A 53268-nucleotide genomic window follows, 5' to 3' on the forward strand; every position below is an offset into this window, starting at 1 on the left:
GGATGTAATACAAAGCCCTGAATTCAGGCTCTTAAGTGAGAAGAATTAAACGGCATCAGTTGTATGTATATCTCATTAGCAAGTCTGTTTAAAACACTAGAGAGCTTGAAAAAGTGTCAAAACACTAAAAAAAAAGTTATTAAAGATCACGTTAGCGTAAGCAATGAATATCAGAGTTGTTTCTGAGGTGCTCAGAATGCCTAGTTTTACACCTTCACTCTGAAACCCCAAGAACAAAAAAGGTGTTCTGCATGACTTCCTCAAGCTGGATCTTGCTCTGCCTCTTGGCAGGCACCCTCATTTTTCAGGTACATTTTTCCCCGCTGCTAGCTGTGCTGCAGGGCACCATCTCCTAGGTCATCATCAAAGGGTTTCTTTGTCAGCCAGGCAAGCTGGCTCCTTCATCCTCTGCAAAGCCAGAGCCAGGCCGCTCCCACTCACATCCACAGCTCTCCCGTGCCAGACCCGCAGCGATGCGTTGCGCTGCTCTCTATATTCCGGCAGACCCGTGCCAGTTCACCTTATCTGATATTCTGGCTCCATGAGAACGAGTCCCTCATGACTCACGTCCACCTCATGCCTGATGTGCAGGAGAAGGAGTTGTTTTTCAAGCCAGGTCCCAGAAAATGCTTGCTTCTCACAGAGCTATCTACTGGGAAGCACGGAATACATACGCGTTCAAGGCACCCCCTACAGGCGTAACTTCAGAATGACGGTGGAATTATGGCAGAACTTAAAACTAGTTTTCCAAACTGAATAGTTTTAGATACATTCATTACAGTAAAAATAGCCAGCATGAAAAATGCATGAATTGGGGGAGGGGGGAGGAAGGGGGGGGGCGACACCAAAGCTATTTTCAACAACTTTCATTGAGATCAGTATTTTATTTTGCTTTCAATATGCAACCCTTGGAGTGCTAATGTAACACCAGAAAACTTGGAAAAAACCTCCGAAAAAATAACTTTGAAATCCATTGTCACAAAGGATTGCCTAGTAAGGGCAATGGGACTGATACAGCCTTTGTATCCAAACCATGGATGAGTGCAAACTCTAAATTCGATGAAGAAAGTTTCATTTTTTAGCTTTCTAAGACCTTTGTGCGAGTGCTAATGCTGAATTGCAATGAATTGTCACAGAGTCACAGAATGGCCTGTGTTTGAAAGGACCACAACGATCATCCAGTTTCAACCCTTTGCTATGTGCAGGGTCGCCAACCACCAGACCAGGCTGCCCAGAGCCACATCCAGCCTGGCCTTGAATGCCTCCAGGGATGGGGCATCCACAGCCTCCTTGGGCAACCTGTTCCAGTGCAACATCACCCCCTGAGTGAAAAACTTCCTCCTAATATCTAACCTAAACCTCCCCTGTCTCAGTTTAAAACCATTCCCCCTTGTCTTATCACTATCCACCCTCATAAACAGCCATTCCCTCTCCTGTTTATAAACTCGCTTCAAGTACTGGAAGGCCACAGTGGGGTCTCCTCAGAGCCTTCTCTTCTCTATGCTAAACAAGCCCAGTTCCCTCAACCTTTCCTCATAGGAGAGGCACTCCAGTTCTCTGATCATCTTAGTGGCCCTCCTCTGGACTCATTCCAAGAGGCCCATGTCCTTCTTATGCTAGGGGCACCTAAGCAGCAGTGGGATAAGGCTCTATAGTGTGACACTAAGCAGCATGAAACAATTGCTTTAAGATATGACTTTTAAAATAAGCTGCCATTAATAAATGATCGACCCTCCGTGTCTGACCCCACTGTTGATTTTTGTCTTCCAAAATACATCTGATGGGCTTAACATATATCCTGCCCTTCAAGTGTGGTTCCAAAGCCCAAAACCGTGCATGCTTAAACCTGTTCATAGGAAAGCCCAGGTCCTGAACAGGCTTTGTGTAAATTAGCTCTGATACCTGCAACGCAGCAAACTCCAAATCAGGCAGGCATAGGCAACTGCCCAAAGGAGTAAATTGTTGGATAAAGGATTAGAGGCTTTTGGTAAACTATTATAAAAGATCTGCATTTTGGTTGACTAATACTTTCCATTTTAAAGGATTCTTTCTTTGGGAAGCATTAACACCTCTGTTGTTTGTTGCAGGCCTTTGATATTTAGCAGGGGAAATCCCAGAGGCTATAGTGGTGCCTATTCTTTGCCCAGAGACACGTGAGTCAGTTTTACCTGTATTGTAAAGAATTAAAAATGTTGGGTCTCTGATTCATGCACAAAGGCAGATTAAAATCAGGTTACCTCCCACATCTGTCTGGCCTGCACCCTCCACAAAGATGGCTCGACTGTTCTTGAAACATCAGCTGAATTGCCACAAATTACAGCCAGGCATATTTAATAATACTGAAAGGCAAGCACGAAGATCTCAGCTGCTTGCTTGCAGAGCAGCAACTTTCCAGGCAGTAACTTTCCTCCTGCGGGAGGAAATTTTTACTGCCACCGTTTTAAATCTGGCCTGTATGGGTGACAGAGACCTTATTCTGCTTTTCATTCTCTTGCCAAGATGGCCTAACACTGCGGACAACCTGCTCTGGGTTGTTAGTCTGAAGCAGCACTGAGTGCTCACAGAGAGCAGTGAGCACTGCTCTCTGAACAAGGGCACGCGCAGTCAGAAACATGACTTCAGGCTCTCTCTGGCAAGCTTCTCTCCCATCCATAGTGGGAACGTCACAAACGGCATAGAGCCTTCTGCTGGCTCTCCCTCCACTCTCTTTGAAACAGTAAATACAGCAGGAACTGCATCCAGTCCCTCAGAGCGTGAGGAATTAGAAAGAATAGTTAATGTATGAGTGTAACAAGCCTTATCCTGACGCCACCACCTCACCCCCTCCTACCAGCCAATGTGGGAACCTCCCACAAGGTTGGCTCCACAAGAGACACTGGCTTGTAATAACTAATGCACTATCAATCAGTCTTCCAGCTGACTGAATAGTACTTCATGTGCACACAAACTCTGGTATAGAAATCTCTGGTCCTACAAGAATGTCTTCTCCAGTACCTTGTAACCATAGCTGAAGTTGTGTGTGAAGTGCTTCCATTGTTGAGGTGTCTTTCTCAAGAGTTGTTTTCTCTTCTACAACTATTTTGTCTTACTGAAGACTTATTTATTATCATCTTGTTATCAGGAGTCTGACCTAAACGTGGGATTGCATTATATACTGCTAAATTTAAACTCGTGTGACCCTCAACTCCTTTGTTAAGCCTGAGGGAATAGAATAGAATATACTGGAAATACAAGTTACGGACATAGTATTTATGGAAAAAAATAAGAGTAATCTCTCATTAGGTAGCCAAAATTGAAACTGTCAGCAATTAAAAGATGAATCAGATTGCTATTTATTATATTGTATTAAAACAAAAAATGCTCAATGTGAAGAGAACAGCAGGATTCCAATAAGCCCATCAAATACACGACTGAACAGATAGTAAGACACCTATTTGTAATTACATCTTATTTACTGAATTTTCTGGTGTCAGAATGGAGATTACAGCTTGTTTGTACTATAGAAGCTGTTGATATATTTATGCAGTTTCTTTCCTCAGTAGATACAGTTAAAAGGTCAATAAATGTTCTTAAAAGAATCTAGAACTGCAAGAATTTCCCAACAATAAAAGCTATAAAAACAAGAAGACATAAGCCACCTCTAAATTAGGTTTTCCATAATGACAGCAAAATCCAAGAAGTGAATTGTTTCAAAGCGTTTCACCGTCTGTCTAAAGCTGGACCAAGCTTCAGACAGCCTTTAATTCAACATCCGGATCCCTTATACAAAACCTAAAAAGAAAAAATAAGAGTAACTTTATAATCTGAACAAAAATCAGATGGTAACATAACTGAAATGAGAAGGGCTGCTGAGTTTATTTGCTTTTCAGAGATGTAGGGTCAATGTATAACTCCAGAAGTATTTCTGAGATGTGGCACTTAGATTTTAGAATACCATTACTCTTGGAAAGAAATGGTGTTAGAGTCATTTAATCCCTTGTTAAAAAAGGGTAAAACCACACTATCTAGCTAAAAAAAAACCTTTTTGAAGTTAGTTTCCTAAAAAGTTTAAAACATACAATTTTGAGGCAAACTTACCTGATTAAGGAACCCCAATGAACACATACATTTCTGCATGGACTGCAGCACTGAAGATGTATCTTCAACACCAGTGTGACGACGTAGGTTCCACTAAAATACAGACAGTTTACATACAGTACAGTGATCATAACTTGGAAAGTAGAAACAGCCAAGAAGTGCGCACAAACTATTACAACTGAAGCTGTACTTTTAATGTGAAGCTGTTAATTTTCATCAGACTCACCTGACTAAAAGTGATGTGACCCTTACACACACGATAGTTTCTCTGTTTCCAGGTTACATGTTGCGTCTGAGGGTAAAGTACCAGTATGAGGAGAAAGGTAATATTGGATATTAATCCAATGTTTTGAGCTTCAGATTAGGATCGGCACGTTCTTATATACGTATACATAGGTAAGGATGAATCAAGTATTTGTATGAAGCTTGTAAAAGTCCTAGAAATATGTGCAAACAAATACTTGATGGAATGAAAGCTTTCTTTCATTCACATGAAACTAAGCACATGTAAATATGAAGCTTTACGATCACTTATAGCAATATCTTGTATTCCACTATTTCACGCACTCACCACATGTGCTCTCTTGTCGTGCCATCTTCAAGTTTGTAAAGTCCATGAAGTAAAACCACATCCTTCAACATCACAGCTGTAGGCATCTGAATCATTGTGCGTTTCAACATGTTTATGCAGATCGTAGGCATTCTTAAAACTCTAAACAAGGTAAAACAAATAACAGATAGGACAGTACAGAGAAGTACTCTTGTGGTTAATGTTTAGGACTTGGGAGGTAGTAATTTTTGGCTCTGAAAATGGCAAGTGAAAGCGGAATATGTGTAAATCATTCCTCTTGTCTAACTCAGTTTTTCCACCTGCAAAAAGGGGATAGTACAGACACCGCTTTGATGTGCTTTCTATTTCATTTGCCATTCCCTCTTTCTTCCCACACATCCATACCTTTCCTGAATCTAGGAGATTTTTCCACAGCCATGTTGCAAGGCATCATCCTCTCTTTCTGTTTGCATAGAGAATATTCTTGCCCACTATTCAGCAGTCATTTCATTGTTTTTGGTCTAGAAATTCAGACTGTTTCCTTCTGTTCTCCCATGATGTGAACACAGAAGTACTTAAACATTTATTCACTTTATCCCACTCTCAGCATACAAAGATAAGATCTCTCATTTTCTCTGGCAGAAGTTATACATAAAAAGTTGTACATACGGTTACGTGTGCAATCTGGTCTGTCACATCACAATGCTACTTTTTTGTTTGGTTGGTTATAATTTCTCTGCTCTTTGGCATCACACTGTGAAAGCAGAAAAGAAGCCACCACAGAAAAGTCAGCAACCAAGACTTTAAATATTACAGTGAACCTGTGACAGAAAAATCGTTCAAAAGAAAAGACTGAGACTCTCCGAACAAACAGCTAACAGTCATTTGGAATGGCAAAATCCACAGTTTCAGGCACCGCTTCTGCACACCTCAGCTTGTCCTGATGGACATTCTATAGCGCACAAAGTTTTGTCAATAAAAGTCACCTTTAATGTATCAATCCTACTTCACCAGAAGTTTGTGAACTACAGCATTTCACCACATGAAGACAGATGAACAGCAGATAAATCTACTAGATTACTTAATTGAACAGCTGACTATTTTAGCAGTTGAAAAGTTTTCTTATCTTCATGAACTCCTATGTAAGACACTAACTCAGAGTTAGCTGAGGGTTTCACTACAAGGCTTATGTTTTCTTACCTGCTGTCACAGAGGTGACAACGGAAAGGACATTTATTACAGTGTTGGAATCAGATGTGTTTTTCCAGTGAGAAGTGCATACCGTATTACAAAGTAGATACATTACAGAGTTAGCTAAAGAAAGAAACTTTCAGTTCTGCAACACAACTTCATCATAATACTCCGTCTATACGGCAGAGTAATATATATCAACTAAAAGCTCATATTAAAAACAACATTCTAGTAATTTGGGAATCAAATGTACAGAGAAAGAAATGAGGTAAAATTAGAACGCAGATACGATAGAGAGAATAGCTGAATAACAGTCAGTCTTATAATCTTTTATATGCATATATAATCTTATGGTGTTTGAAGTTACTTTCCAAAAAGGTAAGGGAAAGAGGCGTAGAGGATTGCGTTTCACTCTCTAGGCTCTAACAAAAGGATGATTATAGTCTTGCCTTTAGCACTTTGGGAGAATTCCTAAAAGGTGCACGTTGTCTGGAGGCCTTCTGACAGACAAGCACTGGCAAATCTACTTTTAATGTTTAAGGTATTACCACTCTTTTAAAAGGTGGCAGAAGGAGTATGTGTCTGTCCTCCGCCTCCCCGTTTCACATTCGGATATTTTTGCTTAAGGCATAATAATGGTAGGTGGTTGCTAAGCTGACAGACTTTGAACTGCACTGGCTGAGGCACAGGTTGGCTCTGCTGACTCTGGAACAGGGGAGAACCTCTGGCAGGTTGGCAGGCAGGACTGTAACATCTTCAGCTGAACAAGTGCTTGCTTTGCTGCAAATGAATCAGCAACTTGATGAACGTTGTAGGAAGAGTCGCAGTAAAGAAGTCTGAGATTTAGATAAAATCTGTTACATGTAAGACCCTGAAACATCGCCTGATTTTATAATCAGGTCAGTGCTTAACAGGTGCCAGTGAAAAACATGCAGTTGAAGTGGTCGTGTAAAAAATGAAGGACTTGTTCTAACTACTCCAGAGTTATTCCTTGCATAGATGCTTTGCCTCATTGTTTGTCTTAAACTAGGTGGATTTTTTTTTATTCCTTTCTAAAATAAGTAGCTTTTCTTTTGGAATAACTTAATATTTAAAACCGAATCAGTGATGTTCAACAGTCTCTTGAAATGGTAGTATCTGACAGCTTACCTAGTTGCCTGGCATGCAAATGTTTCCATGTAGGAAGCAATTTCAGAATACCTGCAGCATTTGCATTCATATACCAACTTATTTCACACTAATGTGTTAGAGGTGGGCAAACCTTTTTAAAGGACATTTCAAAAATTATCTATTACCAGAAAGCTATTGCAAAATACTGGTGCAAGAATCTCAAAACGCCATGCCTGCACTGGCATATGTCTGCTGCCAGAATTTGTAAGGAAAGCTGAATCATGAACTGAGAAAGTAACTGGCTCTGATGTCTGAAGGGATTTAGGTTGCGCTTAAACATCTGGATCGAGAATTGCTTCACAGCTTCCTCAGCCAAGTTCACGTTGTAGCTGGTTCATAGTGGCTTACTGGGACATGGCACAGCAATACCTCATCCTTCTTCCTAGGTCTAGCAACCCTGTGATTTTCCCTGGCTGTGCAAGCAGAACACAGCCTGAGTTACCAGGGAACGAGGTTAGCCAGGCTGCTTGCACAGTTCACAAAGGTTTAGATATAGCCAGAGGGAGCAGAAACAAACAGTTCCATTAATCACGAGCGCTTTATTTTCTGTATCAGCTCTATTCTAAAATGTTATGTTTTAATTAAAAAAGAAAACTCAGCATATTTCAACTGCTTCATTAGTTAATAAAAATAATGAAAAGTATTTCTTTCCAGTTTCTAGCCAAAGGAATAAAGCTAGTACGAGAAACAAAGAAAAATCGCTCTATTTTAGAACATAAAATATAAAAACTACGATATCTTAAATCAGATGCATGTCAAGTATAAGAGCACTTAAATGCAAATTAAATGCTTAGTCCTGGTAGCTCTCAGTAAGCACCAAATTAAACGCATACTTGTTAAACATCAATGCACTGATTTGCAGACAGTGGAAAACCATGTTTTCTTCATGAACGCAGCTAGAAAGTAGAATCCACTGTGACTGAGCAAGTTTGCACAAAGCTGTTTTATGTTTATACAACCTAAATAACTGGTACCCAGGTCTGTCTACATGGTTCAAATATTCCTGTTCCCAAAGCAGAGACCCACCCACCTTTCGGCTTCTGCATTTCCTGTATGTCCAAGAGCAATATCATGTTTCCTTGGGCTTAGTTGCTGTAGGATTCTTTCCCAGCAAGTCATAGCTGTTGTAGTATAACTTGTGGGAATAACTTGGGGACCTTGGGGAGATTGTGGTTAGGTCAGTGAAGGACTGTTCCATTTGAGTGAAGCTGATTATGTGCTGCAAAGCGAGCAGAGCTGCAGCCCAAGCTAAGACGCTGCTTTGGCTTTAACCATGCTGCCGGTTGTGGAAGCAAGTAAACACAGATGCAAATGAAGAATAAGCATCTGCTCAGGAAACTACTGCAAAATAGAAAAGCTCACGCTGAAAAGCCCCTTAAGCTTCTTGATCAGAAAGCACGGAGAAGGAAGCTCCTATGCTTCAGGGGGACTGGCAGTGAAGATCTTACTTTTCATTGTTTGTAACTCAGTTGCACTAGTTCTGTCTGTTAATTTTCTTACTTGATATTACAATACTGTAGTAATGGTGGTTCATCAAAAGCTCTTCTGTATAAGGTAACCTTGAGAAAACCATGATTTATTTTAAAAAGCTCTCACCACGTCCCCTCACGTGATCACGTAGCAGCCCTTCATTGGCAAAATGCTTGTGACAGTTCTGGCAAACAAACATTTGTTCTGAATTTAAGCCAGTAGAAATTGTTTAGTGGCAATACGAATAACTTACGAAATATATATTAATCAATAACCCGCGGCTCTCAGTTTTGTGAATATACTATCACCACATTTAGACTGTTTCAGTGTTCTTTTTCATTATGAATACTTTTCAGAAGAAAACTTAGTTGAGGCTTAATGAAAAGGATTGTTTATCAGTAACTTCATTTCATTCTCAAACAGGTATCAATCTGTTCGGAGCACTAACAGCTTGAAATTTCAGTCGATTCTTCTTCATTTACCCAGAGTACCTTTGCTTTCCATCACCAAAGTACCCACAACTTCTAAACATATTCCAAATAGTTAAAAACAGAAAAAACAGATACCTTTCCCTTTCTCTTTAGCACACAGGAAAGTATGCCAATCAGTAAACAGCTGATTGAGTTAGTGAGAGTTCAGGTGAAGAAAATACCTACTGAAAAAAAGGAAAGCTGAAGAGAAAAAAGATGTCTTTTGATCTGAAAGTAGTTGAAAGGTCATTGGCATTACTTGCAGAGATTTTGCAACCCTAACCCTAGCTCTAGCAGAGGTTCTTTCTTCAGTAATCCTCCACAAGTAGAAGCTACAACTCTTTCTTGCATGTGGGTTCCTAAGAGATCCCATAACTTGTGCTTCCTTTTAAATATTCCTATGTAGTCTAACAGAAACAAAACCAAAAAGTAGCTGCACACAAGTGCCATACTATTTATTACACAGAAATAACAAAAGTTATTGCATATTTATGCTTTACTGTTACATGTTTAGAAACCCAAAGTAAAACCTTTCCTGGAAAAAAATAATCAGACTGTTAGAAACAGAAATGTGACACTTAACCATGCAAATATCCATGCCAAAGTCAGATTACTTGTCAGTAATCAGAACTGACTTAAGGATATATTGTCTGTGTCCTTCCTAGGAAAATTTTAGCTTTGAATTTGCAGAGGGCATGGTTTGTGCTTTTCACCTTCACGTGGCAAAGTTTTATCTCCACCCGTATAAGAGAAGAACAAAATTAATTACTATTTCTATTGCTTCTCCATCAGAGAAACAGAAGAACAAGATGGGGTAGTGAATATATGTCAAATAACTGCTTGCTGACATCTTTTTGTTTTTTTTTTTTTTTAAAATCCTTACATTTTCTGTCTTTAGATACACATTTTCACAGTGGTTAGCCATAAGCAGTCAGCTATCCACCAACAATCCTTGTGTGTAAAAATTTATGTGAAGGAACACCCTACCACATCGCATATGGAGAAGCAGCCACAAGACCCTCATCTACCAAGCAAAGATAACAGCCACGCAGAAAAGCACTTTTTTAGGGAGGTGAAATAAGAGCCTGGATGCAAAGACTTGAAGTAAGAGACTAAATTCAAATTAAGGAACAAGAATGAAGAAAACATGAGATGCTCTTTTGCAGATGATGCTCAAAAATGGTAATCAAGTGAGTCAAACTCAATGATAGGTTGGATATCTTTAGGTCTCAGAAATCAAAACAAAAATAATTTAACAGATAGGACTCACCTAGTTAATTTAACCAAGTAGATGCACTTCTATTACTTACGGGGTCTCTCCCTCAACAGTATAACAGGGTTGAAAACAATCAACACCCACACAAACTTCCTGGAAAGGACATCCGAGTTTCAGATTGACGTGCTGAGTAAAGGGATGGAACACTAGACTCCTCATCAAAGATAAAGGAATTCCTAAAACCTCACCTTGCCAACAACGAGGAAATAAGATCATTAGTGAACATTCAACAGCATGCTGGAATCATAACGTTCAGTGTCACAGACGTGATATTTTCTCTCCAATAAGGACTACAGATTCTACACTGTCAGGCTACTAGATGAGTTCCCCTGCAAAAAAGAAAAACAACAACAACAACAAAAAACACCCAAAAAATGTGCACCTGTTATCAGTTGATCTCAATACAGAAAAGAAACAAATTGATATTGCCTTACACCTAGTGACTGGATTTTGCCACCACTGCAGTGAATACTTAATTCAAAATGTAACTTTAACCTATAAATTGAAAAGACATAGGGGGATCACAAAGAGGATTCCAATCAAATCGGGACTTCATTGACACAGTACAGAATGAAATCTGTTCCAGGACCAGAGTCCAACAAATTGTCTCATTATTCTTCAGCACAAAGACTTCTTGAGAGGTTTTGCTCACCCACCTTGTAGATCTGAAGCTGAATGGCACGTACATCAAATCACAGCCCATACTTCAGCCCTTACTCAAACAATAAAGGCATCTGCTATGAGAGACTGTCAATGGAATGCAGCTTCTACAACAGAGCCAAGGGCAGAACATCAGCTTTGAAGCCATGACAGTAATTTCTACACAAGAGGTAGCTAGCAACACGAACAACATAATAAAAATGCTCTTCTCACCACAGAGCTGAGAAAAACTAGAATGGCAACAGGTGTTCTTCTCTTGATTTGAAGGAAAGAGATGATGGAAAGCAGTGAGTAAGCTCATCATCAAAGATTAACGTGAGGGAAATGTTCACGGTCCTGACTGGTAGGATACGAATGAAATGTCTGAATGGCACAAACCAAGACTCACTGGATGAATTATGGAGAAACCCAGTGTTGTTCAGCGATGACCCTTCTTAGCTTCAACTAACTGGGAGCTGAGTGCATTCAGTCCCTTGGGTGACGAACTGTTCTACATAAGCCATAGATTCTATATAACAAAAGCGTTTCCACAACTATTTAAGACAGATGAAAGAATACCTGAAGATCTCACAAGTTCCTATGTAGCATTACTACAAAGTCAATAATAAATGCTGTGAGAAAGTTTTTTCAAAATTGATATATTTTTTAAATGAACTGCCTTTCCAGTGGCATTGAAGAGCGTTCTTCTAAACTCTGACAGTTTTTTCCTCAGTAGCGTAAGCATGATGAGCAACATGTTGACAGAATCACTCTGGGTTATTGAAAGTAGCCCCGAAAGAAATCCAGCAACAGGAAGCATGCAGAAGGCAAGAGAGTTTTGGCAGCAAATCAACAGACAGGAGCACAGAATTAAGTGTTTTCAGAAACCAAAGAGACACCAGTAAATGTTGTAGTAACGTTTAATTAACTCACCCCAACCTAAAGAAAATTACATCAATTACAAAAATGTAGAACATTCTGCAGTATCCCACACAAACCAGGACCTGAATTTGGACCTACCATCGAGTAGCTGAAGTCTGTCTAGACTAATTGAGGGAATGCTACCTGTTCTTTGGGGGGAACGTGTTAAGACACTTCTTTCTTTGGCGTATTTTCATCTTCTCTCCTTCCTTCATTTCTTCCTGCTCCTGCTCACCAGGAAGCTATGAGGGCAACACAAAGAGGAAAGCCACACAGTTATTAGACTGCGCTAGATGCCAGAGACATAGCATTCCACCAGCCAGTAGTTACACGACAAGGGGGATTAAATCTTCAATAGTCTCTGCCTCCCTCCCCAAAATCCACAGCTGTAGTGAAAGTACACTGGATACTGCACCTCCTTCCAGTTGCATAGGGTGTTGTTCAAATGCACGTTGCCATCAGTGGCAATTTATAGTTACTCTCTGATTTCCTAGTAATGTAACCCTTTAACCTCTGCTGCACTAGCCCAGATTTTTAGAGCAACACATTGAACAGGGACGAGGAATTGATCTGGCTTTAACAGTAGCTGTTTCATCAGAATTGATCTGGCTTTAACAGTGGGCAGAGGAAATGGGAAACAAATGACACTCCCTGAGCTGATACTGCCACTGCAGACGATGTATCGTTGATTCAAATCTAAACAGTTTTATCTTTTTACGATCACTATATATATTACAAAAACTATTCATTATGCTTGTAATCATCCTAATCTTAGGAGACAGTATTAAACTAAGCTTTTAAAAGCATCCATTGTGCAGAAGAGAGCATTCACACAAGGGACTGATGCAAGCAAACTGCTGCATTTTTAATTCCTACTCCAATCTATTCCACAATAACCCCTTGGAAAAGGCAAGCTCTTATTTCCTCTGAAGGGCTCAAAATGTGATCTGAGAGATCCAAGGTCCTGTGCATATCAAAATGTGAAGGCATATTAGGGTGAACCAACTAAACATATGGACATAACCAATGATGGAAAGAAAGCCTCTTCACTCCTCATGAGAGTAACCAGGCAGAGATTACATCTGCCTTTGTTTTTTGGCACCATCTTTTTAAATCTTTTACCCAAACTTTCTTGGATATTTCTTTCTAAATAGAAGTTGCTTGGGGTGGTAGTTTTACCTTTGGAGAAATGAAATCTAACACAGTAGGAGGCATGAAAAGAGTCAGGGAAAGCTGTATAGGAGAATTATATTCATAAAAAATCTGCAAGCTGAAATGTTAAGAGGAAACTAGAAATAACTTTAGAGTTAGCAAATGGAAGTTTAGCAAAACAAAACATGGGCTGCAATCATCATCAGGAAACAAGAATAATTCCACTCTGTTGTTGCAGTTTATTTATTCAAACATGACACTTACTTTAATTCAACAGTAAGTGAGGGATACAATATATAAAGCACCATCAGTCTGATGTTCCCTTGCGTGGACATATTTTCATCCTTAATAATGATTGCTACAACATCAAAAAGCAGTTAGGGTCATAAACTAAATTTATCACAACTTTGATATGAAAAGAAGTCAAAGATAATAGAAAAATAGGACCTGAAGTTGAAGCTTCTGAAGTTGAAGCTTCTGAATCCCACAGTGACAGGAAAAATGCTTCCCTATAACATCATATCACTGTGGGGCCATTTTTGATCAGGAGCAAACACCTCCAAGAAGCAGAAAGAAAATTATATAGGCAGCACTATTTATGTTAACACTCTAAAGAATAAAGATAACAGCTGCTGCTCATCTTGGTTCTTACAAAAATAGCACAATAAGAAATGGAATGGATAATCATTTCCAATATGGAATGTCAACAGGCAGTCAAGATAAAACCATTTTAGTTGGAATCAATTTGGGCCAAACTTGAGCAAGAGCTTATTACAAACGAGCTCATTACAAATGTCTGATTGCTGTCCCAGGAGTACAAAAAAAAAACCAACAAAACAACATTTCTACTTGGTCATGGAAACACAAACAATAAACATTCTGGATCTCTCTATAAGCTATCAAATTCATTAATTTATCATTCAACGGGCTGTATTACAGTTATGTGTGTATGCTCTTAAAACACAAGGAAAGCTGCACCTGTGTCAAGAAGATCATTTCACTCACCAAAAAGAGAAAGAAAACGTAGAGATGTAGATGTTATGCAAATACCTTGTTGACATTTTCATTAAGGCTGCTGTAATAATTCCCATATCTCACTTAAGAGGATAGTGGGAAACGTACATCTGTAAATTTGAACAAATTGAGTAAATTTGAGTCAAATCCAAAGACTGCCAAGATAAAGTTAGGGAAAGGAAAGAAATTAGTAGTATCTCAACATGTTCCACTTACATCATAGTTCTCCAGCTTGGAAACAAACTCCACCAAGGTCCTTGGCAGCTGATGCCAGCTCCAGCTGCTCAGCAGACATACTGGAAATTGCTGTGCTTTGCCCATAACCGAGAGCCTATGAGTTTCAGTTTTGTATGGTAACTGTGGAAGTCAACCTGTGTGATCAGCCCTCTGGGACCTTTTGCCTCAAATTCACAGTTTCTTTACCAGCACCGGTACTGCTCTCAACACAAGAAAGGAACATATTACAAAAAACTGCATGAAATCTGCAACGCTGTGCCACAACAGTGACAAAACCAATAGCACTTACATTTGTAATTGCCTCACGATCCACAGGTTGGCTTAGCAGAGAAACAGATCAGTTCTATCCACCGATAATGAGGTAGGTAAAACTTGCAAATCTCAGTAGCAATCAGCTTTGGCACAGTCTCAAAATCATAGCAATAGTAGCGTGCTTTGTACTTGAAAGAACTTATTATAGAAAAGCACTTCAAAGATTCAACAAGAAAATTTTGTAAAAGTTAGTGTTTTTCTTAGGTATATATTAAGATACTCCTGGGATTTGGTCACACAAACGTTGTTAATGTTGGTTCAATTCTGTATTTTTCACTTTTAATTAAAACTCATTCACCTTTAATTAAAATGTCTACACCTGTAATTACACTTGATTATAGCGTTAAGAATAAAGAGCAGGATACACAAGAGCCAGAATAGTTGCATTTAAAAGCCCAGTATATTATTGCTATTACATCCGCAGGGACTGCCTATAATTTTCTGCAGAATTAGATTTTTTTTTTCCTGTTTTCCTTTTAAGTACACTTAGTACCATTAGATAGATGTAGAATACAACCCAGGCCATACAACAGCACTTGTGTCCGTAACCAAATAAGGCAAACACCACACAACCAATCACGTTTCCATTTTTCTATAATGATTTGTACACACGCCACTTTCCACTTGGAATTCTTAAGCACCGGGTCAGTTACCTAAGGGGGAATCACTGTGCCAGTCAAAAACAAATTTCCAAAAGCTGTCTCAGACAATTGCACCTGCTGAGAACCTAACGCTGGAAAAATCCTCAGTTCTCATGACATCACCTTTCCAGTCTCTTTCCATTTTATGAACATTTATCAAGAAAAAAAATCTAAGGCGAGGTCTAAGGTGAACAGTTTAAAATGGAGAGATTTAGATTAGATGTCAGGGGAAATTATTCCTCAGAGGGCGGTGATGCGCTGGCACAGCTGCCCAGAGAAGCTGTGGTGCCCCATCCCTGGAGGTGTTCAAGGCCAGGTTGGATGGGGCCCTGGGCAGCCTGAGCTGGTGGGGAGCAGCCCTGCCCACGGCTGGGGTTGGGGTGGGTGGGCTTTGAGCTCTCTTCCAACCCAAACCATTCTATGATTAAGACAACCAGATTTAAAGTAAAGAGCAAGTGGAAACCCTCATCTGAGTGCTTCATGCAGCTGGGGACCAGCAAAGCTACAAAGGTAACTGACATCAGCTGGGTTTGGAAGTAATCTTCAAAACTACAACATAATCTATGTAGCAGATAGGACAACAAGTGACCTGCTGCTCCCGGGGTGGGCTACAGAGACTTTTCCAAGTATTCAGCAAAGTGATCACAAAAGTCCTCCATGCGTTTTCCCACAAGGAAGCGCTCTACCCATTCACACGGTAGTTTCAACTCCCAGTTCTTCAACTTGCTTCCAGGAACTCTCACCTCATGTTTTTTAGAAGAACTGAAATTTTAGTTGTTGCTGTACATTTCTGTCAATTTCCCTTGTAAACACTAAAGTTAAGGTTATGGCCTCCTAAATGATACTATATATATATATTACTTTTAAGAAACTGCCAGAAGCCACAAGCAGTCACATTTTCATTACAGCCATCCAGGAACAGCCCTACAATCACCGTTCCAAACAACTTGAGACTGCAGTTCCGCAGCAGCGCCGCAGAACCCTTCCCCAGGTGGAACACCAGAAAGGCACTACCGCGAGTACAATTCCAGGCACTTTAACATGACACAAGAGAAGAAAGACTCGCCCCAAATCCCTTCCAGCGAACCTCCCTCAGCCGCCCCTCCACTCACAGCCGGCCCACCCCCTCGCCACCCCGCCTGACCACCACCACGACTGGCTGGCAGCACAATTTTGGTGGCAGAGTCGCGTCCCCTCAGAGCTACTGCGCTTCTCTGAGGGAAGGTGAAGTTAATTAAGAAGGCAATGTGTGTAGTGTATAATTACAGCAGCTATCCCTTAGCTAGAAATGCGCTCAGGGTTGACTGAATTATCCTGCAACGACACTCTTTTCCGAGGCTTCAGCCAGAAACACCTCGTATCTATTTCTCTTCAACCCACTCCTTACCCGAACAACCACACAGGTATATCATGCCTGGAGGAAAACTTACTGCCTGTTGGGATTTGCATGCGTTTCATGGGAAAACTAGTGGAAGAGGGAGGAGAGTGAATGAGAAATAGATGCACTTGCCTACAGGACAAAGTTTCTCTTTTCTCTCTGATTTATGCAATCTGAGCTTTTTTCTCTTCCATCTTCATAAGTGGTGCTTTGTCACGGGTTCCACCGTTTCTTCAGCAAAAGCCTTGTGTTTGCATCAGTGCAGACTGCACTGCAATGGAGCTATTGCTCTTCATTTTCTGAGACAACACTCCCTCCACCCCCCCTCCTTTTTTGTACACACAGCTCCAACTTTGCCCATGTGCACCTTGAAAACACATTGCAGGATTCTGTATGGTCACCAGGGCCTTTGGGTACAGATGCCATTTGTACAGCAAGCCGGCAAAAGCAATTTTTTACTCCTTGAAAGCTCACATTTGGGTCCTAACACAGGCGTGGGTGTGGAAGGAGGGGAAGAAGAGCTCATACCCGTTGTTACCTTTCTTTTTTCTTTAATCTCCCTCTCCTTGGCAAGGAGCTGGGGTAAGAACTTCCCCACCCTTTCCTTTAATCTGCTCATTTGATTTTGTTGTTGTTGTTTTGCTCTTTGATTGCAAAGCACCCCTCTTTATTCTACTGTAATCCCCCTCATGTTAAACTTACGTGGTTGTGAGCACACACACGACACAGCAGGTTCTTTTCTGTGCGTGAGAAAGGACATTCAGTCTTGAGAAAATGCTGCCCACAAGCTTGCTATAGCTCTTTCCAGAAGTGATGAAACGAGGACCTGCTATGTTCTCTTATCATTTGTGCATCTTGCGTTTTGGTTTCTGCATGTTCCTGCGTATAACACGCTGTGTTTTACCTTTGCATTTAATTTACGGCAAACTAAGCACACATTAATGCATTCCCCTCTACAAGGAACACTTGTAGGTTCTTCTAGAGAAAATCATCTGAGCACAGTCATCACTAATATTCAGTTAACAGGACTGTACCTACCAGAACTTACTATGCAATTTTGAACAGCAGGCTAAATCCATCTTTTCTCTGCCTGTATCTAATTATATATCCTGTGTTTTTTGTTGCCTCTCATGTCCCAGCCTCATCTTTCTTTCCAGTTTTGAATCTGTTTTTTGAAGTTCATGGGTACAAGGCTCAGAGATGCCCACTCCCCTTTGAGTTCAGTGGAAGCTGCCAGCTATGCGGGGGCAAGATACTAAAATGAGTGCAGGGCTTGAGGGAAAGGCAGGAGAACTTACTGGTATCTGGCTTCATTAACAACACCCAGCTCATCAGACCATACGCAGGTTGTTCTGGTAAACCAGCCACAGTATTTACTATCTATCTTTGGATAAGAAAAACGCAACAGCACTATGCTACAATGTTGAGAAAATCCTAATTTGAGGAGTAAGTCTGAAGTCTCTTGGAGGACTCTCACTTTTCTGCCCCTTTCAGCTTGGCTTTAGGAAGGTAAATTTAGCAACAGCGAGCTTGAACTCTAGGAAAGTGATCCAAAGCATCAGCCATCGTTAGGCTGCACTGCAGGGTCTCAGTATGGTAATTCCAGCTGGGACTGACGTCTACCTTTTGTAGCAGTGCCCACACAGAGTAGTTCTTCAGGACCTAGGAGGGAAAAGAAACCCAGAACAGCCTTCTCAAAGCATTTCAGAGCAAAAAAAACCAACATTTTCCCCAACCATAGTTACACGGTATGGTGAAGTAACTGTGGCTTTCTAAAGTGTTCCACTAACACCTTCTTGCCATTTACACTGGGACTGTGATAGTAACACTGAAGAGAATTGCTCTGAGCAGATGACAAACACTATGGAAATGCCTTTAGTCGTCGCTGTTGTCCTGTCGCCAACTTTGGATTTGCTATGTGGCAAAGCCTCTTACATGAATACAAATCTTGGCGACTGATCTTACAGACACGGGTCACTTGGCTGTACAGTCTTTGCCCCAAACTACTTAGAGCAGAACTTTGCTGTGAACCGTGGTGCGGATCAGCAGTATCCTCCTCCAGTGTTTCCTTCTCCCTTTATACCAGATTAGGCCAATGCACTCACAACCATTATGACCAGATATGCCAAAAATACAAAAGGTTAAGGATTATCCAAGAGGTGTTACCTATACTGATAATAAATAAAAGGCCAGCAGTAATTACGAGGAGTGACTTTAAATAGCCTAAACAGCACCGCGGAAATATCATTTCTGAGAAAGAATTCACAAAGCAATACCAATAAGGCTATTTTCCTTGCCTATTTTCATCTAATACCTATGCAGCTTTTACATGACTATCACTTGGATGTGTGGTATTTTTTCTGGTCCTAATTCTCCGGGTGAGAAATTCAGGCATCTTCGCATGTGCAGAGCACTACCAAATCGTTCTGACTAACAGACAGGAAAATCACTTCCAGAAATAAATTCATCTGTTTCTCCAGTTCTTAATTTCAGGGGATTTCTGAAACAGTAAAAAGGTGCAGAAACTTAAGTTATCTATGCAGAAACTGACTGCTACTGTTCTGCAAGAATACTTTTCCATTGACATGTCTCAAAATAAAGCTTATAGGGTGTGTGATGGCACTTAATATGATAGCTTTTCCTGCCAGAATTCATCACAGACCACTGCTGAGAACGATGCAATCATCTCCTCTGTTTTTTATTTAGTATAGTAACAAGCTATAGAATAAATATTTCAGGCAGCTACCCCGTTTTCCTGTATATTTTGGGATACTTTGGGTACAAAGTTCTGAGAGATAACTACTAATCTTACTGCTTTTGAAGGGTGTCTGTGTGATTCAAGGACTAAAGTCCGATAGGTTAACCGAGGACCAGAAAAGAATAAAAACGCTGGTAGAGAAGGGTTCTGTACCTTGTTGCTCCTTTACTTCAGAGCCCACGTGCCACAGACAGCATTCAATTAAATAGTAGTCCCACCAATGAACAAAGACAGTACACAGCACTACACATCACTCCTTTGGCTCAAAATAATTCCAGTTTGTTACTGAACAGTCATTACGCAAAATCTCCAACACACGGCTGAAAAAAAGTAACCTTCATATCCTACAGGTGAAAAGGCTAGTAACTAATTGGCCAATGAAATTTAGATTGCACATCCCTTACACGTTTTTATTTGTTGTGCAGGTTGAAACAGTGTCAGTATAACTTTGGTATTCATTTGCAAAAGGCTTAGTTGGGAGAGCAGCTGGCATTCCCTTAGTCCTCCAAAGTGCTGTCTAAAAAAGAATCCATATTTCCAACTTCCCCAAAAAAATGCTTTGAAGCTTTTCCTGTTGCAGCACACTCAAGATACAACTTTGTTCTCATAGGGATGTTAATAACAGTAGTAATAATGAAGTCACACTGAGAGATGGTAAGATAGCACAGCAACAGTGGCAGGGAAAGTCAAAGTTACTTCTGAAAGGGGTGTTCTGGAAGGTTCAGCTTTTCTATTGCCTACTCAAAGTGAGCTTCATTTTTTCCTCCTTAAGCGGAATATCGTTTAAGATCTGGAGGCTACCAGAAAACTGAAGAGACAAATTTCTTTTCCATGTGACCACCAACATGCGAGCATTTATCGCGCCATCAGATTGCTCCTTTTTAAATTAGTTAATCCACTATCAGAAGTGCAAGATTTTAGTTTGCCTGGGTCAGATTTTGTGGGCCAGGAAGAGCATGAGAAATGACACAGTCAGTATAAGACTAGAGAAAACCAGAGGATCACACACTGGGATAAAGAGGTTTTGTGAAACCAGAGAGGCATCTGTATTGAGTGATGACCTGCACTCACCATTCATTTCAAACAGTCGGGCAATTACATGTTAAAATGGCTCAGTCTAATTCAGCGCATCCTGAATATTACCGTCAGTGGTATTAACATAGAATAGCTGTATTCACTCTGCAGCTGAGGCAAAAAAGAAATCCTAGTTAAAAGCATAATCACCGATGTCTAGACAAAAAACCAATCTTCCAGGAACGCAATCTGGAGTATTGTAGCCCTCCATGTTTGCATTATTTATGTATTTTTTTGTTTGTTTGGGTCATAGACATCTTTTATTTACCACAATAACTTGATTCAGTACCTCTACATTTCTTTCTATTGTTTCTTTTTCATTCTACCTGCCAAATTATAATGTGCTTTTACCAATTAGGCATCAAACTCAGCAAAAGAAAAAAGCTTCAACTACATAAGCAGCACATTTTATAAATAAAACATAGCTTCCTTGTGACCAGCAGGTTTTGCACTTGTGGGGAAGACAGCTTAGGAGGTTACCTGGCCTGAGCCAGTGATGGAATAATCCAGATGATAGGGGGGCACTGAGCTCTAGTTCCTGGGAGGCCAAAAAAAAAACCAACGTGGTCATAGAGTGTTGCTTGTAGAGGATCTGGGGAAGACAAATAAGGAGCAAGAAAATGGAAAACTCTTCTGTTTCTGTGCTGGTAAAAAACATTTTCTCTTTCTGATACGCATTCTTGTCCCATCAAATGTAGATCTTTCTCATAGAGACATTTATAGACGTGTTGACATTTGCAGAAAAGTAGCTTTGATCCTCTGACACAAAATCTGTCAACAGAAACTCCTTTGTTACATCCTTTCCTAATTGCAACGTATTTTGTTGCTATTAGGCTTTACACAGAGCCTCCCATAGCATTGCCTCTGGACATTGGTATGACACAAGGAAAGACATGGAAGGTTAACTTTGATTTCTAGTCATTTATACTTTGGAAGGATTTGCTGCAGAGATTCTAAGGCATCATTTAGGGGTCAGGTAGTCCATGTTAATACAGACTTTCAAAGACAAACTCATTCCTACTCATATTTTTGCTAATACATACAACATTTTCATAAATATGATAGGCACAGACAGGATTTTTACAACCATCAATCTATCTTCACTGTTAAACACAGCAGATGCTTTATACCCAGAAAAATCTTAAGGAAGGTTCTGAGGCTGGCTCAATTTACAGCTCTAAAAGAACTTGCTCTTCAGCTGCAGCTGGTTGGACAATTTTGGCTGTCAGAATTCCAGACAGCCCCTTTTTTTTTTGTTAGTTTGGTTTGTTTGGTTTGTTATCGTTGTTCATTTTTAGTTAATTTCTTTTTTCATAGCAGCCTTTCTTATCTGTGGGAGAGATACCGTCTTTTTGACATGCAAATGTCCAGATTGCACATCAGTATATGGAGAATGAAATCAAAGCGCTGTAGCAGCATTGATGTATTTCATAGAATCACAACCACAGAATGGCTTGGGTTGGAAGAGACCTTAAAGTCCATCCAGCTCCAACCCCCTGCTGTGGGCAGGTTTGTCACCCACTGACTGCCCAGCCCCCTAGCTTATAGCTCCAATGTTCATGCAAACCTTGCCCCTTCTACACTAGGACATGCTGCCTCCACGTGGCCAATCATGCTTCAGACTTTCTTTTGTCTTGCATTTCACACAATTGCGTGTGGCTACGAATGCTGGAAATAGAATGGACTAGAATTCATGCATCATTTCTGTCAGAAAGGGCAACAGAAGGATGAAAAAATTAATGACTTATATTGATACCAGCGTCCTTCACACATAGATTCACCAGAAATGCACAGTAAAGTACAAATGCATATATATATATGTATGTATATATATATATATATCAAAAGAATACTTTCTCAGATGTTTATTACACGATGAAAGAAGACTAATTGAAAAAAGAAATTCACATCCTGAACTTGATCAAAGTAGACCAATTACTCTTCGGATCTATTAGCTAAAAGCAGGTTTGAAAAATTACATAAAACCGTATCACATTCTTGTTTCAGTTCATAACCGCTTTGATTCAGACTTGACTAGAAGACCACAGAAGTTGCTTTTAGTACTGGACCAGCTACGTGATTCAAGTAGCACTAACAGTGTTACGGGTACAGGGTTTTTCCCATCACTAAAATGGAAATACTTGTGAAAATGGTCTATTTTATTCCCCACCCCCAAGTCCCAGCCACCACCTATTATACCCATGTTGTTAGAAAGACCAAAAGGAGAAAGAAAACAACGATTGGTTTGCCCGTTTGTGTGTACATTTCAGTCTCTACCAGCTGACCACAAGTGAATTCCAGCTCACTGTCAACAAGGTCTTCACGTTAAGTGTACAGACTGGAAGGAAGTGCCGTGTTACGGCTAAAAGGTTTTCTGAACTTCCAGTGCCACAATATTTCCCTGCTTTGGTTAAGCCGTATGATGACGCTTCCTGTCAAACCTCACTGCCCCAGATTCACGGTGCAAAATACACAGTACAATTTAGCAGGGGTACCAAATTCATGATGGTTTTGGTTTCTATTCTTTTTCTGTTTTTAAAAACACATTGCGAGGCTTAGAGATGATGTGAGAACCTCAAGATTCTCACAGGTGTTGCAGGGTGCGATGCCAATTTTAGCTTACTTTTCATTGTATAAACGCTTTCCTGTCTCTGTTTGGTATCCAGCAAATAATCCTATTAGAAATTTTCCAAACATCTGCGTGTTTTTGTCTCTACTGTTCACATCAAATTTTCAAAGTATAAATTAGTAGCTGTACATCTGTTGCTGTTGCTCTGCTTGAACCTGTTGCTGTCCTGACTGCTGCTGCGCTGGCTGTGCCGGGGGCTGCAAGACATCAGTTTGAGGCACCGACCTCCACGTCAGAGGATGCTGTTCTGTTATCTGGTTTCCTAAGGGAGCAATGGAGTTCACCAAGGTGGTTAGGTTTATAAAATGGGCCACAGAGTGAGGATTGGCTGCCTCTGGCTGCGGCTGGATCTGAATGTCATTCTGACGGTTGTGCAGCATGGCAGAACCGCTGACGGTGTCAAACGTCACAGTGAGAATGGAGTTGTCCAGTTGCAACTGGCGCTCTGGTGCAGTCAGGTGACCCACAGCCACTGGTTGGAGGTTTGTGAATTGTGTTCCAGCTGCCGTTGTAATGGGGGTTACGGTGATATTTGTCAGTCCAACAGAACTGGACGGCGCTGTGACATTTGGGTCGCCAAGAGTCACCACCACCTAGGGAAAAACGGAAAGGTAATCTCTACCTTACATTGCACAGCTGACTGTCAAGAGTCTAGCACTAAAAAAAGCCAGCCGAGTGCTGATGGGCTCACGCGTTGCTACTGCTGGTAAAAGAACTCATACAAATAGAGGGGAGCATAGAGAGCTTGAATATAACTTCCAAGCGTAGAAGAAAGAAGATAATGAGGGGGGCATATGTAACATTCAAAACCATCAGTTAAATTAAATGTCACACTTGTAGTCACAGCTTCAGCCAGTTAGCGGTATTTGGCAAACAAGGAGACAAGTAACATCAAAGGGAAGAGAAACAGATGTGAGGAGTTGTGTGGACCAACGCCTTTCTTTTTTTCCTCATTAAATCCCTGCTTATCTCCATCTTGCTGATGTTCATCAAACTAGTCCTAAATGTTTTGATGATTCTTTTGTGTTTGTTGTAAGGAAACCAGAGGCATGATCCCCCTCAGCAATGCCAGCTGCTCACCCTTCTACTGGAGCTTACCTGCTGAATGCTCTGTACAGCTGAATTAGTCTCATCTCCAACATTTCCTGTAAATTCAGCTTCTTTCTCTGTGTATTCACTGAAGGCAGGGTCCTCAGGCACTTGAGTTTCCTCCTCCTCACCTGACTTCTGCTTTCGTTTTTGGCCACGCTTAGGAGTTTTCATTTGCTGTTTTCCTTCTGGTAATTCTCCCTGTTCCAAGGCTAATTCAGGCTGCAGCAACAAAATTCCAAATGAAGCACTAAGCCAAATGACTCGATGAAGTTGCAAGTAAGACGCTATCACCTGCGCTTGGTTTACTGTTGATTCTCAAGTAAAGAATCAAACTTCAGCCAAAACTTGATTTTAGGGAATGAGAACTCATCCTATAATTATCTCCATTTTATAAGCACGTGTTATGCAACAAAACAGACTGACCTTGAATATGGTTAGAAGACAGAATACCGCACCTTGGCTATGATACATACCAAAAAGGCAACATCCCCACTAGGCCCGAAAATCTTGTTTGGCAAGGTTTGTTTGGTGCAATTTGGCAATGGTGAATTTTACCTGAACAATCCCAATTGAAGAGGCATCGATGGTTGTGGTCTCTGGCAGCTGCTCTAAGTCATCAATCTTCACTGAAAGAATCTGTGGACAAAGAGGTATCAGCCTGATGAACTGCGGCAGGACAAACCGCAGCCAAACAATACAGTATTACCTTACCTAATCACAGAGCAAAAAACGCTGCATCCAACATTTCATACAAACCATTTAATATAATGGTTAAATTCAATATAACCACAGCTTGTTTTGGCTTAAATAGCCTTTACCTTATGGCACATAATCTTTTCCTTTGAAAAGATTATTGAAGATCAATTGAAACATGAAAATATCATACATTTAAGCTAAGGCAAAAAAAAAGGATTTAAACAATCAAAAGAAATTCATTTTTAGGGAGTGATCATCAGACGTGTTTACTTCCGAAACATAACATAAGGGCTCATACAGTTAAATGCAAGCTTAAGAGACACTGCCCAAGCTAAGGTTAATTTACCGTTAACCAAAATTTGCCTCAGAAGAACACGGAAAAAAACAAAGAGTAGGGGTGGAACTCCTTCTATATCACTAAAGGCCATAAAGCTTCCTAAACAAAACGAAAGTCAAAATACACCCCATGAGCTGCTTGCCAAACTACCTTACCTCTGGATGTTTACGCCTCATATGCCGACTCATGGATGCTCTGGTAGAAACCTTTGTCCCGCACAGCTGACAGCTCTGGGCTTCTACCTTATCGTGAGTGAGCTGTATGTGTTTCTGGAGCATGTAATCAGTGACATACTTCTTATCACAGACTGAACACGTCCACTGTTTTCCTACTGGTAGCAGATGGAAGGAAAATCTGTTAGCAACAGCCCCAAAAGGTGAGTATCATATTGCCAGTACCTTGAGAAGAGGAACAGGGAAAATGGAGGATTTACCTGTATGAATCAACTTATGAGTCTCCATTGTATTTCTCTCACTAAAAGTCTTCCCACAGAGCTCACACATGAAATCTTTGATTCCTGCATGAAGAGTACATTTAGTATAAGAGCAGTAATAGCAGCAATAAGCGTAACAATAGTAGTAATAAGCAGTAATAGCAGTAACAAGGCATCTGGGATAATTCTAAATCTCGGATTACCAAAAACCCCATTGCACAGCCGAGCAAGAAGGTGAAGACCAGCATCACCAGCTATTTTTATCTAAACCGTGCCACTCTTAACAGACAGAAAATAACATTTTGGTTTGGGAAATAAGAAACTATAGACTAATTTTAAAAGGAAGCAATACTCTCGGCCAACTCGAAACCAAACCAACCTCCGTTAAAAAAGGAAAAGATGAAAGCAACCAACCAATGTATCTTAGTTGTATATGTAACAGTGGTTCTGGCTGACAGGAGGTCAAAATCCCACTTTTCAAAAAGCATAATGCATGCATTTCTTTTCTCACACTCTCTCACTCTTCTAGATACGAGTCCTCCCAAAAAGCATTTAGTTGATTTTGCGCATCTTTATAAAGATCTCACCTGTGTGTCTTTTGTAATGCTTCAGCATGTTGACTTTCTGTGCAAATTTTCGGTGACATTCCTTGCATTCATACTCTTTAATCCCTTTATGAAGTTTCATGTGGTGACGAAGCGCGTGTTTTGTCTTCATTCCTGTGAGACAAAAAGACACAGCTAAAAGTGGTGATGATTTTCTCCATTTGTCCCACCTTCAGAGAAGAGCTCAAACGAAATACACTGTTAGCCTACAGCAACTTATCGCTATTATTTTCGATCCAGGCAAAAGCTCTGGAAAACGTCGGAAGAATCACTGAGGAAGAGGCAAAACAGCAAGCAAAAGAGAAGAACAAACATCAGAGATATCGCATTGAATGCCTTTCACTAAAATGCCAGATCGGCAGTTGCTCGGATTGTAACAAATAATTCAAAAGGTAGAAGCAACTTTGGACACGTAAGGCTCTTAGAGAGAGAAATCCCTCAGAGTTTATGTCTGGAAACAACTTAGAATGAAAGAAAACAACCAACCAAGATTTTTGTTCATTTTGGTGCTGCAAATACAGCAGAATTCAGTCAGAGAAGCACTTCTCCATCCAACAGAACAGCAGGAAATTCCAATTAGATGCATCTCACAGGTCACGGAGGCAGTTCATACAATCAGGAGCGTTTGATACATCTGTCAGACTCCTGATTGATAAGTTTCTAACACTCACAAGTAAAGAAATTGACACTCGGAGGACCTCCCCCATATTCTAAGAGTAGAATTTGAATTCAGATATTCATCTGCTATTCGGTACCACAATTAATGGAAAACAAGGCTTTAGACATACCTTTGCCACATTCTGCACACAAGTACTCTCGGATATTATCATGGACCCGCATGTGTTCTTTTAACATGTCTTTCCTAGCAAATGATTTGCCACATTGCTCACAAGCATGACTTTTTACACCTTAAAAATAAATGTAAAAGACAACATAAACAAACAAAAAAATGTTAATGAAAAATGTGCATCCCCTCAAAACTGACTAGATTGGCAAACTAGAGGGTGACAGTCCGTCTGCATTGTCAGCCACATCTTTCATGCACATTGTAGTCCAAACTGCATTAGGAGACGTTAGAGAAAGAAAAGCTGCTTTTTTTGTGCGCATGATCTGAAAAAAGACAAAGCCTGAAGTAGGGCAATACTGTATAGCATGAAATAATTATGAGCTGTTAAAAATGATTTTGCCATAGCAGTTTTCAGCCCGTGTGATGGTGAGAAGGTGACATGGATAAGAATTTGAGGAGGAACGGAATACAGAATCAGGTTTTTTAGCAGATGAATCCTGCGTGGGATTAACTAAGGATCTTCTGCACTGAGTGCTTTGACCAAATAGCTTCATTAACACTTTTTGCTTTAGAAAACTGGTTTACCTTAAAGCATGAACAGACAATTTATCTTACTGTAACTTACAAGAAAAACCCAGAAGCTTATTTATTGGGGGAAAAAACAAAAAGGCAGGCACTGGCAAAAGATATTTTCTTATCGATAAAGAAACACAGCATTTTTACCTGTATGTATAAGCTTATGTCTTTCCAGATTCCCTATACTGTTAAAAATCCTTCCACAGATTTCACATGGATGGATGTATCTGAAACCAAAAAGATCAAAACTGTCAGGCTGCTCTTGAGACAGAGATGATTTTCACACATTTCTGTCAGTAAATCTAATTTATTTGGTAGTACTAATTACTAGAAAACCTCCTTGAAACATAAACGTAAGCTTGGAATTTTTTTGGTACTGCAATGCCCTCAAATCATAACTGTGCTGCTGGGTTTTTGTAATTCTTATTAAAAAGCGTAGATTTATACTTCACAAAGCCTGAACTGGGAGGCTGTTGATTAATAACACCAAGTGAATTACTAATGTTATACATTTTAGTATAGCCCAGTTCTCCTAAAGCATCAGATGAAAGAGCCACTGTGACTACAAAAAGACAGCCCCTCTTATCATCCCAAAAGGTCATCTTACTTCTGCACATTAGGATCAGGTAGGTTCTCCCGGTGAATGACCATGTGTGCATGGTAAGTAGCTTTCAAGGCAAAGCGTCGATTACAAATGCTACAGCCATAGCCTTTCTCCTTGTGCACGTCCATTATATGCTTCAAGTACTCCTTTCCTCGGCCGAAAGTTAACTGTGAAATGAACCAATAGTGAATGAAAGGGGAAGAACTTCCTTGCGAGCAGCTGTGCTTTAGTAACACATTACTGGGATCTACAGTCAGAAGCGGTAGTCAAAAATACCCTGCTTATCACTAGATTAAATATCTTTGAAAGCTAGATTTGGGACTGAGCCTGTTTGGCCATTGCAAGCACTCTTCTACAGAACATCAATTAACTCTGAGAAAACCAGCTCAAGATGGTACCTCTGGTACCTCCTTGCTGACAGAGGGCAGAAAAGCATAAGAACAGTTAACTTGGACAGTGAAATGCTTCTTGCACTGCACTAGTAGAAGACCTCCAATTATTTGTGCACCGAGTAACAGACTTGAAGAGAGCCGCATATAATCTTCACTAGCTGTTTAAACAAAGATGCCACAGACAGAGATAAATGCCTTTTGGGCTCTCAGGCATAGCACTCCATCCTGCAGAGAAAGCTTTAGCACTAGCTTCACAGAGCTTGTGTTCCTTGGCATTAGCAGGGCAGAGACTCCAGCTCAGCTCTTGGAAGCACTGCAGCTACAACGGACAGGAGCTCCACCAGGGCTAAACAATGCTGCATATTCCTATATGCTCCTATGTATCAGGGCAAAGTGCCACGACAACATGTTCTTTTGCTCCAATTTTAGCCTATTCAGGGTATAACTGACAGCACCGTACAGCTTGGTAAAGATGTCCCTCGGAAAAAGGAAACTAAGTGAGAGACTCCCCAAATCTTTAAAGACATATTTCACTAATACTCATTTGTATGTGGCTCTCCTTTAGGAGTGCGTGAGTTTTCAGCCAAAAAGAGCCTCCCTACCTCACAGTAGCTTACACTCATCTTCCACTGCCTTACAGTTGTTTGCTTCACAAACACCTGCAAAAGCACTAAGAGAGCCCAGCTTCCAGAAACACCCTTCTAATCTGAAATAGCAAAATTTGACTCATTTGGAGGCATGTGTTTTACACCGTTTACGTACCCATTAAGTGCCAGACATTAAAATTAGTCAGGCGAGTATATGATTAACTGGTGAGACCACATCTTATGCTTACTGATGGAAGCTTAAAATCAGTTTGCAGATAAGAACAGAAAACTGAATTGCTAACATCTCCAGGTCTTTCACGTGACAAGAAGGTAGGCTAAGCGTTTTCACCACATTATGTGCAACTGTGATGTAAACTCTGATTTCCAGAGGACAAGCCAGTGATTTAACTCCCCAGATTCCCCTGCTCCACTGCCAGTTTGGCCAGTTCTGCTGTTTTTTTGCAACCTTCTCACTCCAACATGGTGTGCTCCCCATAAAGTTATAGAACGCAAAGATCCCATTCTTCCTCATTACTTCTTTACAAAATGGTAAAAGCCATGCAATTAAAGGCTGAAAGAGTCTTCCCCTGCTTGCTGACAAGTAAGCAAAGTATATTCCAGTAGTACAATCCTGGTAGTAATAGAGCAGGCCAAGAATAAGCATTCATGCTGAGTGTTAATCCCCCAAAGGGGATACCCACTAGAGAGCATTCGGTCTTTTTGAAATGAATCAAATTGTGGATGGCATCATTCAGAAATACTACTTTAACATATATGCACATAATTAAAAGGTAATCTAAGAACTGAATCTTCCTTTACTACTTCTTCCTCCAGTTTTGCTTGCACGCTGCCTTGCATACAGGGAAACATCTGCATTTATCTTTCTAAGTGTTGGGCATTCACCTTGCAGAATACTACCTGACATCTTATGGAATGACATCGCTCTGTAGATTAGAGCGCTGCAGAGGAGAGCAGACCTGTGAGCTGGCCTTCTCTCTCCTAATTTTCAACTTTACTTAAAGTTATCAATAACTGATAGACATCTCCAGCATTCCCCCCCATCAAATTAATTTGAAAGTATTTAAAGCTACCTGGCACCTTTTGCAGCTATACTTGTGAGGTTCAGAATCTGCGCTTTCATCAGAATTGTCATCATTTTCCTCTGATGAGATTCCGATTTTACCAATGAACTCTTCCCTCTGGTGATCGTCCATCAGTGCTATATCCTGTGCACAGTAGGAAAGAATATTATGTTTTAATACATTAAACATCTCTTGCAAAATGTAATACCTCGACAGCATTTTTGCCACGCCGACTGCCTCACATGATCAACTGCTGTAGCCCTATTTATCAACATCACCTAAATTACCTTCCCACTTCATTCAATTCAGATAAACAAATTCGTTCTGTCCATGATTAAACAAGAAACAACCATTTATCTGAACAGATACTACTCAGATTTTGTGTGTAAAATGAATTTTAATGCAAACAGACCCAACTGGTTCAGTATCACATCCCTATAAGAGTCTTTACATGTCACTAAGTGATACAATTCCTTTAGATTTCGGGTTTATCACATTATGCCAAAATAATCAGCATCTGTTTAGACACTGCTGGTCTTATTCATTTATTTATTCTTCTTTAATTTGGATTGTTTTGACAAAACCAGGTTAGGAACTGAGCACACAGCCAGTTCTGCAGGCATATACAAGAGAAACACGGAGCAAGAGGTAACATAAAACACACTTGCTGGACTGCAGCAGAAACATCGCCAAGCAGGGTAAACAATCACTTGTGTTGCCAGTACAAACACAGGGCTGTAACGGTCTCAATACGGTTATCCATGTGTTTATTAATGTTTGCTAAATAATATGAGTTTTCTATCAAACAATTAACACGATACCTTAAAATGGACATGAATGTGATCTCTCAACACGTCCACTCTAAAAAATTTACGTCCACAGATTTCACAGGTGTATTTCTTGTCTCCGTGTGTGAGAAGGTGTTTGTTCATATTGCTCCGACATGAAAACACCTAAAAGAAGGAAGGATGGGTTTTTGTGTCACATCCAAAGGGGCTACCATTCTTTACATGTGATCCAACACAGATAGCTCAGAATGTACTCCCTGTCCTTTTTTATTTATTCGGGCCAGAAACATGTAGGAACATCTGTTATCCAGACCTCAGAAACTGGTGACAAAGCAAAACACATATGCAGCCCCAAAGAACTTACTGAAATTGCCTGCTTATCAGAGGTGGGCTTACAAAAATTGGCAGCAGAATTAAATAGGGTGAACTTATTTAGACAGTGCTTTTAGAACCAAGAACGCTGCATCTATCTGTTAAAAGATACATGCACTAAAGCCACCTTCGCTGAAATTTAACATAGCGAAAGCATCCAAATCAAAAGTTTACACTCCAGTTTGAGTGTTGCTCGAGTACATCTTCCACCATGCATCATGAAACATTTATAAGATCACAAATGAAATCCACAGTCTTTGCACTGGTTATAGCAGCAACTTCAGATCATGGATATTTAGCTCCAGAACACAAAAATGGCACAATCACACCATGAATGCACTTTGAATTCTAGCAGATTTCCAATATGCACAGATTTCACTGGCAGACACAGTGTCCACGTTACATATCCTGAAAAAAAGCTCAGTCTGAACTTCAGTTTTGTTCTTATTTTTGTCCTAACAGCTTCCAGCTACCATTGGCCATAGTGGACTTGGGCATATAATAGAGCTTATGCAGCTGAAAGAGGAACGTCTCGGCTGGGCCTTAGGACTTGCTAACTGACCATGCACCTGTATGACAATGTGTTTATTTAAGTAGATGGTTATTGTGATTTAATACATGACTGATAACATGCTCTGTGCCATGATAAATCATTTAGAGGCTCAGAGCTGAAGCACCGTACCCTCAGCATGTTCACGGAGTTACAACACAAAGCTTCATGGGGCACATGCTGGCAACGCAGCCTACCTTCCCACACACAGGGCATCCCGAAGGCTCCTTCTTGTAGCGAACCATGTTTTCCGTGTTGTGTTCAAAGTCTTCTCTTTTCACACGCCTCACCCCTTTACAGAACAGTCCCCATCAAAAAAACAAAACAAAAACAATAAACCATGGCTTTCCACTCCAATCTGCATGCCCTCTCAGGTGAATACTGTAAAGAAGAGTGAAACACTGGGAAGAGCCTCAATGCAGAATTTAATTGCTGGCAAAAGGATAATTTCTTAGTTAAAATGGCATCTTAAGAATATAGAAGAATTCTGCCAAAGGGAAGTATTGTGGCCCGTTGGATATTACACAGACTGTAACGTGTCTGAAAATAGAAATTTACTGTCAATAACAGAAAACAGGCAGATGTAGTAGGCCTTGGTGTACTGCTCAGATATCTAGACTAGAAATGCCCTAAGGAGAGAGGGAATAACTCAGCATCACTTCTGATATTCGAGGAGGATTTCAGACCTCTTTCTTTGTTACTTCCTATGGAGTAAAGGGTTGCTGCTGTTCTGTGACAACTGAATGTGAAATTTCTTGCCATCATTACTCAAATCCTTGTCCTCTAGTTCAGGACACAGAGGGCTGAATCATGAAAGACCTGTGATGGCTTGCTATACCCAAAGCAACGCATTACATAATTTGACTGCTTTATTATTATTTTATGTATATATCACCTTTGTTCTTATCTTTACACCGCTAGTGGTATTTTAATGTATAATTTGGTGACCTGTCATCATTCAAGTTTTTCCAGACTCTTTGAGAAGTATCTATAACACAGAATCATATCATAGAACAAAGTGGGTTGCGAAGGACCACAATGCTTATCCAGTTTCAATCCCCCTGCTATGTGCAGGGTCGCCAACCACCAGACCAGGCTGCCCAGAGCCACATCCAGCCTGGAACATAACATTCTTAGATGTTTGAAATTTTGAACAGCCAAATCTCATAATCTCATCTTTATATACTCCCTAGATTACATCATACACCGTTCCATTTATGATACTGGTCAGGTAGCAGCCTTCGCGTGACTATCAGCAGCACTGGATCTGATCACGTGAAGAAAAATAAAGGGTGCAGCTCCTAGAAAGGTTTCTCAGATCTAAATAACTCCCCTCCAGGATTTGTTAATATTATTTTTCATAAACTTCACATACTGCTGAAACCTGCAATTTTAAAGCAAGAAACTGACTAAAAATGACACTTACCATAATCATTAGGTTCATAGGTAGCATGCTTACCTTCCAGGTGACGCCTTTGATGGTCTAGCATGACATCCTTCCTGTAGAACATCTTATTGCAGATTTCACATGCAAACTTCTTATCTCCATGCTTCTTCTTGTGTTTGGAAAGATTGCTGTTTGTAGAGAAGAATCTGAAACACATCTCACACTGGAATGTCTTGTCATCTGTAAGCAAGAGAAACCATGCAGCTATTTCAAAAGGAAAGCAAGTTTCCTCTGTTTGTGATATATATAGTTCTTTTGAGAAACCTGAGTTTTAATATATGTCATCCATCACAATATATAGATTAAGGAAATGAAATATGTTGTGTTTTTTTTAATTCTAAAACTTGTCTTCCCATTAAAAGTATAATAAAAACCAAACAATATACCAAGTGTATCTTTGCTACCTATGAAGTTAACAAGAGTATTTCTTCAAAAGCAGTAACATTATGTCAGTTCAACACCGACTCTACCCTCATATCTTCCTTAGCCAATCTATTTCTATCACAGAGTAGCACACATTAAAATAACGTTCAAAGTAGATTCAGTTTTAGTTGACTCAAGTTTTCAACGATGGTAAAATAGCTGTGTATGTGGCAACACATCATAACACTGACAGCTGTATCTAAACATCAGAATGCTGCCAGCACTGGCTCCTGATGCCAGCCAGCACAGTATACTCCAGAAGAAAGTACAAGACCTCAGAAGAGGAACATCACATGATAACAGGTCTATGGGAAACTCATTTTGTATGCAGTAGTTGAGACTTCTGTCAGAAAATGCAAGCATGGTCCCACAGGTGGAATTTGCCAACGCTACAGCAATCACAAAGAAGCTAACTGCTTGATTTGTCACAAAGGAGAGCAAAAACGGCTGCTCATTATGGTAGCAGCCAACTCAGAAAGAAAATGAGCTGGTCTCTTTGAATATTGAGGTCATTCTGCTTTGCTTCCCATTCTTCATAAGGCTGAGTTTTTATTCAAGCTGTACCCTTTCAAAGGAAATCAGAAAACCTATTTTGAATGGTACTGGAAGGGGCAGTTACCCAGGTGATTCTGAACAGAGAGTTATCATATGTCTATAAAAGTAATCAGGCTGTCATTTTCTAAGCATAAGATCACTCAGAACATCTAATAGGAGTAATCATAAGAGAAGGCTATGGAAGGAAAGGACAGGCTCTAGTGATAGCAAGAAGGAAACACATGGAGAGATTATTCTAAGTATAAAGAAAGCATGAAAAAGCAAAAAAAAACTAATCTCTGAAAATTGCAGATTATCAGTAGAACTGGCCTCTTTTACAGTTCCTCCTTCCTGTAGAAATTAGGTGAAACTTAGTTTCACGACAGAAAGTTAAACAGAGATAGTGACAGCGTATCTGCAAACATACCAGTGAGGATATCTTATGGCTGAGCAGGGAAAAGAAAGAAGCCAACACATAGGTAGCTGTATTACTGCATCGATTATTGATTCTAGTTTGATTATCACAAGGGGTTTTATAACAGAAGGAAGAAAGGAGAATGGCAGGTTGTTTGTGACGATGAAGAAATCCAAATGCCTACTTTCCCTTTGTAGTTACCATGCTGAGGTGGATTTGTAGGCATACCCATAAAGATGAGAGGAAGGTGAAGAGTCAACTATGCTCACCTGTCCTGCAGTTATGGAATTCCAGGGCACTCTCTATTCGAAAAGCCTTTTCACACGTCGTGCACTTGTATCTGTACTCACTGTCAACCTGAGGATTGCAAAGAGTATTTATGAGAGGAAAATGCTGAGTTGTGATTGACAGAGAAATCTCAATCACTTTTTCTGCTTTTTATCCTGACCAATTTTTCTGCCTTCAACACGATGCTTAAATACACAGTGGTGCAAAATTCTAACACTGCATTATCATGCTATGTTCCTACATTTGATCTCTACTAAAAAAAACAATAACAGTAGACCAATAGAGCATGCGCCTGTGTGCATATAACAGTCTTCCTGATTACCCCAAGTCTGACAAATTTATATGGCTTAGTGGTTCTTCTGTAGATATGGTAAAAGGAGGACAGTTGGACTAGATGATCGTGTAGGTCCAACCTTGTGATTCTATGATTCTGAAAAGCAAGACATAACCTGACTCATCCTGTAGCTTCCAAACAGGTGCCAGGAATATGAGAGCGTAGGGTCTTGATGTCAGGCAACAACAGAAATATTTACTGATAAGGCCCCACCACTGCGATGTTTAATGGCAGTAGAACTAAAAGGCCCTGATCAGCAGGCACAGCACTCTGCTATAAGCTCTGTAAGTTTATGCATGGGCTAATAGCCCTCACTAAAGCAGCCTTTAACCAGAGTATTCATACACTATCTCTGCAACAGGCAGAGATAAATAAACGAGGGTGGGAAAACAAAACTAGAGCAATACTGCTTGGTACAACAAACTGAAGACCAATCTCACCTCTGGCTCATGTAGGTGCAGCTAATTCCAGCTTGTCTTGCTGTAACTGGTGCCTGAAAACAACTTTCTATAGGAAATTCAGACACAAAAAAGAACTTCATGTCCTTAAGTAAGCCCACACTTTCCAAACTGATCAGCTGTTCTAATATAAGATGCTACCTCTCCTTATCTGTCTTACTTCACTTATAAGAAATTCACAGAGATATCTGCTTAAGCATAATTGACCCAGACTCCCCAGCGAGCACCTGGAAGCTCACTGCACATTTTCACCCAACATCAGAAAAAGGCCGCTGGTCATTTCCACTCACTTCATTCCTGCTGTGCTTGTATGAAACATGCTGCTTTAAGCTCTCTTTACGGCTGAACAGCTTTGCGCACTCCTCACACTTAAATAGTTTGTCACCTAAGAGGATCAATGAAGATAAAAAAGAGTCAGAAACCGATAATAATCAACATTTTGATTGAAATTTTAAATAATTTCAGTTCCTACAGTCTGCGTAACTTAAAAAAGCTTCCTTAAAGGGAAGTTTAAAAAAGGAAAAAATAAAAAGAGAGCTCTACTAAAAACAATGCATGCCAATATCTAAGAATAGCTTAAGATGTTTCACTCAAAAGAGGAACCAATGAGAGAAAGAAACAATGCACAAGCAAGGCAAAAGCAAACCTACCATGAGAACGGATGTGCCTGCTGAGGTTGCTGCTGTTCTGGAAGATCTTACTGCAGATACTGCACTGATAGACTCTTTTGTGCTCCCCAAGTTGTTTTATCAGCTTCCGCCGTATACCATGTCTACTGGAGAGAATTAAACTTCTTTTGAGGGACATGCTGTTTTGGTGATGAGCAAACCTACTGGATCAGAGAAAGAAAGGCAGGGACTGAAAGGTATCCCACAGGCTGCAAGAAAGTCCCATCAGATGGCAAAAGCTAGAAGTTGTTATGCTCAGCTTCTGACAGGAGAGGGAGCGCTGGAGCTTCATCATTGCCAAGGCGACCTTTGGGCCACCTGCTTGAAGCAGCAGATGTTGGAAAGCAGCTTGCTTCAAGCAGCTTCACCCAAGACAAAAATGAAAGAAAGCAGGAGCCACCAGCCCCACAGATTGTCTTTTCAGGCCTCTCAGAGGAGCATAAAGGATCCATTCTGCTCCTCTGAAAAATACCATTAGCATGCTTTTAGCATAGAAATCTTGGCAGTTCTCGTGCAAAAAGCATGTATGGCAAGAAGGCAGCAGGGCACCAAGAAGCAACACTGTTCTATTTACCAACACTGCCACCAGTTGGAATGCATTTTTGATGGCTCTGTATCTGCTAAGGACTTCAGTATACAGTACCACTAGCTAATTTTTAAGTATCTAACAAGCACTTAATTATGCAAAAAATAAACAAACAAATAAATGAAGAAGCCAATTTTACCAAGTCAGAAAGACAAAAAAGAGTTTTAAAAGTCCTTGACACATAAAAGTCTCCCTGAGGTTCTGGTATACTTAACGTTTTCACTTTCTGCTGCTCTAAGCCTGAGGTAACACACTCCAATCAGTATGAAGTGATTTATGAGACTGAATAATAACTGTTAGCTTTCTTTTAAAGCAAAAATCTATTTGCCTGTTTTATCACCAACATTCAACAGCAGTGTGTTCAATTGCACAGTATTTCATTGTGAAACTGCAAGAGGCTTCGGGATCACATTGAATTAAACCTGTCACACGACAAAATGAAATTATCATCTATCCCAGCCTTCCAGCACCAATATCTCACCAACCATGCATCACCCTACAGTACATGAGCCATCCTTGCAGCTCTTCTAGCAGTGATGATGCACGTTTTTACAGTAACAAAAAAGCACCTATGGGCTCAGTAGAAGAACTGCTGCATGCGACTTAATCTTGATTAAGCCTGAGAGGACATTTCCACATTCCAGAACACTTACTTTGTGACTGAACTGATGCTGTTTGTGGTGCTAGGCATCTTTCCTAAAACCAATTCCATAATCCTCTCTTCTGCAGCTGATGGCAGAGCCACTTCTTCCGGTGGGACTTCAGTTGCAGTGTCAGCTACACGTTCTACTGCAAACGTATCATAAAAATACAGTGTTAATGTGATTGCTAGAAAGAGAACCTTAAATGCAGGAATTTTCTTTTCTAATGATACATGCATGACAAATAACAGATTGTTAACAGGTAAGCATGACATGAAAGATAGAAAAAGGGGCTACTAAACCACAGGCCAAAGTGTAACATCTTAGCTTTCCACAGCCTACTACTAGTGGGGCCAGTTGACTGTAGGCACAGTGAAATTCTCTACTTGACCTTCTCTTAAAGGGCAGCAAGTTCCTGAAGAAAGCCCCTTCCAGAACACACCTTGTGGGAGAGAAAGGAAGGTATCTCTTTTTGAGGGAGGATGCTTCCTCTGTCCCTTCCTGCAGAAAGCTAGGCAGGTCTCTCATAATCACTGTCCTGCATTTCTCTGGCCCTTTCAATTCCTAAAACTTTCGCAAGAGAATGCAGGTAATCCATCTATGGATGTTGCAACCTTTATTGCAGACACAGAACTGACAGAAACATACATTTGTACTTACCTCCTTTAGAGATGATCCTAAAAACCTCACCCTGTCTTTGCCACTTTGTAAGCCTTTCTGAGAAATAAGGATACATGAAGGGAGGTATGTAGGTAGCATTTCCTACAGTTCTGTTTTACCTGCAGGATCTTTCTCTTCAGCAACAACAAGGGGTGCCTCTGCTTCTGCTTTTGCTGTTTTGATCTTCCTTCCCCGCCTGGCCTTTCTCCTTGAGTCTGTACTGGCATTAGCAGCATCACAAACCACTGGTGGATCCGCAGGGGGAGCCTCTGTTACTTTCTCTGCAACAGCCTCACTTTGGCTGGTTTGGGGGGCACATTTAGCTTGTTCCAGGTGACTCATCAAGTGCTCTGAATGGGTGGAAAGAGCAAGAGTGTAAAGAGGTTGCCATGAAATACACTGAGGGATAGATCTAGCTGAAGCCTATTGAACAGGCCAACCTCATTGAACAGCAACTCACTTCAAATGATTTTAAAAGCAGTCACAATACCATCCTAACTAAAAGCAAACAGTCTGATAAACCTTCAAACAATTACTACCATGGACTGTAATTTTTAGGACTGTTAGACGCAACTGGAAACAGGCTGCGCCCCTGGTAATTTCAAGCTTAAAGATGGTTGATTTAGATTGTACAAAAGGAAAAAGTCTTCTACAGTGAGGGTGGTGAGGCACTGGAACAGGTTACTTAGATATGTTGTTGATGTCCCATTCCTGGAGACTGTCAAGGTGAGGTTGGATCAAGTCCCTGAGCAACCTAATCTAGCTGTGCACTTCTCTGTTTGTTGCAGGGGAGTTGGACCAGATGACCTTTACAGGTCCCTTCCAACTCTAAGGATTCTATGACAATGGGAACTTCTTTCCAAATACCCATGTTACTTAGCAACCCCAGTTCCCCTTCCAGTAACAGTTCAAATGGTGAAAGCTCTTAGGTTTTATTTTTTTTAAACCGGATAAAATAGCTGCAAATGAAAAGCAGAAAAAAGACCCATATTTAATTGTGGTTACTATATCTGTGTAACAAACACCAGACTGTATCACTAAGCATAAGCTGGAACCACTCACTGGCTGATCTTATACACCGTTGATGCAGTTCCCCATCCTTGATATTCCTAATATTCATATCATTTTCTTGATAATCATTTTCTTTCTTTTAGATTCAGTATCTCAGTTGTTTGCCCAGAGATCGTTTACTGCCATATTAATAATATCATTTTACCTACCCCTCACCCCTACCCTCTTCGTCAAGGGAACACAAACATAAAACCTTTATCTTACTACATCATGGACAAGATATAGCTTCAATCTGGAAGAACGGAGCTCTCCTAACACTTCTCAGTACTATCACATATTTTTAACACTCCTTACCTGTCAACAGCTGAGGCTCCTGGAAAGCAGATGAACACACTTTACATGTCCACTGGCTGGGCTCTGCTTCTGCAGCTCCACTACCTTCTGGAGTGCTCACTAAATCACAAGAAGAAATACTCTAAAGCTTCGAATTTGGGAAAGTAGTAAATCCCTGTAGTCTTATTCAGCTTGCAGTGACTCCCTGCATACCACAAACGATGATTTAAACAATAAGAGGCTCACAGAGGCAGCTGCTTAATATTTGACTTCCCAGCTCTATTCCACCAGTGTAATCAGATGCCTGTACGTGTTTGATTCAAAAGAAAATGAAGTTTGATTTATTCTCTGGGGCCACTTCAGGATGCTGCAGGCACGAACACCTGAAGACAGAAAAGCATCTGAATGGTTGCAAGGGAGAACACTGGTGCTTCTGTAAAGTCCTAAGGATCCCTTTATCACCTTCTAAAGAACTGTGATGATCAAAGGCACAATAAAAAGTATTTCTTTGCACCATTAAAACTGGAGCTACCAGAACTCTTCTGGGTGAGCTGAGGACAGAAACAGAAAAATCCTCCTTGCTCTCCCTGCAGAGCAGCACAGATTAAAAACATTTGGGTGAACAGATGTATGGGTGAGAATAATAAAAACCTGGTTTTGAGCAGTTTAATTAATTGGATATTCTACCAGTCTATGGTATAAGTATTTTAATTAGCATATCAGCTGGCACAAGAGAAGAAATAGAGGAAAATGGATCCGGAGTTAAAAACAAAGGCAAATGTTTACTTTGTTCACAGTCCATTATCTTTCAGTCCTTGGATGATCTGTCTACAATTTTCAAGAGTATCTCATAAATCTGGACCAGCTCACACATTTTTGGTACACACAAACAGGAATATTCCACAGCATACAGAAAAGGAAGACGACACTGTAATTAGATCAAGTGAACACCAGCACAAGAGATTCAAATTGTACCTCAGCTTCTGCCACAGATTTCCTGTATGACAGTAAGCAAGCCAGTTAATCTCTCTCTGCCTAGGGACCCCATCTGTAATGGGATGATAAATGTACTTCTTCCTTCTCATTCTTGGCTTTTAAACCAAAATCAAAGGCACGCTGAGACTACTACAAGAATGCTCAACATTCTACACTACACACATCAGATCTCACCCACACTGTAATAAATACATAAAAATCATAGAATCACAGAATGGCCTGGGTTGAAAAGGACCACAGTGATCATGTGGTTTCAAGCCCCCTGCTATGTGCAGGGTCGCCAACTACCAGACCAGGCTGCCCAGAGCCACATCCAGCCTGGCTAATCCACAACCTCCTTGGGCAACCAGTTCCAGTGCATCACCACCCTCTGTGTGAAAAATTTCCTCCTAATATCTAACCTAAACCTCCCCTGTCTCAGTTTAAAACCATTCCCCCTTGACCTATCACTATCTGCCCTTGTTAACTCTCATACCCCCTCCAGTTTATACGCTCCTTTCAAATACTGGAAGGCCACAATGAGGTCTTCCCAAAGCCTTATCTTCTTCAAGCTAAACAAGCTCAGCTCCCTCAACCTTTCTTCATAGGAGAGGTGCTCCAGCCCTCTGATCATCTTACTGGCTCTCCTCTGGACTTGTTACAAGAGCTCTGCATCTTTCTTGTGCTGAGAACCCCAGGCCTGGACGCAGTACTCCAGATGGGGCCTCACAAGAGCTGAGCAGAGGGGGACAATCACCTCCCTCTCCCTGCTGGCCACTCCTTTGTTAATGCAGCCCAGAACACAGTTGGCCTTCTGGGCTGCAAGCACACACTGCTGGCTCATATCCAGCTTCTCGTCCACCAGGACCCCCAAGTCCTTCTCCATAGGGCTGCTCCCAAAGAGTTCATCTCCCAGTTTATATAACACCTGGGATTGCCCTGGCCCAAGTGCAACACCTTGCTCTTGGCCTTGTTGAACCTCATTAGGTTCTCATGGACCCACTTCTCCAGCCTGAATGATTCCCAATAATTCAAAAACAGGAATTCCTTCTTCAGAGGCTATGAAGAAAACATACTATCTTGAGAGATTTATATAGGAGACCAAAAACAGCAAACCTGAAAATTCTGCATTATTAAAAAAAAAAAAAAAAAAAAAAAAAAAAGGCTAACTATTAAGCAAGATGTGAGGTATTGGGTCTATGCCATGAAGTTGCTGTGGCTGGTAAAAATGAAAATTCACAATCTGCAAAACTGAAGTCTGTTATCGAAAACCACCCCTCGTTCTGCGTTTCCCTGCTCCTTACCTGCCTTGAACCTACAGACCCCCACTGTGCACTGGTTAGCCAGGAAGAGTCATGTTCTATTCAGGTTCCCACTATGTCAGGCCTCCAGGGTGAAGTAAAGATCTATCAGTTTGCAATAGCCTTGCAGGACTTAGGGGCAGCATAAGATTCAAAAAAGGCGTATTTTGTCACGTAAACACAAAAACACTACAAGAGTGGGAATACTCCAGGGTTTGCAAAGCATAACAGCAGCATTTTGTTTCTGTTAAAGCTGCACTTTCAGACAGTAGAGTGAAGGACGTAGAAAGGGTTGTTCAAATTCTTTTTCATTTATTTTTCCTGGAAAAATCAGCATGCTGAACTGCAAGGCAGTTGTTTGGCCAGCTTCATATTTGGACTGTGACAGTATCCACATAAAACGAATAGACTTCTTCTGATGAAGTTCTGTTACGCACCTGCAACCCTCTCTTGCTCTTCTCCTGACTATTTTTAATACTGGTAAGTAAAATGTAACCAACTTTTTCAAAGAACAGACACAGAATGCTTTGTTTTGATCCTGAACTCCATGCCATATACTGCGAGTTTACTTTTAGACGTGGTGAGTTTTGTTAAAAGGACTCTAATTCCATTGTTCCATTTGCCAGAGATTATGTGCAGATTGCTTCATAATCAGCCTCAGGGACTGATCTGGGACACCACTTGTTACAGCCTGACCTCCATATTCTTTGACAATAGTATCTGTATTGCTTATACATTTAACTAAATCTGAGTTCATGTTCTACTCAGTGTGGTCTGAACTGCTCTAGACTTCTAGCATTATTACAATGTGGGGATGGCCAGCGTTCCTGCTGTTTCCAAACAGCGCTACTCTTACGCTCACATTCTCACGTTTTCTTCTAGATCCTGATCATTTCAACAATTGCACTTTGCACAGAAGGTCTAAAGATTTTCTCTGCAACTCCCCCCACCCAGCCCTAATCACCTACAAAGTCAGACAAAGTTGTTTTCATGAAAAAACTGAAGGCTAAAGGAATTCTTGTCCCTTCGGTCACTTTTTAACCTGCGCACGTGCAATGGTGAAAACGCCAAGAAAAATCTGGGCTTTCAAATACTCTCTAAATTAATACTTGCTGAATGTTACGTAACTGTGATAACTATGGAGAAGTGCTATACCTAGCAGACTTTTAGATCTATACCTGCTCTCTGTCTCCCTTAAAACTACCATAACTTTGCATACCTGTTGGGTCAGCTACTGGTATGCTGGATTTCTTCGTTTTTTTATGGGGAAAGACGACAGTCGAAGGCTTTGAAGAGACTTTGTTCCCATCTTTATCACATTCCATCATTACCAAGCACATATCTATGGAGAGGAAAAACAGTTCCATTCCTTTACTTTCCAGACCCTTTGATTTTCTTGCTTTTTGCTGATGGCAGCAACTATAATCAAAAAGTTCTGCCTTATAGCAGGCCTGCAGAAAACATTATCATGCAAAATCCTAACCAGGACATTTTTGCTCCTGAATTTTATACAACGTTCCTTTCATATTCCGGAGAATATAGCGAAAGTGCTGAAGAGAGAAAGCAGGACATACCTTCACAATATTTTTAAGTACCTTTTTGACTGTGAAAATACATGAATGGTTTAAATTAAAGAGGAAAAAGATGAAACCCTTCAATTAACACCACTTGGAAAAATCTTCAGTTCAGAAACAAGTTAACAGGACTGAGTCAGTACTCCAGACTGTGCTTACCACAAAGATCAGCTGTATGTTATTAGCACTGGCCTCTCTGCAGGCCATTTGTCACCCCAAATTATACTCAGCGTAGCAATAACACCATATGGGAGTACACCCAACTCAACAACAGAAATTGCCCTTGCAATGCTGAAGGATCCTGCTCTTTAGCTAAAGAAATGCAAATACAGAAAAAAATAGAAGGGATAAAAGACCTCTGGCAATTCTAATTTGGGCTCTAGTAAATCTGCTGCCTTTTCTGCCAATGCACAGGCAATCATGTGGAATGGAGATTTACTTATGAGCTTCTGGCATTCTAGTGAGTTCCCTGTAAAGCTGCATAAAGTAAAAGTTTTTCAGAACTGTACAGCAGTTCTAAGCAAAACCAAAACATTTTCACTACAAGTGAAAAAACCGTGGCTTCTTTGCCAAATCTGCATATAGACATACATTGACAACTGAGCCCCTCTGCTCTTGTATCCTCAAGTGTTTTTGATGCAGCTACCAGTTCTTCAATTAAGAACTAATTATCCAGTCTGTTGAACCTGAAGAGGCTGAATCATCAAGTAGGTCACATTCTGTTTTCACAAGCTGAGATATATCATGGTGAAGAATCTGTGCTTTCTCCTTCTAAGGTAACCATGTATACAGGTTAGCCTGACTCTGAAGGCTAACACATTCAGGCTCACAGCCTAACTGATAAACAGCACTATCAGTTATACCTAGCAGTCCCTAACAAGGAAAAAAGACCCCCACACATACCATTGGAAACACTAGTGACCTGCTTCAGCATTGGCTTTTCCATTTTTTTGGCGTAAAAAGCCGCATACCACACTCGCAGCTCAGTTCCTGGTGGGATGTCCCGGGAGGTGGTGAAATAAATATCATTGTCATGCTGGAAGGCAGTTAAGTTTTGATGCTCGTGTTCAGTGGCTGGTCGCACCATCATCATCCAGTTGCAATCATCCTCATTCGAGGTGTCAAAGTATAACAAGGGCCCATCTTTCTGGAAAACCTGCCGAGCAAATTATACATGTGGTAAAGACATAAGAAAAGAAAAAGCAAAGTTAAAAATAATTTCTATTTGCTGCTTTTGCAATGGTTTTCATTCAAGGTACATCTGAGATGTTCACTGAACCAAGCCTCAACGTTTGCGTCAGGCACAGATCATGAATTGGTCACATCTTCAGATGAGTAAGTGTGAGACAGACTACCAGGGCCAGGATGGGAACAAAGAGAACCCCCACCCCAAAATGTCTTTGTATGGCCACTGGTTTTTCACAAAACTTGAATGACTCTATAGAGGAGAACAGATTGAAACCTTAACAGCGCACTGTGAAACACCCACCAGCCCCTGCATCACACTTCTAAATCTTTACTTCTGAGTCGTGTATTATTGAAAAGATAAGGATGAATTACATTTTTACCATGGTATTTCTCCCACCAAAACTTGTCAAGAGAAACATAAAGCAAAAAAATAAATAAAGACCAAAAAAAAAGTACATTTATACTTATTCTGCATGTTCCACAAGACTAATGAACATGGCATTGATTAAGCAAACAGGACAAAGTCTGTTTAAAAACACCTGAAATCAACTGCCACGTGCATGACACTTCTTGTATTATCACATGCAAGTGACAGACAAGCAATTGTGTGATGGGATTATATTCTAGTTCTTATCTCCTGCAAAGACATTAACTTGAATCATGTAGCACAAGCCCCTAGATCAGCTCTTCTGCATCCAGCCCACAGAACGCTTCTGTAAATAAACTGTTATAGTGTGTGCCTAAAGGGTATCCCAGTAACATTCTTCATCCATTTTTTCCCATAGTGGCAGGTAGCATAAAACCATCACGGGTAAATTGATTCCCTTCTATTGCTTTTCACATGCTACGTCTTACCTTTAGGGGAAAAACTGTTTCTTTTTCAAGCTTGGCAACTCTCTTGGATTCAAACGGGCCAAATTGGGTACGTTTCACTAGCTGAGTCAAAGCAAATACTCCTTCAGTCCCATCTTCCAACTGTCTTATCTCCAAATTAGAAGGCAGAGATGATCTAAGAATTGAATGAAGAATTGAGACATGTATGGGACAAAACTGCAGGAATCCAGGGAAGAAAGATGTCAGCATTCACTCCTCTACTCTCCGGTGACAGAAAGCTGTTTTCTGTCAAAGTACCTTTATTGCTATGAGGATTTATAAACAGAACAGAAAAAACTAGCAGCAGCAGAAGAGGGCCAAGTCAGCAATTACTTAAGAGCACTCCACCCATCTAAGTCCAGGGACTCAACAGACTGAGACTGTGGTCAGAAGAGGATGGTCCAGAACCATCGTGAAGCTACTCCGTATCATCTTTAAAATATTGCAACCATTAGGAAAGGTCCCTGATGATTAGAGAACAACAAACATTGCATTCATCTTCGGGAAAGAGTCAAAAAGAACTACAGGTTGGTTAGCCCTGCTTCATTCCTGGGGGAAACTCACCTATCGTGAGGTATTAATGGGCACAGAGGAAATGGGGCCTGGAAACAGTCACACTTGATACACTCATTGCCACAGAGGCTTGTAGATGAGGGAAGGGCAGTGGATACAATTTCACTTGACTTTAGCAAGGCTTTTAACAGTGTTTCTGACCACACTGCTGTGCACACATTAGGATGCTTTTGTCAGACAACAAGTTCAACCCTGCTTTTTCAGCTCTGTGCTAATGGGTGAAAATCCAATCAGGCAGGCTACTGACTACTCTATAATGGCTGACACGGCCTCATCCGCTTTCCTGTCTACATGAAGGGAAACACAGAAAGATTACAATCTTAGTGATAAGCAAATGAACTGGAAAAAAAAAAAAAAAAAAAAAAAAAAAAAAAAAAAAAGAAGAAAAAAAAAGCTTTTGGTATTAATAAAAGAATTATACAGTAGTAGAGTTGGTGAAGTTCAGGAGATATTTCTTAGCACTTTGTTTTTTCCTAACCATATAGGAACGATTTTATCTTTTCAGCAGAGCAAAGGAAAACAACTACCACGTGGTTACACAGCCAGACTGGGTTTTTAAGAGATCCATATCCAGGTTTGTGGTTAAACTTGCCCTCAACCTCAGACAAATCACTCTCTCAGCTACTGTTCCCCAGATGTAAACTAAATTACATCTTGTTTCAATTACATTTCTTGTTTCCATTTCTAATCCTACTTGTTTTCTGCTGCAAATTCTTCAAGAATATATATATATATGCATATATATATATATACACACACACACATATACATATGTACATATATATATATATATATATATATAATTTTTCCCCTGTAATATGGTCATTTCAAATCCACTACTCAGCAGCCAGCTTCTCCACAAGGGAACAGCTATGCATCTGCTAAAAGCAGTTGAAAACCAGTGCACACACCACATTCACAAGTGTTCACAGCTGGAATATCTGGACATTATTGCAGTCCTCCCATAAGAATAAACAAGAGTATTAAATCACAAGGCAATAAAAACACACCAAGCCATAAAAGGTAAGAAATAACAGTTTAGCTTGTCAGTGAATCTGTTTGGGATGGGTTGGAGAATTACTGCATCGCCCACTTTCTGTGCATTAGAAAAGCATCTCCATCACCAGTTTTTATTGTTCCTAACAAGAAGCACATGGAGCTACATGAACTCCCTTCCCTTTTTGGACTTGTACTACATCTGCATTATCACTGTCTTTCCTCCTTAGCAAAAGCCCCGCATTTTACACCTCATACTGAATTTTGCTTACAGTGCCAGAAGTAAAAAAAAAAAATGCTACTCAGTTTTGTTTTCTTCAAGTGAGATTTAGTCTGTTTGTTTCTTTTTGCAAGCATGGCTGCTTCTGTTACGCTGCTTTAGATTTCCTGACAGGAGCATTATCCATAATCGTTTGTAAAGAGTCACAATAATGAGAACAACTTGTTTTGCTTCTCCATAGAGGAATTACAGGGATAATATCATGCAGGAAGACAGAACCATTCACGGCACTGGGAAATCCGTGTACGCTTGTCTGAAGCCAGCATGCTGCACTTGAGGAGCGAAAGGAGCTGCAGATACGTGACCAAGGCAGAAGTCATCCCCCCAGTCTGGAGCTATCGGATTTTTTGCCAGAAACTTAAGCAAAGAGACCAAATCCTGATGAGCAGCGAGTTATTTTTTGGCTTTGATTCAGAAGAGCAATTAAGTGCATGCATCAGTTTTCTATTTAATAAAGACTGCATCCTTTTCACAGACTAAGGCTTCGCTTCTTAGCCAGAAGTGAAACAGTGATAATACCCAATAAAAAGCAAACGTGATATAAAGAACTAACACAAATGCTCCTTACCTGGCCCTGCTCAACACAAAGGAATCTTTGACAGTCACCACTGGGCCCAACTCAGGGCACTCTGAATCATGGTACTGCCCACAGTCCTCACACCCTGCAAGGAAGCAGACAGCAAACAGAGTTCATGGAAAACGCTGTAGAACAGCTACCTCTTTCTCTCAGGAGCCAAGTACAAGGTCTGTCACAAAGTAAAATACATCAAAAGGCTTTTGTGTAGTCCTCTTAGAAATAAGAGACACAAACCCCATCCCTGGGCACCAACAGTGGATCTTGTGCAGGACAGAGAAGGAGCCAAGCTCTGCCATGGCTGATGCGATCACACTCCTCAGGTACAGTGTGAGCAGAAGCCAGCACTGAGTTAGCATCACCTGGAGACTGCTTCCGGTGTCTTCCCAAACAAGCCAGCTAAGCAATGCATTCAAACTACTCCTTAGCTCACTTTCAGCTCACCTAACTTAACTGTTAGCATAAGAGTAAATTACCCAGAGCTGAAAGGCTCCAACAAAATAATTTTCAGGGTAGGATAATTTGAAACTTTCTAAAATAAGCCAGCTTAGCAGGATTTCAAATGCATTCACATTGCTTCGCTGTGAAAAACAGCAGTCAAACTGCCCTGCCTGGTCAGCAGCTGACGCAGCATAAGAGATCATCACACACAGGTTATCCTCTCAGAGCTTCACATTCACAAGGGCAAGTCAGTTAACCCCAGTAAGGCTGCAAAACAGAGGGTGGCTACACTTTGTTTGGAATGAGAACAAGAAATAAAGCAGTTTTGTTCCAGGATATGCCCTTCCAAGGAACGACTGGATGTTGTATTGAGGGACATGATTTAGTAGGAGCTACTGGTGATAGGTGAATGGTTGGACTGGATGATCTTTTAGATCTTTTCCAACCTTGGTGATTCTATGATTCTGCTAAAAATGCTCTGCGTTCTTAACTGGAAACCTCTCCCTGCTAGTTTGTCTCCATGAACTTACAACATCTGTGGGGTTCCTGCAGCTTGTGGTGCCCCTCTTGGTGAACCAAGTCATGAAATAACCGTTTTCTCCCATCAGTGCCTTTTCCAGCTGAATGATTTTCCCAGCCCCGTTTGCTGTACAGCACCAGACAGATGGATCAGAGGGAAGGACAGGTAGGCAGGTGTTACTCACACACCGCCATCAATCTCAAGCCTACATCCAAGCCAACTCCACTCCCCTACGGTGTGGCTTAACATGGCACCACTCCCCCATATTTGACTTGTATCAAGTACAATTACTTGTAGTTCACATTGCACTTGATATAATCTGGGTTAAATATAAACTTCCAACACCAGCAAGGGTGGAGAAGCCACAGAGGATTGTATAAAACAGATTGCTGAAATGAATTAAATTATCACCTGCAAAGGTTGTCACCACCAATGAGACCTGGAAGAAGTTGCCAGAATGGCAGCCTCTCAAACTGGCTTTGCTGCCAAAGGAAACAAAGCACTTACTTCTCTGTTCCTCTTATCTTTTGACTGCACCTAAGCAACCTCTGCTTCTACAAAAATAGGTGCTGTACAGGTTCAACAAGCATCGTCCCAAACTACATGAGGGAATAAACCACATGTGGTTCTCACTTCATCATGGGTGAATAATCAAAGCAGAGGGAATAACAGACCAACAGTGTGTGGAAGAACAAAATAGGCTGTGTGCCACCTTCATCCATCTGCAATGAGGGAATGACATCACATTCCCATCTTCACTGGTACCCTTTAGGGTGGGCTATAGGAACTCTAGGAAATCTGTGATAGTGGGAAAATTTGCTTTCCCATACAGTTCATAAGGTTGATGTGCAGCTGCTGGGCCATCAAGAGCAAAAGACTGTGGATGAACACTAACAAGGACATAGGCTCCTTTCTGCTTTTCCCAGATAAGCTCCCAAGTATGTGAGTTCGCTCTGCTCAAACAAATAAGTGTGTTTACTTCTTTCCAAGCGTGTGAAACGCTGGCTTAGCCATGGGGGCACAAGAAAACAGTCTGCAGACTTCCCCCCCATTGACGTGCAGATCTTTAACTCAGGCTAGAGGTCTGAGATCAATGTGGAGCAACCCCTGGCTGCTAAAGCCAGCAGTACAAGGACAGGACATAGAGTAGTCCCTGGCAAGCTCTAGGCCTTCAGCCACACTTACTTCAGCCATGAAGAAGCTGTTCTGCTAAGTCACATCTACAGAACTCTTCACTTGTTTGCCAATGGAAACAGGAATACGGGCATGCTTAAAATTAGCAACCTTTTCTCTACTCCTCCACAAGCTGTTCCAGCTTCCTTTACATAAATACTTTTCTAAATAAAAACCAAGTCTGTTTTGGTTTTGAACTTCCAAAGTTGCACACAGACAAATCACAAAAGGAAAAGTAAACAAACTTTTTTCTAGTACTTACAAACAAACATAGTCTCATCACTGCCATCTTCAGCCATATTTTAAACCTGCCAAAACACAAAAGGTGATGTTAGTTCTGGCTGAGTTTTACTTCCAACGTACTATGGAAACATCCCTTTACGGAGTGATGATGCTGACTGGGCCCTGCAGGGGTACAGATGGAAAGTTAAACAAAACTCTAAGTTGCTAAAAACGCTTCAGTAGCTGCTGTATTACTGTAGGTGTACAGACAGGAAGAATGTATAGAGAACAAGGCAGCAGAAACAGTAGGGATATCGGTCAAGAAGAAAACAGGGAGAGTAAGAGCTTGAACCTGTGAGAGAATGGACAGAGAAGAAGAAACAAGACCAAAGGCAAACCAAGGCGGCAAAGACCCAGAGGTGCTGTGGTGCAGGGATTCAGTTATCTGAGCAGCAGCCCAAGGAGGGCTCTGGCCAGAGGTTTGCTGCAGGGTCGTGCACCCCATATAGCCTTCCTAAAGCCCATAGCAGCACAGCCCTTCCCAACGACTGCTTGCTGGTAAGTGGCTGGGACTGCAGTTCTGAGGCACAAGTCTGCCCTGGCTACGGTTGGTTACTAAACATACCTAACAAAACATTTAAGCAGAAGCAGCAGCCCAGGGAAATTCCTAAAACTTCTTTTCCTGAACGTACCATACAAAATGAATAGGAAACCTGAAGTAAACCAGTACAAAACAGGGTGAATGACAGACTGAAGGCAAACAGGGCTTGCTTTGCTTTCTAACTTCTGCTTTGTGGATGGTCTGCTTTTTCAAGAGGTGCATGTCTAGTTATTACTATGTAGTTTGTGCCCTGACAAGACTCACCCTAAGCACGACTCAATTAACAAATCCTCTCTCCAGACAACGGTTTCGATACACAGGGGACAGCGTGCAGCACATCAGCGCTGCTGCTGTGCAAGCTGCTCTTCAGAGACACTTGCCCTTTCGTCCTCCTCTCTGTCACGCTTCCCAAGCAGCAGATTGACGACCTGCAGCATCACTGAGGTAGCAGGTCGATCTTACTCTGGTAGCCATAGGCTGAGAACAGCAATGAAGGGGAGGAGGAATCATAAGAGAATAGACACTGCTCAAGGTGACGGAGAGAAACCGTACGGGTCACTTAACTATACGTCACCCAGCTGACTAGGCACTGTGTGTGAGTTATCTGCATTAGCTTAGTTGTCATTTTTTGGAGCCAGAACACACATTTTCCACATCGCAGCATTTCAGATTCAGCATCCCCGGTTCCTGTGACCCGCTGGGCTTTGAAAAAGGGAGGAAAGGAAAAACGCGTATCAGATGCACCCATCCCTCAGCACAGCCTCGAGTCTCGTTCTGCACCTTGCTACCAGTTCCTGAGAGGCTGTCCATCTCTCCTCCCTTCCTGCTTCACGGAGAGCATAAGGGCAGATCAAACACCCAGGACAGACTTCGGGGCTTTTATTTTCATCGGCTGCTGTTCAGGGCCACATTTTTTTTTCCCCCATGCATTTGTGTCAGGAAAACGCTCCATTAAGTCACTGCACATAATTACGTTCCCGCTGTCTGCAGGGCAGCCCGTCCGCCCCACGAGCCGCAGGGAGGCCGTTACGGAGCGGCCGTTACGAAGCGCGCGGCGCCACCCTCCCGCCCGGCACCCCGCCCCGACGAGGCCGGCGCCCGGCGGCGTGGAGAGCGCTGCCCGCCGCCGGCGGTACCGAGGGGCACCGGGGGGCGTCCCGGAACCCGTCGGGGCGGCCGGGCCGGGTTTAAGCGCGGCGCCGGCGGCGGGGCACGGCCGGCGGCGGAAAGCGGCCGCCCGGAGCCCGAAGGGCGGCGGGGCCCGGGATCCGGGAGCGGCTCCGCCGGGTTTTGCCTCGGACCCGCCTCGCCCCCCTCCCTACCGCCCTCCCTCCGCGCTGCGCGGCGCGGCCCTGTAACAAAGAACAGGCGGCATGGAGAAGGCGGCTGTGGAGGAGGAGGCGGCGGGGCCGCCCCCCCGCACCGGGAGCCCTCGCCGCCGCCCCCGGCCAGGCCCGGCCCCGCGAGCCCCAGGGAGCGGGGAGGCGGCGGCACCAGGGGGAGAGGGGGAGATGGGGAGCGGAGCACCGAGGGGGGGGGGGGGGGAGAGATCCGCGGGGACGGGGCGCGGGCGCGGGGGGAGGCGCGGGGAGCCGGCGTTACCTGCCCTGGGAATGGCCCGAGCCGGATCGGATCCGGACTCCGGGTTCCGATCCGCTCCGGAAACCACGCGCCAGCGGAAGCCGCGCCGGCCGCGGAGCGTGCTGGGAGGCGTAGTCCGCCACTGCGGGGAGCCAGGGCGGCCGGCGGCGGCGGGACGGGGCGGCGCGAGAACGCTGACCCTGACGGGAGGCCGTCGGGGAGGGAGTCGCGCCCGAGGCCCGCTCCTGCCGGCAGCCGCTGCCGCACAGCTCGGCGCTTCCTCAGCCTGGCCCTGCTTCGCCGCGCCGCGAGCGGCCCCAGAGCGGAGGACGGGCTCAGGTAGGGTGCGCGGCCTGCCCGGCCCGCTGCGCCTCACGAGCTGAGAACACCTGGGAACTCGAAGAGGAAGGCGGGCTTCGGGGCGTCCGGGAAAGCCCTACGTTTTAGTCAGCGAGGGGAGGCCGAGTGTGGTCAGTAGGCACGGGGGGCTGGTGGTTGGAGTGGATCTTTTCCAGCTGTAACGATTGCGTGATTCTGCTCACAGCACAGAAATTAAACCGAACACGCTCAAGGTGAAAGTAGGAGGTAAAATGAAGAAAGCCTGTTGTGAGAGCTGTAGGGGATTTCAGCTGAGCGCTTCGGGAACGGGCAATAAAGGTGAGGCGAGCATGGTGAAGGAGAGCAGGAAGCTGCCTAGGTTGGCTGGCTGGGGATGTAGGACAGCACACAGCACAGAGA

At 41.7% G+C, this 53268-nt stretch overlaps 1 protein-coding gene across 6 annotated transcripts; it reads right to left on the reverse strand.

Moving 5' to 3' along the window:
- Positions 1-19180: 19180 nt before the first annotated feature.
- Positions 19181-52598, reverse strand: PRDM15 (PR/SET domain 15). Of its 6 annotated transcripts, XM_072357374.1 has the most exons (25): positions 52552-52598; positions 50389-50434; positions 47987-48080; positions 45552-45705; positions 44412-44664; positions 43154-43276; positions 39680-39778; positions 38434-38664; positions 37667-37802; positions 36410-36591; positions 36050-36144; positions 34949-35036; positions 33320-33487; positions 32058-32152; positions 30972-31103; positions 30160-30294; positions 28093-28256; positions 27633-27712; positions 26911-27030; positions 26105-26236; positions 25518-25601; positions 25240-25415; positions 24607-24687; positions 24058-24270; positions 19181-23552 (listed from the first exon to the last, which is right to left on the reverse strand). In XM_072357374.1, the coding sequence occupies exons 2-25, from the start codon at positions 50423-50425 to the stop codon at positions 23076-23078; spliced, it is 3549 nt and encodes a 1182-aa protein (XP_072213475.1). In that variant the 5' UTR covers positions 50426-50434; positions 52552-52598; the 3' UTR covers positions 19181-23075. The 6 variants fall into 6 exon arrangements, with proteins under 6 accessions (XP_072213475.1, XP_072213737.1, XP_072213560.1 ...); XM_072357636.1 differs by lacking the exon at positions 52552-52598 and having other exon boundaries at positions 36410-36534; positions 50389-50439; XM_072357459.1 differs by lacking the exon at positions 52552-52598 and having other exon boundaries at positions 36410-36588; positions 50389-50439.
- Between the last annotated feature and the right edge of the window lie 670 nt (positions 52599-53268).

This window comes from Excalfactoria chinensis, chromosome 1, assembly GCF_039878825.1.
Source record: "Excalfactoria chinensis isolate bCotChi1 chromosome 1, bCotChi1.hap2, whole genome shotgun sequence".
In the NCBI taxonomy this organism is placed as follows: domain Eukaryota; kingdom Metazoa; phylum Chordata; class Aves; order Galliformes; family Phasianidae; genus Excalfactoria; species Excalfactoria chinensis.

Bases quoted from the DNA above. Each gene is read 5' to 3' on its own strand.
- PRDM15 (XM_072357374.1), bottom strand. From the start codon at position 50,425: ATGGCTGAAGATGGCAGTGATGAGACTATGTTTGTTT. The intron at 38,665-39,679 runs GTAAGGAGTGTT...CCACCCATTCAG, and splicing joins GGAGCCTCAGCTGTTGACAG to AGCACTTGATGAGTCACCTG. The intron at 26,237-26,910 runs GTATGTCTAAAG...TTTGTCTCACAG, and splicing joins GTGTGCAGAATGTGGCAAAG to GAATGAAGACAAAACACGCG.